The following is a 71,749-nucleotide window of genomic DNA, read 5'->3' as shown; positions in this document are numbered from 1 at the left end:
ACCACAAAGCCTTTGCTCCAGAAGAGGGGTGAGCTGTCACTCAGGGTTTATTCACAATGCTGAGATTTGGGAATCTCTTGAGGCCTCTGCAGGTGAGAGATGGCATCTTAGTTTCTACCGGGTCCCCTGAAGTTTACCTCTTTTTCCCCCTGGCCTTGCCAAGCCTGTTCTGTCCCAAGGTCATGCCTAGGCACCTCACCCCCAAGTGTTCGTGCAGTGGCTAGATCCCATCAGGCCATGCCCTAAGGTCCCCTGCGGCTCAGCGTGTACACCCGTTTGCAGGGCAGCCCAGCTCCGGTTCAGTCTGTGTGCCCAGGTTTCCTTTCTGGAGAAACAGAGCAGAGGGTGGCTGGTGTATGCCCAGGTTTCAGCACCAGAAGAAGCTGAGATGCCACAAGGGAGCCCCCAGTCCTGTCCTTCTGGGAACGTGGATGTGCCATCCCATCTCCAGTGCAGACGTGCACAGCAACCGCTTCCTTGGCGTTTGTGGTTTCAGCCTCTTGAGTCTGCCCAGTCTAAATCCCACCTGCTTTCACATGCAGTTTCTTCTGTCTTCTTGCACAGCTGTTTTTGGCTGTCATAAGGTGGCCCCTTGTCAGCTCTGGCACTCTTCCTCTGACCCCAGTCCCAGTTTGCCAGCTCCTCAGCAACACCACCTCTCCCAGCTCCTCCTGCAAGCCACCTTCCTTCATCTTACTACCTTCCCAACTATGTGCCTGCCCAAATCCAGCTCCACCCTTCTGCCTTCACTTTTCCCAGGCACAGCTAGAAACATCTTCCTTTGATTTTCCTAGTCTCTGCCCAGCTGATCTCCTTATGGCCTCCACTCTACCTACAAGCCTTTTTTTTCTTCTTCTCTGGCCATCTCTCCAGTCCTGGCTCTCCAGCAGTCCTGCATGGACTCCTTTGGTGGCCCACAGAAGCCCAGTTCCACACTCAGGTCAGGCACCTCTTGCCCCTCCAGCCTTTGGCCAAGCACGAAGCCCTGCCACAGAGAATGGGAGGGGCAACTCTTCCCAGGAAAAACAATTCATTATTTTGCTATGGGAAAATGTCCTCTTTTCCCTGAAGTTATTCTCAAATGAGCCAAATCATTTAGGCTGATTGTTTTTCCACACAGAGGCACGAAACCACTACCCTGCTGCAGTTACTCATAATGGAAAATGTCAGGAGAAACATTTGGAGCTAGGTAACATTTAATAGAAAGAAACATATTCCAGTAAGAGAACAGTCAGGTAATCCCAGTAACAGGTGGCATCACCAATCATGCTTGAAAATGTTATTTAAATTAGAAGGAAGTGCTATTTTTTATTCTCATTATTATTTACAGATATTAAAAAAGAAAAGGGTTTTCCAATTGCAGAACATAAATCTATAGGTAAGATATGTTGGATAGAAACTAAAAATAAGATAGAAATTCAGTATGGATCTTGGAGGGGAAGTGTACCTTATATAACTAGCTTTTTGGTGGTCTTTAAAAATCTTTACATCATCTCCCAACACCTCCGATGACAGCAAAATTCAATGAAGCCAAGCGAGGTGCTGTGGGTGTTCCCAAATGCTCAGCAGTTATTGGGCTGGGGCTAACGTGGTCAACCACGTGTCTACTTTTTGTTAAAACAAACACCAGCTCATGAACAGACAATATTGCTCCTTCTCCCATGCTTCAATAAAATGATTTAATGCTCCGGTAGAGCGTATCTGGGGGCTGGAGCCCAGGTCACTACACAGAGCAGACAGACAGACAGACAGACAGGTCTCATGAGAGGCGGCATGGGCTGGGAGCTGCCCCAAGGGCACCTCACCCTGCCTGCGGTGGTGTCACCTGGAGGCCCCACTCCAACGCCCAGCGAGGACTTGGGCGATGAATACAACTGGTGATGAGCAGGCGCTTCCACTGCGGGCAGGACACAGGGAGCGTGCCCCAGCGCCACGGCTGAGGAAAACAAGATGGCCATCAACAAAAGCTGCAGCAGAGCCACAACTTTGTGGAAACGCGGAGAGCAGCCCCAGAAAGCACAGTCACACTCCATGGCCATCAGAAAATGGCAGCAACCAGAAGAGAGACCTTCAGAAAACAGGTTCGAAAATAGCCACTGCTGAAATATTTGCATGGCTCTTTTGACACAGTCAGGGAGGCACCAGCTGTGACACTGTTGCTCTGCGAGGATTAATGGACTCCAAGTGAAAAACAGCATAAGACAGTTGTGTTTTTCTGGGGAATAAGTGAGGAAGTTCCTAAGAATACCATCCGCAGGAAACCGCGCTGTCACCAGAAGCTGCCGAAGAGTTACCAGAGGCCAGCGCTGGGTGCAGGTATTTCCTGCCCAGGAGCAGCACCAGGAGCAGCGAGGCTGCTGCCTGCACCGGCGCGCCTGCACACATCAAGCCAAAATGACATTTCCTGACTGCAGGAAATGATGAAATCTGCACTAAGGCCGATCGACAATCCGTAGCCTCCCGCCGTCAGCCAGCTCGGAGGGGCGGCAGGCTTCCCGCCTCTGTGGGATTTTGGCACTTGCCCTCTTCCCAAAGATCAGGCGGGTCTCTCGCCTTACTGCAAAGGTGATGTTTCTGAACGCAGTAAGACTTAAGTTCTTCCAATCAGATTATTAACACCATGGGTGGCCCAAGAAACATTTTAAAGTCAACGAGTCACACTTGATGTAATGATCATGGTTTGGGGTGACTCTGTGTGTGTCCGTGCTTGCTTGCGCACACTGGGAAGAGAAGGTACAAGGGCGCTTCCAATCTACTTGGGCTTACCCAGAAAGACAACAAGAAGTCAAATGGGGAAGTGAAGCCCACAAGTCCCTCTTCTAGTAAACAAGAAAAAAATCAATATTGATTCCCACACCTACATTATTTTTCTTGGTCCCAGAAAGGTCCAGGATTCCCCAAATTCCTCTTGCACATTACACCTTGGAAGCCTGTGCTCACTCCAACACCTGCAGCGAGCTGGCCTTTAATCTTCATTTCTTCTGCGAGCGCATTCATTTCAGGTATGCCAAATTTCATATACCTGGCTGCAACAGATCTTAAACAGTTGACTTCAACCCCAAACTGATTATAAGGCATAAACGCGGCAGCCTTTCCTTCCCCAGGACCCAGCCCTAAGCTCTGCGGTGAGCTCCTCTAAACTACCAAAGAAAAGACAGGGCATGTCACCAGCCGGGTCACACCAGCATATGAGCTGTGTTTCAAAACCGAGTCAGTATTTTAACGTAAAACAAATGTTTTTGGGTTTTTACTGCCACAGATTTCCAGCCATTGTGGTAGGTCAAATGCAGCACTTCACTACGCCTGTAATTAACAGAGCTGGCTTCCATCTTGTGGTTAAATTTCTCAACCCGTTTAAACAATCCGTATCTTGGATCAACACACAGCTTATCTCTGAGTCCCAGTGGAGAAGTGCTACGACGGTTATTGTGTCTGAGGATGGCTAACTACTAGAATATCCATCTGTCTTCCCCTGCAAATTTTAGTTTGGCAGGGAACAGCAGTCTTCTCTTCTGCATTTTCTAGCAGCAACTTGACTAAAACTAAACCTCTGAAGTATTTCCTTTCCTACTCGTGTATGGATAACTGTGGGAAAGAATCGTAGCCTATCTGTCATCCAGAACCTTTGGAGAACCATGAAATCCTTCTGAAAACAGCATCAACAACTCCTTGGAGTAACTACTTTGATTGCCGCCTTATTCTTACAAATACTGAGAAGGTTTAAGCACATGGAACCTGAAGTACTTTTACAGATGATTTTGTTTCTGTCAGTCCTACTGTTATCTGAGCCAAGTTGCCTCGAGTTCAGACTTTTCCCTTGCTGAAGCGACTAGACATGGTGCTTTCACTGTCTGTGCACACTGAGTTATTATACATAGTCCAATAACACAGAGATAAAACTACGGAAGTTCCTCTGCAAAGCCTTTCCTGCTTTCACTTCTTTTGCTCTCCTTCAGACTAATGCATTTCAGTTTTCCCTTCTCCCCTCCACCACAGACACCCAAAACCATTCACTTTTCAAATTGTCACAAGGTTTTGCAAACTTCTTAGCACTTCTTTCTTTTTTTTTTCTCAAAAAGAAATCTTTGCTTTTCATTTGCTTTGTAGGGTTTCCCATACGATATTCTCAGAGACTGTAAAGATTAATTTATTTCAGAGGAAGTACATCGGTCCTTTTCACCCAGTCTAGCAAATAGACTACCATATACTTTTACAGTGGGATTTTATAAAAGTACAAAAGAGGGGGAATTTTTTAAAAACTCAGTGATAAAGAAACAGTGAGAAATATTGCAATATCCTGACAGTGAGTATGACAGCCAACTGATGCATTAATGTTACTAAATTATGGTTTACATTCAACACTGGAGAGCGTAACTGAAAACATAACCACACAAAGTTTTCTCTGCATCCTCTGGCAGCAGGTCGGCGGTGGTTACCTGCTACCCTGCACACTGACCTGGCTTGCAGATCTTCAGGGTTTGTGCTTTTTTCCTTTAGCGGGTGTTCTGCCCATGAGCCCACTCACCCTGCAGCCTCCTGGGGAGCTGGCGGATGCGGAGAGGTGCCGCAGGGGCGAAGGGGTGGGCGACCCACCGAGCTGGCTGCACTGACCGAAAGAGAAAGATGTCCAAGATGAAAACTCAAGCATGTGCTAATGAGAGGGATGCTTAGTCAAAGGCATGGCCAAAGGTCCCTGCCTCAGGCAGCCCCCCCGAGCCTCCCCCAGGTGCCCGAAGGTGGGAGTGAGAGCTGCCGGCAGCGGGTTATCCTGCACAGGGCAAGGGGGCACCACCATCAGCGAAGTGCCCATCGTGATGGGGGCTGCTGGCCCCTCAGGTCTTCTTCTCACACTCCCCAGTGTGCTCCCAAGGAGGTCAGTGTCACCGAGGGCTCCCACAAGCATGAGTGGAGACGTAGGCAAAGGCTGGATTTTTGGATTTGGCAATGGGGCTCGCTGAAGCCGCAAGCCACAGGGGAGGAAAGCAAGCCAGAAGAAACACAGGAGGAAAAAGAGGCCTGGAGAGGAACAGAAAAGAGAATAATTTCATTATTGTGAAGAAGGAAGACAGTGGGCCCACTGATAGATGAGAAGGGAGATGAGAAGAACGTCTGTGCAAAACATCTGAAATCCCGAAGTGTTTTCATGGTTATTTGTTTGCCTCCTTGCTTTCCCTGAACAGGAAGGGAGAAAAGACTTTATGGAAATAATCCTGGACAAGGTACGTATAACAGAATGTGTGAAGAACTGAACATCAGCCAGCCCAGTCCATAAAGCCGCTCAATTAATAAATATTCATTGTCATTTGAAATTGTTTTGAAATCATGTGAAAAAAGGTTGGAGAAAACCGTACGTGTTGACAGTCTCCAAGGGAAACCTGAGTCATTACTTAACTCTTGTTACTTAGTGCCCACAAGGCTATCTTCTATCCCACTGGCACATTAACATAATAAAATAAATCACTATAAGCCAGAACCCTTTCCTGCTGACTGTGAGCAATTACTAGCATTTATATGCTCAGTGAAATCAAGGAGATAGCTCGTCTGAGTAGCATGGAGGTCCAGATCACCATCTGAACGTGGATTTTTGGAGTGGGTAACCATTAGAAATAAGCCAAAAAGGTTTTTTCAGACTTCGCTTGTTTCTGACTCTTAGCCAAAGATACATAAACCTTTCCCCATCCTGGTTTTCAAGCTGACAATGAGCCAATTCATCCCAGAAAACAAAGGAGTGCGGCTCCCAGAGAGCAAAGCGTTCCAGGGCAGCCAAGAAACGGTGGGCAGCAATAGCCATGCAGCAGCCGTGGTCAATGCAATGGCCACTGCAGCCCCGCAGTGCCCTTACAGGCAAAGTGCAGGCACATCATTCCTCCTTCTTCAAAACAGCCACAGAGCAAATACCGAAGCACATGTGTGCCTCTCTCCAGAAAAACATTCTCTTTTGTTATGGAAAGCTTTTGCAGTGATGAATTTTGGTGCTACAAATATAAGACATAAAACTTGCTTACTCCCTAGGGAACCGGCCAGCTTGGTCCATAGCCTTGCGGGACCCCCTGGTTTGTCACTCTATACCAAAACATACCAGTGATGCTGTACCCTTTTCAATTCGCAGTCAGTTAAAATATTCTGAAACACAAGGGTCATGTTAAAATTGCAAAGTCACAAACAAGGTTCTGATCTTGAGTTAGTGACTTCACTTCCTGAAAATAAATCAAGAGAAAATGGTAGGTTTGATGCAATTTTCCAGGAACCAGAGAGGAAGGAAAAGGGGGTAAGTCTTTTCCTCTGGCCAAGAGATTGATGGTGTTATTCACATTTGAAGGGAGGAATTTGCCTTGACTCATAGGAAATATCTTTGTTCTTGGGCATTTAAAAACAGCCTTTGTGGAACAAAATAGATGGCCTGAACTATGCCTGTGTTTCGAGGAAGGATAAATTTGTATATTGAAGAGAATAACAAGGGGAAGAAGTATTTTAATGGAATGTGAGGGCATTTTCATTTTTCTTTATAGCTGGCCACACCAAAGGCAGATGACAGTAGTGAATTATTTTCAAGAGCATAGCAACAAAGAAACTGAAAGTTGTTTAGATTTTGGGTAATTTGGGCTATGTTGCTGTTGTCAAGCTGTTCACTTATCTCAAAGATGCAAAAATGGATAAACTCTTTGCTCTGAAGAGATTTCAGTCCTAACAGTGGCAATCTCATGTAACATTGGTACTAACTGTCACATATTTACCCCAGATCACTTTTTTTAAACCTACCACAAAATTAACAAGTGTTAATTGAGGCAATAACAGAAACAGAGCTGCAAATTCCCTTCAAAACCCTGTAAAGGTGCTCACTCATCTTCTAATCAACTTTTCTGTGCAGAAGAGTGGTCGGGGCTTGTTCAAACCATCTTCAAACCTGACAGCATCGGTATTACAGTCCCAGGGTTGTTTTTTTTGCTGGAACATAAGCGTTTGTACTCTAAGGGCAATGACAGTGCTGGAGTGGACCATCAGCATTTGAAGCAGGACGAAGTTTGCATTCACTGCACTGTGCTTGGGGCTCTGGGGATCCAAATTCAGTATGTGCTTTAAGCAGCTTGAATGGTCCCACTAACTTTAATGCTTATTTTAAAGTAGTTTTGGATTCAAGCCTAAAATAAGTTATTTTCGTACTCAAGTCCTCCTCTATGGAATTAATTTGGAAACCAAAAAAAGAACATGGAGCTCAAACTTTGCATCGAAACAAGTGAGTAGTTTGGGTACATGCTAAGAAAGACAACAGGGAAAAGCCCTGCGGCATGAGAAGAGTTACCCCAACTCCCAGGTCTGCTGCTGATACCTAATCCTATTACAAATCATGCCTGGATGGTTACCAAAACTCTTCTCGTGATATTTTCCGTTTCAAGGCCGAAATGCCTGCGTGTGTTCCACAGCATCGGGCATGGCACCCGGAAGAGAGGGCACTGTGTTGGCATGGCCAGTCAGGCCAGTGGCAGAAAAACAAGCTGCACTTCTGGGACGCATTTACCAGGTATTTGGTCTTTGAACAAACGTCTTTTCAGTTTTATGGGCTCTTACAAATATTCCCAGTTGGAGCGGGTCCAGAAGAGGGCGACAAAGATGATCAGAGGGCTGGAGCTCGTCTCCTATGAAGACAGGCTGAGAGAATAGGGGCTGTTCAGCCTGCAGAAGAGAAGTCTCTGAGGAGATCTTATAGCAGCCTTCCAGAGCCTAAAGGGGGCCTACAGGAGAGCTGGGGAGGGACTCTTTATCAGGGAGTGTAGTGACAGGACAAGTGGTAACGGTTTTAAACTGGAAGAGGGTAGATTTTTATTAGATATTAGGAAGGAATTCTTTACTGTGAGGGTGGTAAGACACTGGAATAGGTTGCTCAGAGAAGTTGTGGAGGCCCCATCCTTGGAAGTGTTCTAGGTCAGGCTGGATGGGACTTTGAGCAACCTGGTCTAGTGGGAGGTGTCCTTGCCCATAGCAGGGAGGTTGTAAACTATATGATCTTTAAGGTCCCTTCCAGCCCAAACCATTCTATGATTCTATGAATTTCTCACAGATGCTCTTTCATGGTGAACATTTTGAGGAACTTCTCAGGTAACAGACCTGAAGGTATTTCAGGAAGACATGGCCACTTTTGGAAGAAGGCTTCTCAGCAGGGGAATTAGGAAGATGAAGCATGGCTGCTGGGTGCATATCTTGTTTAAATGCCAGTGTTACCCTGCAGCTGCCGCCACACTGCGCAGGCCCTCATACACAAAATGGCTGCCGAGGGGGAGGGCAGCAGCCATGCTGCACGTGCCAGGGCTACCCCGAGCCCCTCACGTGGGCTGGCAAAGCCACCATTGTCCGTTGGGCAAGGTCATATGACAGCACATGGAACAATATTGCTGTGTTTCCTTCCCGCTGACTAATTAGAGGCCAATCCCATACATCAGAGAACATTAGGAAAATTCCTGCCTGATGCCGTTAAGTAGTCAAGTTATGAAAAAGCAACTATTTCCTTTAAATTCACTTTTCATTCTCCTCTTGTTACAAACATCTTTTCATTCTGCTGTGATATAAGACCTTTTAACATTATTTTCTGTCTGATAAGTTTCCTGTGTAGGAGGCACCATCCTGACGCTCGTATTAATCCTTAAAGAGGATCAAATGAAAAAAGATAAAAATATTAAAATTTCAGAGTTATTACAAACCTCTTGAGGATGATTTTCTTGTTTTCCATTTCCTGTCAGAATTTGATTTTGCAAATGAAGCTGACATATGCAAACCCTGATCACATCTTGCTATTAGTTTTACATTTAGACTTATGAGCGTGGTTTAGATTTAGCTTGGGATTATGAGAACTTCAGCTGCTCGTTTCTTTAACTCTGGGCTCTGAAAAAAGCTCTTCAAGGAAAGCGTACCTGAGGACAACACCACGGTAGATCAATAAGAGCATTATATTTCATAATACGTTTCTATTAAAGATAAAACACTTCCCGCTTCTCTGAAAGGTGTACACCTGACTTCTGGAGCAGCAAAAAGAAAAGAGACAAAACTATGCATCCCAAACCAAATGCATACCAAAACTGATGTGGAAAAAAGAAATAAGCTAAAGAATTTTCAATTTGGACATCAAAGAACTAACACAAATCTTTCTATACATCTTAAACGGGACTGCAGAAAGACTGCAGTTCAACAGAGGAACACATATTCTCAGAGAAGTCCATTATAAAACTTGGAGTGTCCCATAAGAATCATGATTTAATTTTGTTACTCCCCTTTGTGAACTTTGTCACAAGGACATATTATTTTCTTCACATGCTGTGAAATGAAAAATGAGAATATGCTGTCATATATATCAAAGTAAGTTGTATTCAATGAATATTTGTATCAAAAGACATAACATTATTGTACTCAAAAAAGCATAAGAACATAAACAAGAAAAGTTTTGTAGATTGTGACTATATCTTTTGTGATCTGATTTAAAAAAAAAAAAATAATAACAATAAAGCTTGCAGGAGCACAAGGTCTTGTGCAGGCCTGAAATAGAGCAGCAAATGCTAGGAAACTAAATTTCTTTGCACTTCACAGTCTGCTTCTTTCCCCTCCTCATGTCAGGCAGGTGATGCATTACCCCTCCCCGTGCTTCAGGAGATAAATTTATCAAACCTCTCCACTTTGCTGCACAAGTACCAGCTGCCTTTTCTGTCAGGTGGCCTTACTTACACACACCTAATCCGTCTTGGACCAGCTTCCCCCCACTTCTGCCAAGCTTTGAAGTTTGCTTCTATGTCTTACCTGAAGAAGGCTGTGCGTGCTCAAGTTTGCTTTACTCAGCGTACAAACCTCAGCTTTCCAGCGTCTGTTAGTGCACTCCATCTGCATGAACTGTGTGCTGGGCCATTGCCATCCCGCATGACGCGCTAACACACAATCATCCAAATGACGAGAAACCAGAGGGCAAGTTTTACTGCTGCAGCAAGACAACGGTACGAACAGTTCAAGCATTAATGACATTAATAGACGTCATTTAGATTGAATATTAGGAAAAAGAAATTCACTGAAAGGGTTATTAAACATTGGAATAGGCTGCCCAGGGAGGTGGTGGATTCACCATCCCCGGAGATGTTTAAAAAAAAGGTAGGTGTGGTACTTAGGGACATGGTTTAGAAGTGGGTTTGTCAGGTTAGGTTAATGGTTGGACTTGATGACCTTAAAGGTCTGTTCCAACCTCAACAATTCTATGATTCTATGATTCTAATAGCATCATGACACTGGCATAGGAGAAAATAAGCACTTTCACTGTAGGAAATAATTTCTTAGGGAAAATGATAGGCTTGAGAATGAAATGTGGATGAATTCTGTATGACACAGCACTTCTAGACTGGATAAATGCGGGGGGGGGCAGTCACTTTTGCTAGTAGCAGTTTCCAAGAGCAGTTCAATGCTAGACTGAAAAGTTGTTTTTCAGTTTTATTTTGCTCTCCAAACGTGCAGCATGGACTCCAAAACTCTAAGAGAGCATGCAAATAAATATCAATACTCAAACAGCCCCAAAAGGACCACACAGGTTTTGCATATCATCACCAAGACGAGGAATGTCCCTGTGTCCCCTCGGGCATACAGGGGTGAGATCTGGAACCGCTCTGCGGATCCAGTGCACTGAGTGAGGCAGGTGAGCTGGCAGTGGGGCATTTTAATTAGCAAAGCATTATGCCCTGAAGCCAGTGGAAGGAGAAAGTTTTGTCTGTCCTAAACTAATGTCATGGGCGCTCCACCATTTCCATGATGCAACACGATATAATGTTGCATGTGGTATAACCTACCCTTAATAAAGGGGGAAAAAAGGTGAGGAAAAAGGCAGGGGAAAAACCATGAGTTTTAATCTGGAAATTTTCCAAAGATGAGATTAAAATGATGAGGAAAAATCCCTCCGTTTTTAGAAGTCTATTGCAGCACTCTTGCGTGCAAAAGGCCTGAAGAAGGCGGCCTTCGGTTGTGTTACTGTCCTCTTTGCATTACACAGCTCATCAACTCCGTTGTCGCAGCATTTTCAGCCAATTGATTACCTGGTTAGGAAACACAACTTAATGAGTCATGAGCAGCCGTGTTTGTTGTGAGTGGCACATGTTTGTTTAATCCATATGAGAAATTAAATGAAAAGCTTCAGTAGCCATTTCAAACGAGCTGAACGTCAGAGAAAAGCAAATAGCTTTGTGTGTGTTATACTCCACACTGGCACCGAACCCTCCTCCTGCGTGAAAACTAAAAGGCAAACAAGGAGCAAGTGAATGCTTGTGCCCATGGAGGCCGTGTACGTCGCCACAACAGCCAGCCATGAAATTGAAGGCAAATATTTGCTCGGCTTAAAAAATGCTCAGATTGTAATAATTGCATAGTGCTGTGAGCTTCGAGAGCTTCTCAGTCATTTATGGACGCTGCCTCTCTGCTTGCTGAATATTTACTGCGAGTGGGGTGAGGTTCCCGGCAATTTGCTATCAGTCACTCCCCTCGTTAAACCCGACACGTTCTCAAACAGAATTATGCAAGTGAAACAAGTTCTGTTATACCATATTTTTAGCTTCCTAGTTCCCTATAGCACAGGCGGCTGTGTTTTGTTTGGGTTTTTCTCACTGACGGCAGTGGGCATGCCCCAAAGTCTGATCGCTCTTTCATTTAAGTTCCTGATTTGGGTCTCTTAAAACCACAATCAAAATTTTGACATTTCCTACGCTGAGTGTGCTCCAAGCACTAGGTGGGTTGGGGGGCTGGGGGTGGGGGGGAGGGTGGGGGAGGCAGTTGTGGGGCTGGATTTGTCTTGTCTCAGCCAAAAAGAGAGGAGGGCAGTCAGCGGCTGAGCTCGGCTCCTTTCTGGCTGTCACTGCCAGCAAATCTGCCACTCGACGCCCAGGTGTTTCACACCTCTCATTTTTGCACTAAACCATAAATTTCAGTGAATAAAACAAACAAAAAAAAAACACCAAAGAGTGCAAAACCCAAGAAATTTGTAGAACTGTTTCATTTACCTGGGAAGCAGGAATAAATGTGGTTTTATAATCCAGAGAGTCATGTAGCTCTTGTAGGGCTGCTCTTCCCACCGCAGGGTGCAGGGAAAGCTCCAGCGCTCCCTCCAGGCTGTCATATACAGTCTCCTTTCTCAGTTTAACCAGAGGTTTGCATCTCCTGCTCCTTCTGTGTTTTCAGGTAGCCCTCACGGAGTCTGGCAACACTGTGACCCTGCTCTGGTCCCCATCACCCTGGTCCTGCCCCTGCCACCTCCAGCATTGGTGTGCCCCCACTGAGGCTGCTTGGGTACCAGAAAGGGACCTGCTTTGGCAAAGGAGAACAGCAGCACAGCGGGTACTCTTGAGCACCCAGTCTGGGAAGGGGACAAGAAGGGGTGTGAGAAAAAGTCACTTTGCCAGTGGTGGGAAGTTGGGTCCCAGACAAGTTCTTGTAGACAAGTCTTGTTGGTTAAAACTGTCAGCGCAGGCTTTGGGGCAGCAAAGCAGCCTGTGCACCAACTGCCTGTTTCTGCCTCTGCACTGGGCCTTCTGGGACCTTATCTGAGCTCAAGGCTTGGGAGGGTGTTGTTCCTAACCTGGACACATGCCCCAGCCTGGCTCAAAGCAAAAGAGCAACCACAACCTTATTGGAGGCATGCTCCTCCCTGGGCTGCTCCTTCCCCCTGGACCCTTGTAACTTCTGAGCAATTATTTACATCATTACGTCTTGGACCAAATTCAGGAAAGTGTTTCAGTCCAGGCTATATTTTATCTACCTGTCTCTCTTTGTTGACTTCAAGGAGCTTCCAGTCAGCCCTGAGACTGCTGAAGACGTGACTTCCCACAGCCCACCGCGCACAGGGAGTGAAGAAGGGTGATGAACTCTATGAAACCAGCACCGTGACTCTTTCTGAAAACAGCATTTTTAGATGACGGTCTTTTAGAAAAGCAGCTACAACCTGAGCCAGGTAGCCTTTGCGATGAACATTAATATTTCAGAACACATTTACAAAATGCATACTCCTTCCTTTTACAACTGCATTAGGGTAATAGTAAAAACATGTTGGGCCAGGCAACTTTGCGTACACCAGTGCATAACAATATTTCCAATGTGACTTCAGTACTTGAGTGCACAAAATTTGCAGGATCAGGCTATGATTTGCTGCCGAGACAAGGCTTTAGGAAGACAGTGTTTTCTAACGGCCATTTTGGACTAAGAACACTCCAAAAAACTACAGTCGAGTTCATGCATCAAATACACATTCTAAACCCATTTGCAGGGTGTTTTTAAATTTATTCATTATAAGAGATACAATTGACATTCACTAACATATAATGGACGCTATATATCTGTCTCTGCAAATTTTAACTTTAAAATAGTAATATATATATTTATATACACTACATATTGTAATATATCTTCTGCCTTCTAGTTTTCCAGAGCTTTATACACCAGGTCTGCTGGTAAAGCATGTGTTGCATTCTGATCTTGTAAGAATTTTTTCTACTATCCCTTACCTCAGGATAATTTCTTTTAGACCAACTTTGAGACATTTACATGGGCCTTAGAAATTTTATTGTACTTTTCCTCTGACACAGCTTTGTTAAAATGTTACCTGATTTCTTCATCTTCTGACTAAGCAATGTGAAACAGATGCAAAAACAGGAGGGGCTTGTAGATGAGGTAAAGTAGTGGGAATCAAACCCACTGAATCCCTTTTCCGGTGTGAAGAGCCTCTGCCAATGTTTGAGTTGTGTGTTCCACTGATAATCATTATCTTGTTTGCTGTAAGAATGTACACAATTAGTTGTATGCATTGCTAAGTGAACAGCATCTTCCGTTAACCCCTGTTAACCAGAAGAGGCTGTAGGACAAGGCAGGTGGTGTTCACTGGGGATGTTCAACTTCTGGTCACACCGAGCGTCCCAGATAGGACGCTATAGGGATGTAAGCCCAAACAGGAGAAGGATATAAGCCCACAACTCTGCAATGCATTTTAGGTGGGCAAATAGACAGCTGCTGGGAGACAATGAAACAGATGCTGTTAGGGACCAGGTTCAGCTTTCCATCTCCAAAGATGTCAGGAGCTGGCATGAAGGCAGACCTACCTCTGTAAAGGCATATACTGATAATTAAGGGAGACACATAAAGTCTTTTAAGATGTCTTTTCTCTTGTAATACTGTGCTCCTGTCATTAATATGACCACACAGAACTTCCTGGTTACTGTACAAAGAGAAGGGAGCTGCTCTGGGAAAGAAAACTTGCAGGCGTCGCATCCAACTGCAGGCTGTGAGCAGTCTCATTTTGTGCCAGGACCTGTGTGGAAGACTCTTCCACCCTAAAGAAATGCAATAAAAGGTCTTTTGCTTGTAAGATCCCCTCAAGGACATTAAAGGAAAGGGTAGCTAGTCTGGAACTAGCTTGTCTTGCTCCACCATTTGATGGGAATCCTAAATAAATAATGTATTATCTCATTTTTCTTCCAAATTTTCAGTCTGCAAGTGGGACTAATAATACTTGCCCCTAGTAGCAAAATGCTAGGAGATTCTGAGATGAAAAACACTGTGTAAGTTCAAAGTACTTATCATAATCAATAATTCTACAATATGATAGACTCCTTACTTCAATCAAGTGCACTTTAAAAAAAAAAAAAAATGTGCTCTAAAGATAATTTCCCAAAGACTATCCTTGAAATCAGAGGATTCAAATATGGAGTACTTAACTAGACTGCAGGAATGCATGCCATTTCTAGTCCTGTAATTAGGCAACGGAGCAGATCTAATCACTTCATTACTGTAATGACAGCTGCTATACAAAGCCCCAAACCAGAAAGAGAAAGAAATAGGTTACTGCACAGGTACCTCAGAATGTTTTCAAGCACAACTGCTAGTAGACCTGCATACTTCGGTATTTTTGTCTGCTATTTGCCTTTTTTTCCTTATTTGCAGCTTGACCTCAATAGCACATCAGTGAGGTGCGACTGGCGTTGACCAGCTCTGTGCCGCAAGGGAGGCTCGGGGGAAGCAGCCACATCAGCACTGCTGGAGACTTCCCTGTCTCAAGCGGACCGAGAAGTTTTGCTATATTTATAACATTAAGTTCCAGTTAGCTTGATTTTATCAGTGTCTAATGTGTTGGTTTTTTTTTCTTCACAGAACTTGACTCCACTATAAGCACATTATTAAATGCATGCACATTTAATAACCACCGAACACGCACGCCCAGAGCACTGCTTTGGCCTGCAGCACTGTCACGGTCTCTGGGGAAGGACTTTCACGGAACACACGATACCCAAAACCTTGTAAATTATGGATTAAATTTTGCTTTCACTGATTTCATTTAGGTTTAATGAAATTGGAATTTGTTTGCAATTTAAAGAATGGCAAAAGCTAATGTAAATACCAGAGGAACAATGAGATGGGTACCAGGCACCACATGAGGCACCTGCCTGGTCTTACAGCTGTGTTAACAACCTCATCTTTTAAATAAGCTTACTATTTCTGCTGTATTTCAGCCATACTTCCCAACCTGACCTTGGACACGGCCATAGCTTTATTTTGGTTTATTCTTTTAAAAAATGTTAGCCATCAAGATGTTCTTAAAGGACTTCATTTTAACCTAGTCCTCTACTCCTTAAGTATGAATTGCTTGTGTGTAAAGCTAAACTTTATTAGTTGGTCGTTTACTGTGGTGATTTAAAGAGTTCATCATTTTGCCATCATACTGAAAATCTTATGTCATCCTAGTAATGGGATTTGTTAAAAATAAGAATTCACTCCTTTTTTTTCAAATACACTCATTTAATGATGTTTCATGATCCTATAACTTCTCCAGGATACATTATTGTTGGATTAAAATAAGGTCAGCATTTGCAACCTGGATATTTACAGGTTAGCATCTAATTTCATATATAGTCAGGTAAATGAGCGCTCTGATTTCTAGAGATACTGAGTTCCCTCGACTTCCATGGATTTAAGCAGCAGTGAAAGATGCTCAGCAACTTTGAATGTTTCTAACTAATAATATGGATTTAGATATTTGGTACCCAAACTCTGAATTAAACTTTCATATTCTCTTCTTTTATATATGTATCTTCTAATCTATCTTTTTTAACAGCGGCGAATTCAATTACTGGGCTGTGTGCTAGCAGGCCAGTCCCGGATTAAGTAAATTGTCTTTAGTGTAATTTAATTCACAGCAGTTATCAATTATTTCATGTTTCTAGACACATCCCATCTTCCCTAGCTATGCCTTATGCTGGGACTAGGAGTTGCAAGTTTCTGGCAAGCCAACATAACAGGTGCTATCCCTCAAAACGCTGAGCAAGCCTTTAAAGGTACTCTGTACAAATGGAAGGGCAAAAAATATCCTTTTCTGGGGAAAGGGAGAGAGGATCTCCTCTTTGTGTTGTAACACAACTTGGCATCATGGTTACGACAAAGTCTGAATTTACTCATTTCAGAAAGATCAAAGTTTTATGGTCTACTCAGACCATACAAATTGGTCTATAGCACTATAAATTGGCTGTAAGAAGCAACACCTTAAAAGCAATTGAACAAAAGAGCATTTCATTACACATACTTTTAAAGTGTGTTTAAATGAAGCTTTTACTGTCACTACAGGCATCTATCATACTTGCAAATGTCTTTGTTTAGTCACTGATATTTCCTTAGCCTCACGCAAGAAGTTTGAAACCTTTGTATTCTAGTAAAACACTTGTTCTGACCAAAGAAAAGAGTTAGAGATGATCAGAAAGTAAGGAGAAAAAGCACAACTACCTGGTTCCTTGCATGAATTCCTGAACCTAAAGAGGAAGAGCAGAGGAGAGCTCCTCCTATTAAACCAGGATTAGTCATCATAGTTGTATACCACACTTTGGCCAGGAAACTAACAAATGATAACATCTCATGATCACAGAGCCACAGACATGGATGCAAGATTTCGCAGCCCTGGAAAACTGATTGTCTCAACATGCAGAGTTGGAGGCAGCTGAACACATGTTTAAACACAGTTGATGCTATCAGCATTCACGAAATCTGTGACAAGTGTGGGCAGTTCTTTTCAGAGTATCGTGCAAGACCAGTCATGTACAGATCGTACACTACGCATCATAGTCACTGATGTTTTTCCTTGCTCAGCTGCTAGGCAAAATATCCTTCTCAACTAATGTCACAGAATCGACGTCGGCACCCTGTTAGCACCAGCAGGCTTTTCGCATGGCAGTAGATTCCCAAGTAACCTTTATTTTTGTCTTGTAGCAAATTCTGACACTGCAGACTAGAGAAACCATAGATAGTTGTTGAAAATTTTACTTTATTTCCAAGAAAGTTGCACTGGGTGGTGCAATAGCTCACTGTACCACCCTGGAAGAGTTTGTCCACCTCAGGGGGCCCCATGGTACATTTGGGCTTGAACCACTCTCAGCACAAGTAGGTACCAGCAATTTGTTCCTTCTTGCAGCCCATCTGTGACACTTTTTGAGCCCACGGTCTGTGAAGCCTTGGTTGGAAGAGGACCTCACTGTCTAACTACTTCCTAAAAGAGGACCAGTACTGCCCCCTCCTGTGAGCAGCCCTGTAGCTTAGACACTGCCTTACCATGGAATCATAGAACAGGATCATAGAATAGTTTGGGTTGGAAGGGACCTTCAAAGGTCATCTAGTCCAGCCTCCCCTGCAATAAGCAGGGACATCTTCAACTAGATTAGTTTGCTCAGGGCCCCGTCCAACCTGACCTTGAATGTTTCCAGGGATGGGGCATCTACCACCTCTCTGGGCAACCTGTGCCAGTGTTTCACCACCCTCATCGTAAAAAATTTCTTCCTTATATCTAGTCTAAATCTATCTCCTCTCAGTTTAAAGCTATTACCCCTTGTCCTATCACAACAGTCCCTGCTAAAAAGTTTGTCCCCATCTTTCCTGTAGGGCCCCTTTAAGTACTGAAAGGTTGCAATAAGGTGTCCCCAAGAGCCTTCTCTTCTCCAGGCTGAACCACCCAACTCTCTCAGCCTGTCTTCATAGGAGAGGTGTTCCACCCCCCTGAGCATTTCTGTGGCCCTCCTCTGGACCTGCTCCAACAGGTCCGTGTCTTTCCTGTGCTGCAGGCACCAGACCTAAGCTCATGGGCTCTCTGCAGCAAATGGGCACAAAGTCTTCATTCAAAAAGAAAAAACAAACCAAATGAAAAAAGCCCCCAAAGGCTATATGCTTTTTATCTCAGCTAGCACAAGATGTAGATGTAGCACTGAGGTGCAAAAATAGCCATTGCCTACACTCTGAGCTTCCTCATCACTCTTGTCCGTTTCTGAAGGCCACTCAGAGACTTCAAAGATGTTCAAGGTCACTTTCCGGCAGCAAGCAGCTTCTCTTCAAAATACAGGATTTTTCTCCTTCAGCTGGCTTTCCGCTTCTGATCTGTTCTTTTTTATTCTCTCCTCTTTCACACAAGCACTAACACGTAAGTTCAAACATGCCAATGACGGATGTACTAAAATAGAGGTGAAGAGAACTCTGTGAGTACCTCCAGCTCCTCCTGTCAGGCTCGTCACGTCAGCCATGAATCCCCCCGCCCCAGGCACAGCTACCTCCAACTCCAGCAACCGCTTTCCCCTGGACCATAGCCATATATTTGCCCAGGGGTAAAATATTTGAAAGGGTAATCATCCAAATTTAATGACCCTCTGTCATCAGCTTTGTGCCAGGTGCAAAAATTGTGCTTGGAATCTTTCGTAGGCTTCACTGCAATTTGGAAGCACAAGACGGCAAAGAAGCCAACCAAGCCCCACTGTCAAAAAAATGCACCCCAAATCAAACAGCATTCATAAACTGGAGAAGCTTGCCAAGTATCAAACCTGTGATAATTTAGTCAAACAAAGAAGTACTTGGTGTCTTTTGATTTAAGTTCACTTCTATTATATAGGTTTGGGTTTTTTTGTTTTGTACCTGCATTTTCCATTAGACAGTTTAAGCCAGTCAATAAGCATAATTTTTTGAATGACAGTTTAGAAGGGAATTTTCCAGACTCAGGAAGAACATTGCACTTCAGAGTGTAGTTCTGAAAATGAACATGGCTGTTGATGCATTTTAGGTGACCGAAATATAATCTAAAGAACATTTGGAAGTTGCAGGTCTGAACAAAAGCAGGATGGGAATTGTGTTATCACAGACAGAGAAAGGCTCAGGGCTATTTCAGAAGAAAGAGAAGAGTATCCATTTTGACTAGATAAAAGTGCATTGAAAGGCATCCAAGAAGAGAACTGCCAGTTCTAGACAGACAAGAGGAAGAAAAATGACGGGCTTTAAATATAAAAGCAAATTCCTGAATCTTCTGTATGTCTGAAGCCAGATATAAGAACCAGATTATAAGTGAAAAAGATAAAAAGAAAGACCCAGGAGAAGTGAATAAGGTCAATAAAGAGTGAATGGCATGAAAACCTATTGAAAAAAAGCTTACAAGAAATTATAAAAGCTAGAACTGGAAGATGCTGGTCACAAGCATCCAGGTTTCACAGAGTATCAAAGCAAACAGAACCAACAGTGCTAAATAATCAGGAAGATATTGGGAGGAAGAGTGGAGAAATTTGAAATACTAAAAGTGCAAAATGAAATAGTTTTCATTTCTGAGAATTGCTATCGTTTTTGTGGAGCTGTGTTAAGATACACTAAAAAGATTTTTTTCCAAATTCTATGAAAAATAGTTGCCTTGGTTCTAAGAATGTGCATGACAAGGTAAGAATCAAATTATTTGTATGGTAGAAAAGGCCCGCCTTTACAGGTATAAAATGAATGGTGGCGTTCTGTTGCTACCATTCAAATCAATGACTGTTCATCTGATAGTCAACATGATACACGCTTTGTTTTAAAGAAACAAAATAGCGCTTCTTCTTTATTCCCTACGACAATACCACCTAACCACATCCATTACACAATACACATTTTTATTTAGTAATTGGGGGGGGGGGGGGAGGTTGATTGTCAGTTTAAGATAAGCAAGTCCATTTGAGTAAGAGGGAATTGCAAATACTTTATTCTCTGCTTTCAGACATGGTGCATTCCCCATAGGGCTGGATCAGGAGTCAAGCCATGGACTTGGAATCCAACCTCACACCCTTTGTTGATCTGAAATTGCTGTGGGGCTGTGCAGGGTGCTGGTGTGAGCACCAGAGAAGTTTATTCATGTGACGATGTGTTGAAAGAGCAGCCCTGGGTTTAACAACCTTGGGCAGCCAGCTCTTCCTCTGCCTTTACTCTCATTACTGGGATGATACGGCTCTCGTCCTAGCGGGGTGTGATGGGTGTTAATTAAATTACTGTTTGCACCAGCGCTTCACGTTCAAAGAACAACCCTGGTGAAAAAAATGCAGTCCAAGCAGCGAAGTGGGAAACCAACTTGTACATGCAAAGATGGTAATTTGAAAACCACAGTTCTTCGTGTGTGTCATCTGCCTTTTTGGCCTGACATTTAGGAGACCCAGTAGGGGAACTTCCAGAACAAACACCTCAAGAAGCTGCTGGCAGAGCTGCCCTGAGAGCTTCCCAGCAGCCGTCCCCATTGCGTGGACAGCCAGGCAAACTGTCCCCAAACCTGCACGCTCCAGCACCCTTTTACTCTTTGCCTCGCGATACCCCATGCAAGTCACGCCTTGCCTAGAGTCAGACCAAGGACTGTGGTCTCAAATTTGTCAGCCGCAATGCCATCTTGCTTCGGGTTTGTTCTTAAAAAGTTTTTTCCAAGCCAGAAAAGCTCATGCAATGCATTCTAGAGATTAGGCTGGAAAAAACAAGCTCCAGCAAAGCATCTTGTACGTCAAATCCCCCTTTGTATCTAAAAAGCATTTCTTGCCCCAGTTGGAAAGGCTCTGACCTCTCACACAAATGGCAGCATTTTCAGCATATACATTTTTGCGTGACGAAACAGGAAATTGGGTAACATGGTGATGCCAGATCTTCCGTAGCCATTTCAGGGAAAACGCCACAAAAATCCGTCCTGCCTGCAGGAGGGCTTCTCCTGTGGGCAAGCCGTGGCGTAAAAAGGGAGAGGAAAATGGTTTTGTTGTTGTTGTTGTTGTAAAAAGAGTAAAATAGATTTTTTTTTTTTTTAAATAAAGGTGCTGAACGTACATGCGGCAGGGGAGCGGGGGCGGGGGGTGCCGGGGAGCCCCGCGGGTCCCCTGCCCGGGGCCACGTGCGACCGGGCGGCCCCGGGGAGGCGGCGCCGCGGGGGTTCCGCGTGGGGTCCCGCGGGGACTGCGCGTCCCGCATCACCTGGAGGCGCGGCCCCGGCCCCGCTCCCGCTCCCGGCCCCGGCCCCGGTCCCGGCCGCGGCGGCGCGCCCGGCGCGCTCCCGCCTGCCCGCCCGCCCACCTCCACATGCACACACCCGCGGCGGGAGGAGGAGCGGCATCTTCCTCGCCGTCTTCGTTTCGCCAATTTAATTTCCCCCCTGCGTCCTCGCCCCTTTTCTCTTATTTTATTTTTTTTTTATTTTATTATTATCACTGTAATTATTTGTCGGGGTGCTCCGGCCGGCTCCCGCCGGAGAGGGTGGATTATTCCTCGGGGGATCCCCGCGGTTCCTGGGGAAGGTAGGCAGCAGCTGATGCAATCATGCGGGGGGGGACGGGGACGGGGACGGGGACGGGGACACGGGGATGCGGCTCCCCGCGCAGCCTTTGTCTCCGCGCCGCGGCCGCGCAACGCGGGCCGGAGCCCGCCGCTTTGTCTCCGCCGGCTGCGCAGCTCTCCTCCTCTCCCCACCCCCTCCCCTTCCCCCCCCCCCCCCCCCCAGTCCTCCGCCAAACCTGCTTTCTCGCTTGCCGGTTTCTAAACCTAAAAATGCGCGGAGTGAGTCGGGGAGAGGATGGGGGAGCCCAGCGGGAGGGGGCGGGGGGGACGGAGCCGGCCATGCGGCATCTCCCCGCGGCCGGTGGGGCGGTGTTGGGGGGGGGGGGGGCGGGATGCTGCCGTGGCGAGCCGCTGCGGCGTGCTTTTAAAAATAAAAAAAATAGTAATAATAAAAAAAAAAAAAAAGCAGTCGGCAGCTACGAGCTTTCACTGGCAGCGCCAAAAAAATATATAGAGAGATACATGTATATAGTTTCAGCCTGGCAAATGTGATGGCTGGAGGTGGCCGGAGCTGCGCGGCGGGGCGGCGTGTGCCGCAGCCCCCGAAGATGCGCGGCGGCGGGTTTAGCCCTGCCTCGCTGGGGAACGCTCCTGCCTTCCCCTTCGACCCGGCGCTGCCACAGCGGCCGGGGAAGTTCTCCGGTATTCAGAAAATGCAGGCTGGGCCCACGGCGCGCACGCGTGTGTGTGCGTGTGCGTGTGAGAGTGTGTGTGTGTGTTTGGCCGTAAATACATAGTAACAGTTAAGCTGCTTTTAATGAGCCCGAGGCGAGAAGAAAAAAAAAAAAAAAAAAAAACCGGCAGGTTTGAAGGCCCGGGTGTGCGGTTGCTCACGTGTGTATACGTCCGATTTGCGCTTATGGCAGAGGGTTTGTTCCATTGTTTGGCAGAGTTTGTAAGTGCAACCTGTAGCTAGGACCTATCTCCCTGTGAAAGAGGAGACGAGGAGGTGCGTAAACCCGGGCTTTGTTTATGTGACATTAGAAGGACTGAAATAACCCTCGCGTTTGGCAGCTGGTTTTACAGAAGGTGAAGCTCTAGTTTGTTTGTGCCACCAGCTGAACCCGCCACATGTCCTTAGGCCATTCGGTGGCCCACGGACTGCTTCGGGGCCTTTCTACCAACCTCGATTCCAAATGATAGTAACCTGTGCTTTGTGGTGTTTCGTTCCCCTTTAGGCTTGTTTGAGTTTTACACGTGCTTGAAAGGCAAAATAACAGGGACCGGCCATTGTTCTGAAAGTAAAGTATTAGAAAAGGATCCTTGTTAATTGATAAAATACATTCTGGAAGGAAAAAAAAAAAATTCTGAGTCTTACCGTCCTAGATCAGAAGTAAAAATGGCTACAAGAGGAGAAAGAACGAGCATCCTTCCATCTAACTTTTATTTCATTTGCCAACAAAATACCAACTTTGTTTAAAAAGCCTCTAAAAGGAAATTCCATCTGTTGCTGAAGGATACAGAGTAGCAATAACTGCCCTTTTCAGAGTAGGAGCTTATGCCGAAATTACATTGAAACTGACCAGCAAAACCTGTCTGGAATCTAGGAATTGAGGTATTGCTGGTGAGCAGAGGCCTTCTGCTGTGGCTTGGTGGAAATTCACTGACTAAAATGGGATCTGCTTCACTGTCGTATTGAATGACTCCTATTTGACTTTGCCTTTTTGGAAGTTGGTGGTTGGTTGTTGGTGGTTGTTTTGTTGTTGTTTTTTTTTTCTCTTTTTAAGAGGCACCATAGAGAGAGCACTTCACTGAAGCACACTGCAGCGTCCTCCAGCTTGTCACTTGAGGGAATTTATGCTGTAGTTGGACCAACTGGGCTCTCCAGCCCGCGTGAGGATAGGAGACGTGTTGGCAGCAAGCGCCACGCTCCGCGTACCCCTGTGCAGAGGGTTTACCCTCCGAGCTGTTCGAGGCTTTCTGCAGAATGGCGTAGAACATGGAGGAACAATTGTCCTTCATGTCCAAATCCTGCTTTTTACAAAGGTTTCAAAGGATGGAAGGGGAGGCAAGGCTCTCTCAGCCGGTCTGCTAGAGAGCTGCTCATCCTGGGTCTCTGTCCTACATTTCATCTGGGTTTTCTATTGTTTAGGGATTTTTAATTATTCTGTAGAAACACACTTAGTGCATAGCGTGACAATAACCACCACTTTAAAAGTTTGTATTGTTAAGGCAAACGAGATGTTGTGGGAATATTTAAATATTCTAAGCCTGAATTCAGTTTTCTTTCTGATTGATATTTATTGCTGTGACCTTAATCCAATCTAAGAAGTTTGAGCAGCCACTCTTGGGAAAAATGGCAGCTTTTTCATGGTAAAAGTGTTTCATGGCCCTTTTGCAGTTAACTCTCATAATATTTGTATAAGCTTATCAGGTAAATATCACTTTGAGTCTCATCCAGTCAAGAAAACTGAAGCAAAGAAATTGCTTGTAAACTGGGCCAAAAGGAAAAGTCAGTTACATGTGAACATATGCAAAGGGTTCTTCCTTCTGTAGTATAAAATTTATTTTAAATAAGAATTTCAGAGCTGCTGTTTAGCCCTTACAAATACATCTGGATAGTCTGTTTCATTGCTGTAACCCATAAAGCCCCACTCGTACAGCGCTTCCACTTTCTGCGGAAGACAAGAGTTCGTTTATTTGTGGCAGTGCGTTCTGGGATCTCTTCAGCAAAACCGAGACTGTTTAAAAGATTTCACAGAGAAATATAATTAGGAAAAAATGTGACTATATTCCTCTGCCAAATGCCTTCCCTAAATTGACTGGGAAGGGCTCAAAACAAAAATGTACTTAAACCCATTTTCCTTTATGGCTCATCTTTAAGTGTTTTGCCTAAAGTAATGAATCACTGGGTGAATCAGACTGGGATTTTATGTTTTCTTATTTGCCTGTCTTTGATCAGCTGAGTAGCCTGTCGAGACTTAATTTGGGGCTGTCTTCCCTTTCTTTATGGCAGCATGGAAGGGCAGCGTGGAGGGCGATGGGGCAGAGCAGCAACATTTTCCTGTTGCAGCGCAAGGTCACACCGTACCGAGAGAAAGGTTGAGAATCCATGTTTGTGCTCATCACTTCTTTTTTTATAGCATCCTTTTCTGAGCTTCCTTCTCAAGTCTTTTGTCACTTGTTCTCCCCCCCCCTCCCCCCCCCTCTTTATCTTTCAACTATCCCTCATGCTGCAGGGGCTGTGTGAGAGAGAAGGAGTCTGGAAATGCAAGGTGATGGCTTGCAGCCACCAAGCAAACAGCTGCAGCAGCTGGAAGGCCTTCCAGCCGCTGCATTGCCCACGGCCTGGCGGCATTGCCGGTGGGCAGGATGGGTGTGTGCTGGCACCTCGGTGGCTCTCCATGGTGTCCTTGATCTCACCGGGGCCGGGCTGCCGGCGGGGCCAGCGTGAACCCTCTTCCTTCCAGCGGTCCCATGGCTGCAGCCTGCTGCAGAGGGGCAGCACCGAGGAGCTGGAGGCAATGACATTTCAAGCACTGCAGATGTTTGCTCAGTGGATGTGAGTCAGTCTTTAATTTCCAGGCTCTTTGTTATCTCGGTGGCTCTTCTCTAATCTCTCCGTTTTGTCCTTCCTGTAGATGACGAGTAAATCGGGAGCTTTATGTTCCACATGTCAGGTGTCACTAATGCTGAACAAAAAGGAGGTAGTTGCTTCTCCGCTAACTAATTTTGTTCACTAATGCTGAACAAAAAGGAGACAGTTGCTTCCCCGCCTCCCAACGTGATACTGTTATGTATAAAGGCTATTCTTGCTTTTTGTCATTTAAGTGAATAGTCTGTACACAGAGTTTCAGGCTCAATGTTTCATTATTTATATCTACAGTGTCTTACTGGTCATATTGCTCTTCTTTGAGAGAACTTTCAAAAGTATGAGCAAAGAAAGACGCATCACATCTCAGGCTTTGCAGGAATAAAAAGAGCTTGTGTGAAACTCAAGCGTTGGATTCTGATGATTCAAAACTGACCAAGAGGAGTTCTTGGCAAAACCCCCTTTGAGAAGAAAGTTGAGTCACATTTCAGCTTTTAAGCAAATTATCTTGAATTTCATAGTTAAAAATGCTGAGCGTATCTTGGATATTTGCCATCCCCAAGAGCGTATCTTGGATATTTGCCATCCCCAAGACCATTGGACTGTGGGTTGTGCTCAGTGAATGAAGTGCCCGGTTAGTGTGCAAGGGCATGTGACAAAAACAATACCCAGAGACAGGCCTCCTGCATACTGAGTCAGCTTTTGGGTGGCCATGTGCCTTAAGATGGCACTTTTTGAATTATGTCATTCACAGGATATGAAAAAAAAATGGTCTGTGAAATAAGCCGTTACCATTACCATCAGGAGTGATGTTACTGTTAAAAACACAACTTCTAGCAAATAAACAAAGAAACAAACACAAACAAACAAACAAAAACAACAAACAAAAAAAAACCAACACAATTTCTGAAAAACACAACTTCTGAGATTACACTTCTTCCAGGTACTGCCCAGAAAGGATTCATGTTTGAGCCAGCAGAAGAAATAAAGGTAGACTGTCTGTATTATCATATTTTTCCAAATACAGACCTTTTGAGCCCAATACTCCTGTTGTGGAATTTTAACAGTCCAGAAAAGTGAAGTTGCAGGGATTTTTTTTCTTTTCTTTTTTTTTTTTTTTAATGTTTCAGAAGGCAACAGAGAAAATGACCACAGTTCTTGGAATGTGTTTTAATGGTTTGTGAAGGTCTCAGTGTCCTTGAGAAAAATAAACTCGTTTTATCTTCTTGTGTCATCTCACAGCCCTCCTTCTGAAGTTTGTGACCAGTTGTAATCTTTCCCATATTCTGCAAGGAGCACACAATGAATAAATTATCCATAATGGGTTTTACAAGACATGTCATGGGATGTTTAAAGAGAAAGCCAAGCTCCTCAGCCAGAGCAGTGCTTTTTCTACTAAACAGAGGAGCTGGATCAGCTACCCACCACAGACCTTTGAGGTTCCTTTAGAAGGGTCATTAGCTCTTTCTCGGTTTTCTCTTGGGGTGATTCCTCCTTCAAGGAGGAGTGTTTGCCCATCCAAGTGGAAAAGTTTTAAGGGTAAAATTCTTATTTCTTCTTGTTGATTTACAATGTGCGTGACTGGAGAGAGACGTTTGATGCCAGGTATGTTGAAGTTTTCTTTTGGGGAAGTTTAAGGCTGGGCAGAGTAGTAGGCACAGCAACTGGAAGTGATTGGGATTGCTACAGTCACACTTCAGAGGATTATGTACTGCCTTTCAATGTAAATTAGGAATAAAACTCAGTCTGGGAACTTTTGCCAACATAGCTTTTTTATTTGCATTTACTTCATGACGTTTCTTGAATGAAAAGGCCTTACAAGTAAAAATATTACCATGCTGCTTCCTGTATAGCTCAGCACCAACATTCAGTGAATTTTTATTAGCTGAAGCAATTTTTTTTTTTTTTTCCCCACAGCATTCGTGGCACCTACCCCTGAGGTGGTGACTTGCTTAGCCCAGCTATCCCAGTGTCGAAGGTCCCTTTGGGAGCAAAGCTATGGCATTTGCAGAGAGCAGCTCAGCGGGGCTGCAAACCCTTCCAATGGGTTGGGGTGGATTGTCCTCTGGCAGTGCCAGGCTCTGCTGTAGAGGCCAAATGATGACCCTGGAGTGGCCACTCGACTTGTAGGGAATAAAGCTAGTTGACAGAAACCCTACCCTTAGGGGCTGTAGATTTTATTTAGACTTTGCCATTTCACATCCATGAACTTGAAATTTAAAATAGGGGTGGAAATTTAAAATTGGGGGTGGAATTCATGTGACCACCTGTACTCCACTGACTGTGGAGGGTGCCTAGAGCGATTAGCAATGTCAAAGGGTTTGCTCTGTATATGTGTAAGGCAAAGTTATCTTTGTAAAAAATTTGTAGTTTGCATAGTGTTTTTTTCCAGGTATCACACTTCTATCACCCTTTCCCTCTGCATCTGCAAGCACTTCACTAACTGAGTGCTATTGTCGCTATTATCATCTTAATTTTAGATGTAGGTGCAAAGGACTAGGTGGTTATCCTTTGCCAAAGATTTGCGAGAAGTGCATGCTGTGACAGTGAAAGTGGTGGTCCCCAGCCCCACCACCCTCTCTTCACCCTCCTTGTGTTTTGGCGCCGAGATCAGGTTTTCTCATGCTTGGAAGTGCAATGCATTAATTCACTCACCAAATTTTTTTTTGTTTCAGGGGTATGTTTGGTGTTTTGTTGGGTTTTTGGTGTGTTTGTTGGGTTTTTTTTGTAAATCACTTAACCTAGCAAGAACCTGAGGCAGATTCAAAGACGTGCCTGCTGGCATGCTGCTTCAGGTGCAACTCCTCTGCCCGAAACCTGGGAGCTGCTGAAATAATTGCTGGTGCTTCAGCTGGTGCTGCTCACACGGAGGTCTTACTGCACCTTCATTCAGTCAATTTTTTTTGTAGAATCAGTTTTGGTTAAAACAAAAAAAAAGCTTGTCACTTATCCATCGCAAAGATTCCTTGCAAATAAACTGGCGAGCCATTTCCCTGCTAGTCTGGCTGCGCGGCATTTCAGCAACAGAGGGGGAGAACTGGGCGAAGCAGGAGCTGCACGTCAGTGAGCTGTGAAGTCTGCTCTCCAACAGCTGCCCACCTCGCAGGAGCGTTCATTTCAGCAGCTTTTGAAACACTTAATGGGGAATTTATTAAGTGCAGGCAACGTCAAGGCAGTTATGAAAATCCTCCAGAGGCGCCACAATGCAAAATGGCATCTAAAGGGAAAGTTGCTCTGCTTGGATCTTAGATGAACCTTTACACGGGTTTTTAAATGCCAGGGGATACAGATCTCGGTACAGAGGTTGTCACGTCTATTAAGGAATTGTTTATTTTAGGAACTCATGGTCACAAGAAGCTTCAGGATTCAGTAGGCTTGGTCCTTGCTACCTCAGCAGTCACCGTCTCCTGTGGCTTTATCCTTTTATAAAAAGATCGTGCTTCTCTTCCAAAATAGGTAGACTATTTTATCCCCACAGCCTCCGGGAAGACTGTTCCAGAATGTCACTGCTAAAACCACCCTGTGTTTGCCAGTCTGTATTTATGTATCGGCAGCCTAATTTTTTTTGTGCCAACATTTTAATACCCGAGCAGTTGCTCCTCTGGTATCTGTAGTAGAAATCTCTTCTGTAGAGAGACCCCCCTTTTTCAAAGACCCAGCTCGCATGCCCCCCCATTGTCACACCAGGCTGTACCAGGCCCTGTCTGCTGCCCTGTCTGCCACCCTGACCACCTGCTTCGCAGCTCCTTCAGCAGAAAAGAGCCCATCGTGCCTTACTGCAAGCCTCGAGGCTCGCCTTTAAACTTTGCACCTGAAATTTGGGCAGTTTGGGCTCTTGAGAAAATGTTAGGAGCACATGTAAACTTCAAGATAAAATTACATTTCTGAGAAAGTATTTATGGGGGGGGGGAAGCTTATTTGCAAAGCCCTTTTCTGCATGGTGGGGGATGTGGTATTAACCAGAAGTAGTGGGTCCTGTAAACTTAATTTGAAACAGGCAGATGTTGTAACTGAACCAGTGAACTACATCCTCCTGCATCGATGTAGTGCCCTGCAAGAGGAGGGGATGCTCCTGCTTCTTTGGTTGCATGCGAGCAGTTTGATGGGTTTGAGGTAGCCCTGAGAATTTGAAAACATCCCCAGACTAATCTGGCATCTGAACGTTTACCATGTACCCCAGGGTGAATTGTTGTTTGGCAATACTGCACAAAATTCATTCACAAAATGGGAATTGAGAGAGTTGTGGTGCAGGAGCTTGTTTGTGAGTAACATCCTGTTGCCTCAGCACCACGCGGGAGTTGTAGCTCAGCCGAGAGTGGTCGGGCTCCGGAAAATATTGGTCTTTCAGTTGATTTGCATTGCTGATGAGGAAATATGTCACTGCAGCAGACTTGTCTGATCTGCCTTTGGTGTTATTCTTGGTGTTTTTAAGCAACACAGAGATCACCTGATCTCTAGATAATAACTGCTTGACACAAGATATACATTACTCTTTCTTCCTATGATACATGAGCTTAGGGATTTGTTTTTGTCTGTTTCTGTCCTTGTTCAGGGTAAGTTTAACCATACACAAAGCATCCTCTGCACATCCACTTTACCAAAAAACCTTAACATATTCAAATACCTGGAATACAAACCTTAGTAGAACAGAGCACTGGGGTAACTCTGTCCCTCTGTTCCATCTGTTTAGCAACAGCACGGACACAAGCTATTTTGTATTTTTAAGTAAGAGGCAACATGGAGAACATACAGAAGATGAACACTGAATATTGAAATGGGACTTGGACAAGCAAATAATTTTTATTTCTTAATTTGTAGGCAGTTAAGTTTTTTCTCCTGAAACAAATAGGATTGGTTTGCTCACTAGTTTATAAATACAAGTACTGTCTTCAGCAGTCAGTTGCGGGACCAGGTAAATTTGTAAGGTTAGTGAAGTTGATCTTATTAAGGCATATAAGGTTACTACCGTTCTGCAATGCATTTGGGTTATAACCTGCGGTCCCTCTAACAATACAAATTTGGTCGATAAAGACAGTCCCTCTTGTCCAGGTTTCACTGGTTTCTTCTGGTGATATAGTCTGCTGGTGGTGGTATAGATCTTTGGGTTTTTTATGTTTTATTTAGGTTGCTGACACTGTGGCTGCAGTTTACTCGGGAGATACCAACCAAACACTAATATTTGGAGAAACACTTGGATACGTACAATTTCTCACCCAGGATGCCTTTCAAAGCTGGCTTAGAACTGACTGAATTGCAGAATATGACTGTCCCTGAAGATGATAACATCAGCAATGATTCAAATGATTTCACAGAGGTGGAAAACGGCCAGATAAATAGGTGAGTATTTTTCCACTGACGCTGCCTGTGCTAAGAAACACACTGTTTAAAAACAGCATTCTAATTTTCAGTATATGTCTTGAATTATTCATTACCAAGTCATGCTCCATTTGAAGATGTAATTTGAATTTCATATGTGACATCTGTTGGGCATAGGCTGCAACAGCAGATAAAGCAAACAGAGTGGCAATTTATTCATCGTTTTGAATCTTTCAAATTAGTCTAATAAAATGCAAAAACATATAATGTAGCAAAGAGCCAACATTTTGAAATGTCTGCTTGCACACAGCAAAGAACTAATAATAATTAATACAATTAGACCAACAACATAATTTGGGGCAAATCTCTGTTGACCTTTGATCTCTAATATGACAATTTTAACCTGCCCGGCCACCTGTATGCACCTAAGCCCTTGGGGTTTTACAGCTGGTGGTTTTGGCAGCAAATGTAGCCCTGGTCCACATTTGGAATTTGACCAGGTAAACTGGGTAGCGGCTGTCCCTCCCTGAGGCAAGGGTGGCGAGAAGCTGGTAAAATGGCAACATATACCTAACACGCGTCAAATTTAAAAAATGCATCTATTTATCAATATTGCTGAAAATCATTGCATTTGTTTAAATTTGGCCATAGACTTTGCCTATTAGCTGTACAGTAATTTCAAAGAGCGGCCTGTTCCACCTGAGAGTGGTTCTTCAGGCCTTCCTCCCAACCTCCAGCAGGTGCTGAGCCGTCCTGTGCACGGCCGAGACCTGCCAACAGGCCCTGTTTGGATTCTGTGAGCTGTAAAACAAGAAGCTGTTTTTTGATCAAACTTCCTGTTCAAACATTGCAAATGGAGGTGGAGCACACCGGCCGGACGGTGCCTGTGCAGGGATCCAGCCCTGCCAGGCACTGGTGTTACTGGGAAGCCTCTGCCAGCACACCATCCTGCTGGGTTGTGGCTGGGCTGCTGCCACCTGTGTTTATGGTCTTTAAAAACTTCTCTTGCCCTTTCTTCCTTTTGGCAGCAGCTTCTCTGGCTACCCGGAGAAACTCGCTTTCTTGTGTAAACCCAAAATTAAGAGCTGGTTTTTCCCAAGTGAGGGCAGTCGTGTGGCTGCGTGGGCCGACGGGCAGCATGCTGGGAGTAAGCACCCAGCATCAGCCATACCATGTGCGTAACAAAACCAGCTGGCCATACCCTGGGACAGAGCAGGGGGCCCTGGCTGGCGGCGAAGGCCATTACCCTCCATGTTACGCCCCGGCAGGAGGGTGCCAGCCTGACTTCCCCCCTGCCGCCTGCCCGGGGAAGTCCTGGGGCGGCCGCCAGCTGCGCCCTGTAGCTCTGCGACCGCAGCGCAGCTGCACGGGTGAAGATTAGAGCTGGTCAGGAATTTTCTGATGCAACTGCTTTGATGGAAAGAGCCAAAACGAAACGCAAACCACTTCTGTTAAAAAAAAAAAAAAAAAAAAAAAAGAAAAAGAAAAAAAAAAGAAAAAGACAAGAGCAAGAAAAAAAAAACCCTCCAACTTTTGCCAAAACAAAACAGTTCCAGTATGAACCTGCTCGCTTTCCTGCTGGCTCACTTCGTAAGGCGAGGAGCTCAGGGGCTGACAGTGGTAAATTCTCTCCCTGGAGCCTGCTGAGCGTTTATATCCTTGAGAGGAGCAGGAGTGGTTGTACTGGACTGGCTGTGCCTCCCCAGCGCTTTGGCTGGTGCCACTAGTAACTGTTATGGGGGAAAAAAATCCCTGTAGCACTTCATCTTTCGGTGGATGTTTATGGAGGGTGGGGAAGGAGCGTGCTGTATGTGCCTGATCCTCAGCGGTCACGATGTGCTTTGTAGAGTTAGGGCGTAGTAAGCATGGCAAGGTCTGGGTCGGATCCAGACTACCTGCAAAGGGAAGAAGAAAAGTGGGGTGAGGAAAGAGCGTCAGAAGCTCAGAGACACAATTTCTGAGTACTGTTCTGGCTCTTAGGGCCAATGAACATATTCCACAATTTTCCATTCCCTTCTGAATAATGTTTTTCTTCTGCAAGGCATCATTTGATTGTAGGATGTAGCCCATTACAGCATTTATAGACATAATAGACATTATCCTTTTGCTGGGGTGCTCACGGGATAGCTACTCACTCATGCATCCCATGCATGGATATTTTGCCCTATCTATCCCGGTGTGTTCATGTTTCCCTCCGTCTCTAAATCAAGACTTTCCAGACAACTCGTGCTGACCGCAGCTTCCAGCACAGCAGCACGTTGGCATTGGTGTCCCCTGGGGCTGGTGCTGAGCCACCCATGGCCACTGCCCTGTGCAAGCGCCGACACGGGTGATGAGCACGCAGGCAGACCCTGCTCTGTACACCTCACCAAACACATCCTAAAAGGATGTGGTTATTCCCTTTCTATGACTATTTTGGCAAATGCCCTGTCTCTGTGGAATAAGAGGTTAATGGGCATATGGAAGAAATCATGTGCTGTCTGGCACATGGTGCGAGGCCTTGTGAAACTCTAAAGTCTGTCAAAGTCAGTGGGACTTTTTCTGTTGATTTCACTTGAGCTTTAGATTAGATCTGTAATTTTCAACTAACTTTGTTGTTGTTGTTTCAACCTGCTTGATTTTGCACTCTATATTTAATTTTAAACCTTTTTTTCTCCCAGTGTATAATTTTTCAAGCTCAACGTAGAGCAACGTTTTTAAGGGTCTTTGGGGGAAGGCACACCAGCAAGGAGCTGAGTCCAGGTTTGGTTTTAAACCCCAAATATTTCTTGGTCTTGGAAAAGAATTCTCTGGTTTCCTTTGGAATTCCAGCCTGTTCTGGGCCTAAATATGCATTTATATATGCAGTTGTATGTAGGGTGGGAATGTTGTTTGGAAGGGGCTGTATTGGGAGGGTTTTCTCTTTGTTCGCAGATGTTGAATTTCTTCTGGGAATGTCAAGAGAGACTTGCATCAAATCCAGACATGGCTTTGGTGTCTTTTAGCTATATATCCTGGCTATAAAGCTTTTGCCACCTCTGCACATAACTGTAAGCCAGTATTTAGATGCCCTACTTCTATCTGTAACTGCAATGATGCTCTCAGGAAATTGCTGGCTGAATGTCTGTCTTGGTTTAGAGGTACTAGTGTTATCAGCACCACTTGTTCAGTTAAGAAGGCTGTTAGTATATATACCCAGACCTGGTCCAAGTTTCATAGTATAAGCCAGATCAAGGTTTCTTCTGCATTTCTTGTTCCTGCCTGCCCTGGAAATCTTTGCTGTTGCTCAAGCTAGAGCTCAGTTTAAGAAGCCGCCTAAGGATAAAGTTCTGACATCTTGGCAAAACTAGCTTTCCCTAACATGTTTAAGGCATTGTCAAATATCACTTTAATTTAATTACATTTAAACATATCTGAGATGGCTAAATGGTTTTGGGCTAGCTCTGCTTAGCCAAATTGGTTAGCTCAGGGATATCACCTTAATCAAACATTTTTCATTTAAGTCTTCTAATAAATTAAATTTAGAAACCATAGTTAAACACGGTGTTTTTAAAACCACTTTATCAATAAGACCAAGTTTCTACTTTGCACTAAATCAAACCAGGAAAAGAATTAGAGGAAAGAAAATCTTTCCAAGCCATTTGTGAGGCTTCATGCATCACAAGGATGAGCTGATTATTTTTTGGCCAGGATATTTTATTAACATATCTGAAAAGTTTTGTATAAGCTGCTCATACTCAGCCGTGATGTAGGAAGCACAATAGGAACGCAGAAACATATAAGAACAGGTTATGTCTTTTAATGATGAGTAAAGTGTTTGAAAGGAAGACAACAAACAGTGCAAATGGATTTCATGCTTGTCAGGGAGCCACAAAGCTTTGATGGCACAGACGGTCCTACTGCGCATTTCCACAGCACCTGCCACAGTGGCCTCTAGTCCTTGGGAGGGCTGGGAGAGGCTGGAGTAAACAGTCATTTCACTTCATTTGTGTCATATTTATAAAGGTCAAATATACAACATTCTGTGACAATGAATAGCTCATTTTCTAAGCACATCTACTAAGCAAAAGCAGATGCATGTCACGGTTTAACTAGAAATTCCAGTATTCTAACGTATGTTCCCTTTCATATGCTGTAGGAGGAAAAAAACACCCTGAAATGAAAAATGTTTATAAAAAGAAAGATCTTGTGGAAAACTTCTTTCTGTTGAATACATTGGATTACCTTCCCCCTACCTTTTTTTTTTTTTTTTTCTCTTAAGTTCAGTAATACATTGCAGTTATGGAAAACTTGGGCTGTCATACGGTATGTCTGTACCACCTACCGAGCGTGGTCCCGAGGCAACCTTCTCGTCTGGACTTGCAGGTTAAGTTGCCTGCAATAGCAAATGCAGCACAGCCTCCGGATCAAGCGAACCCCACACCCCCCACCACTACATCACTGCTGAGCTTTCTGGGCAAGCCGTCCTGGGGCTGGAAGGCAGATGCTGGGAAGCACCCCATAAAAAGAAGCTGGGCATAATGTTATATACCTCACAGAAAGTGTGATTTGGGAGCCCTGTGGCCACATTCCCATGTCTGAGTTTGCCCTCCTGTACACATCACACAACATAATTGGAGAAAAGTGTGCAGTGTGACACAGTGAACGTGGGGTGGATGAGGAACCCAGCTTATAATAACAGATGAGAGGCTGGACAACAAGCCCAGTCCATTTTAATGTAAGACTAACTCAAAAGAAAGTACTTTGGATCAATTTATCAAATCAGACTGATTTTCTTCCAGTCCCATCCAGAAGGAAATAATGTTTGTTGGCTGCAGAAGATACCAGTTCTGCAGAAGTTGTTTACTCTGTCAAAAGTATTCTAATGGAAAGTCCCACGGTCACTTTATATTCAAGCAATATTACTCAAGTGTTGTCTTTACCATGTGTTCGTTCGTTAACAATAATTTTCATTGAACCTTAATACCAGGTGGCAATGATAATAGTATCTACAAATTTGTTATTTTTGTAATTATTTAGGGGGGACTAGCTGCAGAGGGATGAGGAGAAGTGGGGGGAGCAGAGTAGTTACTTCTATCATAACTGTGACAAAATCTGAAATGACACTTGGTCTCCATAAGTGACAGAAGAAGGCAAAGTCCACAGATGTTCCCAGCAGCACTTACAAATCCAAAAGAGACAAAACTCTTCTCTGTGCTCCTGCCTGTACAAATTGCCTGCGGGGTGTTTTCGAGAGAGAGCTGGAATGTCTTTTTCAAACTGTTCACACTCTGCTGCCTGTGTTCAAGAGATGGGCTTTAAACAGGCATGAAAAAAAAAAAGCACACACTCTGAATCAGGTTGAGATTTTGTTCTATGAGGATGAAATACCTACATAGTGAGCTTTCGAAAGTTAATTTTGGATCAGTCTATCTTAGAAGTGGTTGCTTTTCACTTCTTAAAACAGTGGGGGAGGTTCAGCCATCTATTCCAACTGCATCAGGGCTGGTAAACTTGGCATGGTGCAGCAAATTAGTTGCAGAAGTTAGTAGTTAAAAAACATAGGAGAAGCCTATAGCTGGTTTTTATTGCTATAAAGGAAATCAAAGCAGACCAATGGGTAGGAGTCAAAGTTGCAACAAACCCAGCAAAAATGCTACATAAGTTTTGACAGCTATGCCCGGATTTAAGGGATAAACTCAAAATGTGTATGTAGTGCACAAAATGTTAAAGACACAGGGCCCAGTGTGTCAGCTGCAGAAGCCAAGTCAGCAGCATTACAACTGCATGATTTTGGCATACACTTAGAAGCTGCGCTAGCATATATTGCTAGTAATTTGGCCACAACCAGTGTAGTAGGGAAGTTTGATAGAGATCTATCTCTATGAGTTCATGGTTATATTACCAGCCTGAATACCACTGGAGGTACTCAAATGATGCACAGTCTTGAGTCACAGTTTGAACCGTACATCCCCGGCCAGTAGACATTCCCAGCTGTGGGAAAGGACCAGCAGTGCTGCTTTTTGTGTTCAGCGTATTGTTTATCTATTTTAATCTAAGAAAAGCCACCTTAATTTACCTACAACAAAAAGGGTCTCTGACACTCGGTGACTGCCCCTGGTTAGGTATGTAGCATGTGCAATGGCTGATGCATTAGCCAGTGCAGCCTAAGAACCATCTGTGGATTAACGAAGATGCCAGGGACTTAATTGTGCATAAACCTTCAAAAGATAAAAAGCCGAAAGAATGTTTTATACAAACTAAAATGTTTGCTGAAGAGAGGATGTGGGGGAAAATAAGAGGTCATCCAAATCAGAAGTGTTGTAAATCCCAAGGATACCAACACGGCCACAGGAGGCAAATCTTGCTCTGGTGACAGTAAGTTCCTAAATGTGGATATATCAAGGACACAGAACAAATAAAGGGTACAGAGAAAAAAAAGCTATTTATCATGTGTTTCCCTGCATAGAAGTGTTTAATTTTGCAGTATGGTGAATTCAGTATTGGCTTTTGAAAGACACTTAAATGAAGACCTGGTAGCCCAGAACAGCGCACCAACAGAGCATGTTGCCTGGTTCAGGACAGTCCAGCCAGTGGTGGCTGCATGCAGCACCTCTTCCTCCTCTCAACTCCAGCCATACTGACCCTACGGTTGCAATTTAGGGATTCTTAGGGTGCCACAGTGTCACTGACAGTAAGGGGATAGACAGGGTCTTTTAGAGATCCTTGGCAGAACAATGATAGCACTAAATCGGAGTTAAATTAAAGCTTTATTTTCTTAACAATATTATGAGTAGTGTAGCACAGAATTTATGATTAGAATGGCACAGGATTTCTACAAGCAGAATCAATGTAGTACAATCTATAAGTAGCATAGTACAGAATTTATAATACAATTTAACTTATGATTTCTAATCAACTGGACCCTCTGCAAATCAAATCAAATCTTAATACACACTTTGCTGTATCAGTATAACAATGATAATCATAGAACCATAGAACGGTTTGGGCTGGAAGGGACATTAAAGATCATATAGTTTACAACCTCCCTGCCATGGGCAGGGACACCTTCCACTAGACCAGGTTGCTCAAAGTCCCATCCAACCTGGCCTTGAGCACTTTCAGGGATGGGGTATCCACAACTTCTCCAAACAACTTGTTCCGGTGTCTTTAACACCCTCACAGTAAAGAATCCCTTCCTAATATCTAATCTAAATCTCCCCTCTTTCAGTTTAAAACCATTACCTTTCATCCTGTCACTACACTCCCTGATAAAGAGTCCCTCCCCATCTTTCCTGTAGGCCCCGTTTAAGTACTGGAAGACTGCTATAAGGTTTCCTCAGAGCCTTCTCTTCTCCAGGCTGAACAACCCCAACTCTCTCAGCCTGTCTTCATCGGAAAGGTGCTCCAGCCCTCTGATCATCTTTGTGGTCCTCCTCCAGACCCACTCCAACAGGTCCATGTCCTTCTTATGTTGGGGGCCCCAGACCTGGATGCAGTACTCCAGGTGGGGTCTCACCAGAGCAGAGTAGAGGGGCAGAATCACCTCCCTTGACCTGCTGACCACACTGCTTTCAATGTAGCCCAGGATGTGATTGGCTTTCTGGGCTGTGAGAGCACATTGCCAGCTGATGTTGAGCTTCTCATCCACCAATGCTGCCAAGTCCTTCTCCTCAGGGCTGCTCTCAATCCATTCTCCACCCAGCCTGTATTTGTGCTTGGGATTGCCCCAATCCATGTAGTGTCTACACTATAATCTAGATTAGACTATGATCTAGACTTGAAAATCATATAAAAGAATATGAGTCAGTCTCCCAGTCCTTGGAGGAACCAGAGGATGGTGGGGGTGTCCCTGGAGACTGGGGGGTCCTGGGTGTCACTGTCCAGCAGCAGCTCTGGTGCAAGTTCCCCACTTAGGATTTGTAACTGCTTAATTTTATGGACAGTGCTGTGGGTGCTGTTAGGCTTCCCTCTTCTGTGAGGGGGTCATCATCACCTCCTGGTGGGCCGGATGCCTGGTGCCTTCAAGGCTGGCAAGGAAGGGAGTAATCGGGCTGGCGCCCAGGAGTCTCGAGGCCAGTAGGGAGGGGAAGAAGAAATCTGCTTGGTTTGTCTACTTGGTTCACAGGACCTTCAGGACCTGATAATGAGGGAAAGGGAATGAATACACCACCCACTCAGTCACAGAGAAGGGCTGCTTGCCTTATAAAGTGGTGTTATTATGCTAACCACAGGAGCAGGGGCTACGGGTCACATGCACCTCCGCAGGACATCTGGACAAGTATCTCCTCTTAGTGTCTGTGCAAACAAATCACTTTCCCTTCCACAAAATTGGTGTTGCTGCTTTACTAAATCTCCTAAAAGACCATTTTGTATATATACATTTATTCTGATCTTGTGCTAGTGTTACCTTTATTGGTGCCCAATGTACGCTGGTATCAGTGAAGCATAATCCAGCTCATTAAATAGTTACAAGTTTGACCTCTTTTTGCATACAGTTTTTATACGTTGCATATTTTGTAATCACATGCTGCTCATGGAATAAATGCGTTTGCATTTTCTAAACACATGCTAGAAATAAATCCTCTGAATTCTTTCAGCAAGTTTATTTCGGATCGAGAAAGCAGAAGAAGTCTCACAAACAGCCACCTGGAGAAGAAGAAATGCGATGAATATGTAAGTCTCTCTTGCTGTTCTTTTCCCTGTCAAAATGAACTATATGTTGCATATATGAAGGGCCTTTAGATATGGTCTTCAAAAGTGCTGGGCACATACAATTTTAAGTGAAATTCAGGTTCCAGTAGGAGCTGCCTGTGCTCAGCACTTAAAAAAAAAAACACAAAACAAAACCCCCAAGCATTTTGGTCAAATTGAGGCAAGGGAATCCTTGTGGCCTGTGTTAGGCAGGGAGTCCTGGTGGTTCCTTATGGCCTTACAATATATAAATCATGTGCCTAAGGTGTTTCACAGCTGTAGTGAAAGATGGGGTTTAAAATTGAAAGTGTAATATGAGTTGTGTATTGCCTATACCATTTATGTCAGTTTATAGAATCTATAGGACAGCAATTAGAGTGTAGCTGTGACAGGGTTCAGCAACACTTTTTCCTCTTCCAAACCAATTTTTATTAAGTTGTTTCCATAGCAGTAGTTACTTATATCTGATATATCGCAGAATATGGAGTTTGAAGTATAGATGCATTTCCCTGCTTCGTGCCAAGCTGTTGCTGACACGTCTGTCTTTACTTCTCCAGATCCCAGGAACTACTTCCCTGGGGATGTCCGTCTTCAACCTCAGCAATGCGATTATGGGCAGTGGGATTTTGGGTCTCGCTTTTGCCTTGGCCAATACGGGAATTCTCCTTTTTCTGTAAGTATTCCTGTGGTGAGTAGCTGATCTCTGTGCAGTTTCACTGTGTTTAAAGAACATGTGTGCTGCCAGCAAGTGGAGGAATTTATAGTCCATCTGTAATCTGTACAGCATTCGAGCCTGTAAATGTCAGCTACAAGTTTGGGACATTTTTTTCTGTCTATTTTTTTTGGGGGGGGAAAGACCACTGCTTGCAATGTTAGAGCAAATTAAGTCCATGTTAATTACTACCAACCTGAGCCTATCCAGGGATTTTTCCTACTGTCCACAAACTACACATACATTGTAAATATTCAATTGTGATAGTTGCAATGGGAAAGTACCTAGTTCTTACTTGTGTCGCAGGATCTCCAGAGCTTTCATCAAAGCACGGTGCAATAACTACTTTTTTTTTTAACCAAGAAAAAGAATATTTATATTCCTTTATATGTTACATATAATATTTTCATCTCACTCCCACAGTTTCTTCAGTTTCTTATGTGAGAGTCCTTGAGAGCCAACATAAATATAGCCAAGATTTTAGCATAAAAAAAAGAGTTGAGGTAGAGTACTTAACTCCAGAAAAAAGTCATTTTGTAAAGGAGAATTTTATAGTTTAAAAATGAAACGGTGCCAGTAAATGAGTAAGACACAGTGTTATTCTGTATTATTTTGGATCACAGTATGAGACGTTTCATTGTGAAAAGTGATTGTTAAAAAATCAGTTGGGAATTGTGTGCAGATTTCAGTGATAAATGTTCATTGAGGGAAGAAATACAATAATTTACAATCTTTGAGAACTGTTCAACAGAGTTATTGAGTTTACAGATTACTCTAAAGAGGCATCATTTCTTGAATGGTAAATGTAAAAATCTAAAACTTTTGTTATTTCTTAGGTTTTTGGGAAATATATAATATGAACCCCTGTGTATAGCAGAGTGGAAGGTCAAAGTGGTACATATAGCCATCTGCTCTGGGGTTTTGTGCCAGGATGGCTACATCCATGCTGCTAGCTTACAATTTGCTGTGGCTGGGTAAAATCTATGAATAATACAAGGAGTTAATCCATTTGCAGTAAGAATGTACAAAGCCTCATAATTGTGTTGTCTCCAAGCTAGGCTATAAAGTAGCTGGACTCTATCTAATTTAAGTCTTTCTTATGCAGAGGGACTGAGTTTATTTTATTTTTGCTGCTTTTTTTTGTATCCAGTACTCTAACCTGTACGTGATACTCCACCCATGCTCTGACTAGCACACCTCTGAGGGCACAGACTGATGGTTGCAAAAACTGCTGTAACCAGGAAAAAAAAAAGTTATCTCTTTTCAGCCTTGTTATCATCTATTGTGTGATAATAGTGTCTCAGCCAAGGAGCACCCTCAATTTCTCCTTACTGCTTTAGTTTTCTATAATCTCATCCTCTCTCATTCTTCCAGCAGTTTTTCATGAGAGTTAAGTGAAATGTGAAATGTGTTTGCATCCAAAAATGCAGTTTCATTCAAGTGAAGTAGATCAGACCAGTGATGTGAACACCAGAGAAACTTCTAACAACATGTGATGGTGACTGGGCTGAGTAGTAAGTGTGTAAATTTGTACCACCACACTGTATGAAAAACTACCAAACCTGAATGTAGAGATTTTGTGCAGTAAATAACAGCATTACTCTCTACAGAATTAACTGTGTGTATTTAAAAGTGTGAATAATTGGTTTTGTTAGCTTAATAATACCTTTAGATCTGTTGGCCTGGAGATAGACCAGCCCACTGAGATCAAAGGTAAGGAAGCTAGCAGGACCCAACTGACCAGGCTAGCAGAGCTTTCCCCTTTGAAGCCTGGAGATGGAGGACCCTAATATGGTGTCTGTAGTTATGGCTGAAAGTTGAACTGCTTTAAATGTTCTTTTATTATGCAATAATCTCAGAGTTAAACCTAGTCTTTTAGAGTTAGATTTTTTCTCACGCTCTCATTCAGTGCATTTTTCCCATAAATGTATAGTTCTGCTGTCACTATCACAGGTAGATCTTAGAACAATTTCTGCTTTACAAGTGATTAAAGATAGAGTCCCAGCAATAGTTTCATTGCTTTTTGTACATGAGGAAGCACTTACATTCATTGCTCTTGAGTAGCACAATTCTGGGAAGTTTCTAGGTTGCTTTGTCCAGTATTGGCTTGCACCATCTCTGAAAAGTAGAAGGCAGAGGCAGAAAAATTAATTAAAGGAGCAATTTCAGCACTAACAAAGCAGAACTGGCCTGACTGACACTCTCAAAAGTTTTAGGTTCCTGCAGTGTAAAATATGCCTTGCCACGTGGATCAGCTCAGGTCCTATATTCTTGGCATAAGACATGCAAAATAAACATGACAATGAGTATATACTCTCACATCCTATTTGCATAACTTAGGTCCATAGCCCTGTGTCATGCCTTCTAGGCAAAACAACTGAGGTAGGAACTTGGAGGAACTTAACCCCAGTATTGGTGATAACTACAGCCTAGACCAAAGAAGAAGTATGCAAAAGGGGAGAAAACCTCACTGCAGAAAGATGGCACAAAAGGCTTGGGAAGTTAGAGATGGGCCAGGGCACCTAGGGATGTCAAGAGCACTCCTCACTGCCTGTGGTTTCATCCTGGAGAGCCAGGACCGGAGCAATGGATGTCGTTGCAGAGACATACAGGCCAGTGAAGTGCAAGGTGCCTTCAGCCTGCTTTTAGCCCAGCACTGCATATGATCTGAAAAACCCTGCTGAGGCAGAGGGGCTTGTTAGATGAGGTATAGTATAAGACTACAACTGAAGTTTCACACTGCTTTCTGCAGCCGCTTCTGCTAGGGTTGGCTGGAAGCAGTCATGAACCCGCAGCCTAACTCCTCCAGTGGTTTGGGGCAGGCTGGCAGACCGGCCCTCTGGGAGGCCCCATGGTGGCAAACCCCTGCGCTCTGCCACACTCTTCTGTACCCGATACATTATGGGGGTTCCGAGCTGTTCCGTGCAATAAGGCAGGCGACTGCACAAACCTCACAGGTCTTCTGGCGCCAAAGCCTGGGACTCCACAGGGGGCTGGGGACAGCACGTGTTGCAGCTGACCTGGTAACGCGGCAGCTGGGAGCAAACAGCAGTGGCATCGCAGGAACAGTTTGTTCTTCCCAGCACTGTATCAGTCCCCTGCCCTAAACTAATCTGGATTTGCCGGGGGCAGGTGACTTTTGCATGTCGGTTGCTTGCATAGCTGCCAGCACTTCTTTAAAAGCAGGTGAAATAAAAAGTAGGGGAGTGCTTTTGGGACTGCAGCGCAAGCTCCCCTGCTTCTGTTTTGAATTTGTACAGAGCAAGTGGCACGGACATTTTCATTCCTTTCCAAGGGGTGGTTCTGGCACAAATATCCCTGTCCATACCACAGTACTAATACAAACAAGTTTTTCATACAGCACTAATGAAAATGCCAAGTGTCTCTGTAAGAACCCTATGGGGAGCTAAGGACAACAGATCAGATAAATACCTGGCTGCTTGGGAGTGTTATTTTTACCGCTGCAAGGGCTCCATGAGCTCAGTGCCTGAAAACTGGGAGCTTTTAACATTAAAATAGACTGGATGCTGGCATGCGGAGCCGGAGCCATTTGGGGCTGGGAGTGAGTCAGCCCAGCATCGGGAGCTGCGAGCACCGTGCCTCCAGGCAGACAGGGGTTTGGCGGCTCTGCAGGGAACACGGGCAGAAGCAAGGCTTAGCGAATCCGTAAAAAATGGAGCAGAGTGACCTCAGCCAGTACAATCTCCCTTCCCTTCCCCACCTCCCCAAGGAGCAACAACACCCTTTGGGCTGTACAAAGAGTGTGTTGTTATTGTCAACCATCATTCTCTGCTGGCAAAACAGCAGTTCCTCCTGTCACCTCTTTATGTTTCTCCCTGTTCCTCCGGCCCCAAGAAACTTGTGGGTCATTATTTGGCAGTAAAGTATTTCTAATCTAAAATAATAAAAAAGGGGAGGGAAGAGGCTTCTCATCCTATTCTTTCTATGTATTCCTATGAAAAAGATGTGTTGCTGCCTATCTGACGGCAGCTTGTTTTCTGTTAAATTTTAGGCTTGTTTTTCTCAGTGTCCTGAGGGCAGTTGTCATAATAAAGAGAGGAATTGCCAACAGATTGTCCGAGCGCTCTTCACACACATCATGAAAACATCATCAGGTCTTTGTGTGTCAGAGTGTTGGAGAGGAAGGCACACATGGTGCTTGGCTTAAAGACATAGAGCAATGAGCAAATGTGTTTTTATGCACTTAGCCCCCAGCACTGACTAATTATCATCTGTGCCAGCAAGTTCCCTGCACAAACACATTGGTCATTACTTCCTGCAATTCTTCTATGTGAAGTCAAATTGTGGATCACGGCAGACTAGGAGTGACATCAATGAGGGAACACCAGTCCCCACCTGGACAAAGTATAAGCCTTTGGTTTCTGCCTTTACTCCCAAGGGAAGCCAGTCGAGCCTTAAATTCCCTCCTCTCCCCACTCCTTGGGCACTGGGATGCACAGAAAAAGTCATATGGGCACCCCTTTGGTAGCATATAAAACATGTCTGGGGAAAAGATGCTTCCATTTGACATGGAAGTCTTTAAACAGGAGACATCCTTTTGCAATTTTTACTCTGCTTCCAGAAAAAAGGCTTGAGAGTGGCTGGTGAGGGACATATCTGGCTCATTCCTGCTCTGACTACGTCTTAATTCCTGTCTGAAAAGACACCTTTATTCTTGCTTCTTTCACTATGGGGAGATGCAACTCACTAACAGGCTGCGCTCTGCAGCTCTGCTAAGTTTTACTTGGTTGAATCCCTCTGCACGCAGGGCTTTCTGCCTCCACAGTGGTGTGTTGGAACTGCAAAAAAAGCGTGTGAATCACATGTATTTTTTAGGTCTTTTTGCATTGCCAGAAGAGTATAAAAATTATCTTGGAGTCAACGGGAATATGACCTAATGTGAAATATTGCGATGTTAGAGCTAAGTTCTTACAGTAAGTTTATTTTCCATTCTTTTGTAGGCTGCTTTTGGTTTCAGTGACGCTGCTGTCTATTTATTCAATATATCTCCTGTTGGTGTGTTCAAAGGAAACAGGTAATTTAAGATGTTACGATATCATTTTAGTAGAATTGTAAAGAGCAAGAGGTGAAAAGTGCTCAAATAAGGCCAGGTGCTTTGTGTAAGGCAGAGTTTCTATCTCTGCTGACACGATAGACAGGCCTAACACATTTTGGGTCAGACGCCCAGGATTCGCAAGAATTTATGTCATGGCAATGGAGAACAGCATCTGACCATCACTATAAAGAGAAAAACTTACAACAAAGAGTGAATTCTGCTACCGTGAAATATTGTCGCTTACCTGGAAATACAGTTTGTCCTTAATGGTTAGTCTGAAATTTCTGATAGTTGTCTTGGTGTAGTAGGAGGTTTCCTAGAAGAAAATAAAAGGGAACAGTTCCTTCGCAGAGAGAAGTCTAACTGTAAGCAGAATACATCCTAAACACAGAAATTAGAAGTTACCCACAGTGTTAAACCTCACTGTGCTCTGAAGTCCAAGAGTCTCTCTGAAGTCCAAGAGTCTGTTACCAAGATTGGGTAACAATCTCTGAAGCCAGGTTTTTTAAATTATCTGTGCACAAAAACACTGTAATATTTTAATATGTAGTTTGGACACACATGAGTTACTATTATAGCAAGTACAATGGCACCAACTGCTTATTTTAATTATGTATGTATGCCTAATTGTGGACGCATTTGTGCCCTGTTAGTTCCCAAAATCTAAGCCCTGGTTTCTATGCTGCTGGTACATTTAAGCTCAAACTTTTTGTTTATACAAGCTTCAAAGCAGAAATGTCAGCTATAAGGAAATATAGAGAAAACCAAACAATGGGATGCATTTTAAAAATCATCTGTACAGCGTAATATCCGCAATATTTCTCTTTCTGTTCTCATGTATCTCACCATCTTCACAATGTCCAGTCTTTTTCTCAGCCTAAATCACAGCCAAGGGAAAAAACATTTAACAGAAACACAAACCAGTTAATAGAGGAGTTTCTCAAGCTTGACAGACATTTAAAAAGAAGTTTTAGTTTTACAATTTACACTTTGCCCTGCTTTTACCAAAAACATACCACAGTGAGAATTCACAAGTTCAAGCTTCTTCATTAGAAATTGTAAATCATCCTGTAAACCAGTGGCTGCCCTCATTTGGATCATTTAATCAAAGCAAGCAAAATTGCAGAATTGCGGTACTGTGTCTGCTGTGGCCAGGCTGCCAGTGCTGACTTGTGGGTCCTGCTGTACCGAGTCTTGTCTGGAGAGGAGGCTTTCTACGTCACTCCCATTGCGGGCGCAAACCTAATACACCAGGATGGGGATACCAGAATTTAACATGTCGCTAGGGGTATAGACAGAGTCATTAAAGGGGTGTAATAGCCTCATTAAGAGCTTCAATTTCAAAAGTGACTGGTAGCCAATGATAACATTTATAGACGTCAAGAAAACATTCCTACCTAAGTTTCGGCCCCAGTAATTACAAGAGAGCTCTCTATTTACTTGCAAAAGGCAGATGTGGCTGCACAGATGGGTGGTTAGCTGGAAAGGAATCAGAAGTGTTTTGATTCAGCAGCTTTCACTGGCATAGTTGTTACCTTTCTCCTCGTTTCTTCTCATGCAGGCTGCATGGTGTATGAAAAGCTGGGTGAGCAGGTCTTCGGTACCCCAGGGAAAATGATTGTCTTTGGATCTACATCTCTCCAGAACGTTGGAGGTAAAGGAGATGAGGGGTATTGGGAAAAAAAAAAAAAAAAACGAGGAACATCTTAATAATGTTATGGCTACCAACCAGTCAGGTTCCTCCTTCTCTCAGTGACATCTCAGGATCTTCATGCTCCTCGAAGTTGCTGTGGCTAACACTTTTATGCAGCCCTTTGAAAATGCTGCATTACTGAATGATCAGTAGTTTACAGTCAACTATAGTTTGCGGTCTTCTATCATTAGATGTTGATGTGAGAAAAGGTTCAGGATGCTTCTCTGTACTTGTTCAGCAAAATATCTCACCCATTTTCTAACCTGACTTTCTTCTTCCTCCAGCTATGTTGAGCTATCTCTTCATAGTCAAAAATGAGCTGCCTTCTGCCATAAAGTTTCTAATGGGAAAAGAAGAATCTTTTTCGTAAGTTCAATTAATTTTGGTGATTAGATTATAGAATTTAACTTTGTGGAGATAAGTTTCAGCATATGTTTATAAAAGCTTTTAAGTATTGGATACTCTTTAGGTTTGTCAAAGTAGATTTTCACAGAAATATTTCAGGGAGGTTATAAAAAACAAGACAACTTTGGGGAGGAAAGGAGGCTGGATAGGAAATGAAAAGTTAAGTCATCAGTAGTTACTCTCTTCACACACCAGACTTTCATGAAGAATCGTGATTTATACAAACCTCTTACCATAGGATCCAATCTTTTACAGTGTTAGGCCACACTTGAAGATATTGGGAACAATGCGAGTTTAAGATACTAGGTATTTCCCTGCATTCTTAGCATCTTACAGGATTTTGCCCCTAAAGTACTGTCCATAGTACGAAATTCTTCAATACTAGCATAGGACAATAGCAGTATAATATACTTAGATTTCTGCCTCTTGATCACTCCTTGACATTTTCCAGCTTCCATACCAGAGGGATGGTATTTCTTCATAGTGGCAAATATCCTTTGCACTGGGTTATATGGTGTGCTGTAGGACACAAGAAGGTAGAGATGTCATCCCTTGGGCTTTCATACTAAATTGAACCGAGCAGTGGAAATAGGTCATACAGGACGTCACTAATGCTGTCCCTTCCCTTTCTTGCTTTCCAGCTGGATTCAAAACACTTTGCTAGAAGGAGATACAGCCTCGGGCAGGCTTAATGCGTGCCAGCCCACAGGAGCCTGGTTTACCACTCCAGGCATGTGTCCACATGGTTTAGCAAATGAATCGTGGTGGCCTCCGTGGGCACACTGTGCTTTATGTGTGGCAGGGTGGCTTATATCAGCTTACGGAGGGAGTTGTTCTGCCTCTCAGTCCCACTCACTGATCTCAGCATTAGGGTGATACTTTGTCTAGCGGCTACAAAAAGCTGCCATATCCGAGTCAGAGCAGGGCCATGTTTTAAGGGCTGGATACTTAATGAGTCTACAAAGTTTAGATGTGGCCCCAGTCTCTCCTTTTGTAGGAGCTTGTAGGGTAAGGAGACCAAAGACAGTTCTGTAACTGCAGCAATCAAAGAGGATGACTGAGTATGAGGAAAAACAGAGAGGGTTTAAGGTGTGCTCATGGTGTTTTGGTTTTTTTTTTAATGTTTTATACAGGGCATGGTACGTGGATGGGCGGCTTCTTGTTGTCACAGTGACGTTTGGTATAATCCTCCCTTTATGTCTCCTTAAGAACTTAGGTAAGATGCAAATGCCATTGCGGGAATAAAATAAAGGAGCCCAGACATCATGCTACTCACAGCCACACTGGCAACTCAAATTTTTTTTTTTTTTTAAAAAAGTGCTCTTATTGTAATCTATGCAGCCTCCCTGGTCCAGGAATAAGCTGTGTTTTGAACATCTTGGAACAAGTAGGCCTAAATTGTCAGAGTGGTTGAACTCAGTATAAACCAGCTTCATCCATACAGTTGTGAAAACTGATTTGAAAAATTATGGTTAAGAGGGTCTTCATTTCATAAAGCAATCCTATTTTATATGTAGCCTCTAAAGATAAGTTCACAAATTGTGAGATTACAAAAACCTTATTTTCTATCATCAACATTGAAATTTTTAGTGGTGAGGTTAATTGGAGATATTGGACTTTGAAGGAAGATATGTGTAGAGGATTGCATTTTCAAATGTGCTTGAGCCCACAGAGATGCCAGTAGGTACAAAATGTATTTTTTAAAACCATGTGACAAGTTTCATCACTGAATTCCTGTTGGGATCTTCCTTTTGAGAAAATAACTCATACTCAGCTGACGTGGCTCATATCAGGGAATTTGGGTCACATTCTGATTGCAATTGCATGTTTTCAGGTTTGTTTCAATTATCACAGCCCCTTTCAAAAGTAAAATTAGTTAAACTGCTGTAAAGTCAAACAGGTCAGAGCAAAGCTCAGGTCTGTCTGAAATCTGGGAAGTTTGCAATGTGGGAGACTCCCACACCAACAGGACATGTTTTAGTCCTGCCCAGAAGCTCATGATATATATTAAATGTATAATACATTTAAGGTTTTCATGAAGCAACAAAAAGTAAAAACCAAGATATGGCTAATAAAATAATTTTGTATGAGATTTCCTTTTCATTTTTTTCAGGGTATCTGGGCTATACCAGTGGATTTTCATTAAGCTGCATGGTATTTTTCCTGATAGTGGTAAGTTCAGCTTGCTTTCTTTGTTGGATGAGAAAGCTTGGGTGAGAAGCTTTGTTGGATGAGTGGTACTTGATAGGAAATTCACAATTTCTCTGATGTTATAATTTTGATTTGCCTTTTTTAGATTATTTTTAGCAATTAGATGTCTTCCACTCTCTTTCTAGGTTATTTACAAGAAGTTTCAAATTCCCTGTGGCGGATCGGAGCTAAATGCAACATCACCTATCCTATCAAATAGCTCAGCACATGAACATATGTGTAAGCCAAAGTATGTTATCTTTAATTCCAAGGTATGTTTCTTTTTATAATACTTATTTTTCATTCACATAATATATGCACCTGCACCCCGTGTTCTTAATCGGGTCAGCACCATGTAGGGCCTGATTCTCCCATGCTTCCACTGGTGCTCCAATGGTGAACGCACAACAGGTCTCCTTGCCCACACTTATGGAGATGCCGTATTGAATGTACCTCCTTGTGGTCTTGCTCTGCCCTGGTAGTTCATGTGCTAAGGCTGTGAGCCCAAGCTACCACCAAACAACTAATGCTTTCTTTGGGAGAGTTTTCCTTTCCACTGCTTCTTACTATCTGTGCTGCAACTGCACCTTGAGGCTGCAGTTCAGCAGAGGCTGAGTAAGCCATTCCTGCATCCAAAACCCAGAAGCAATCCCTCTGTCCATCTGCAAACAAACAGCTTCTTTGTGACAGGGTATGTGTTTCTGTAGCCATATGGTGAACTGGATTGCAAAAAGGATACAGTTGAAAGCTAATCCAGCAAAAATTTGATTGCCTTTCAGCTGGATGCTTTCCTCCATCGCTGCACAGCTGCAGGAAAAGTTGTGCCAAGAGAATGAGAAAGAGCAACTGGCTGTAGCTGCGGGAGCAGGAGGATCGCTCCTGTCAGCTGTGCCGGGGCGCAGTGCTCGTTAAACAGCACCTTACCCAGTGGGGCAGGGTCCTTGGGGTGTCGCATCCATAGGGAATGCACGTGTATAGCATATGCATGCAAAAAATTGATTTTTTTTATATTCACTGCACCAGTTTCAGTTGAAGAAGCCAATCTGAGCACTTTTCTTTAGTTGGGGGTAGCCGTCAGCCCAGATCTGGTGTAATGGACCAAGAATTAGTTAACTTGGTGTGTGATAGCAGCTTAGGGGTAGGTATGTTTCAGATAGCGTCGAAGGGCAGTCGTCTTCTACAGTAAGTGTCAGCCTCAGAGTTGATGTGGAGGCACATTGGAAGGATTGGTCCATCTCATTTAGGGACACTGGAGCTGAGCTCTAGAGATTTGCCCTCAGGTCCCACAGTTTGGCAATCAATTTAGCAACTTTTGTGTGTGAGAGGAGAGACAGTTTCACAGAATCAGGGGACAGCTGAGGTTGGCCGTCCTCCTCTGGAGATCACCTGGTCCAACCCCTCTGCTCAAGCAGGGACACCTAGACTTGGTTCCCCAGCACCGTGTCCAGGAATTTCTGAATATCGCCACAGATGGAGACTCCACAACAGCAGGGTGCTGTGAGTCAGGCAGAGGAGGCAGCACAGGCCTGGGTGAGGAGAGAGTGCTGGAGAGAAACCAGTGTATTTTCTGAATCTGTCAGGCCTGGGGCATACCCCAGGATGGCTTCTGTGGGAAGGAGATGACTGAGGCCAGCACAAGCAGATCTCAGAGGGCCAGGGAGAGCCGCATGTAGGGATAGACTCATTTTGTCCTTGAACAAGGACCTGTTTTTCTTGTGATTTCTGCTCGTACCCTTTCCCCGGGGGACAATGGAAGTGTTTGGGTGCTGAGATCATTTGTGAAGTTTGGCTGTACACTGAGGACTGAAACCCACTCAGGTTTTTGATGGAGAAGGGGGTGACGTCCCCCCCAGAGGCCTCCTGCACTTCCTGGTGACGTAACGGTCTCTCTCTTTCCCCAAGGAAAAGCATGCTCCCTCCACAGCTCTCCTAGCCCTTTTATTGGCCTGGGAAATGAAGGGACTCAGTCTGGTACCTTGAAATATCCATTTATTTGTAAGTTCTGCATTCCTCTTCTCTTTTCTTACAGTCTGGATATGGGCTTCCTCTTCAGGACTTCAGCCTTAGCACCACGGGTGCGCACCCCTCTCCATGCCAAGGCAGGGTAGCGTAGCGGTGACCCACCGTACGTCCCTTTTACATGTGACAGTGTGCTAGTAATGGTGGCAGTAGCTGGGCAGGGAAACCCATCCCAGGAAGCAAAAACCAGCAGCCATGTGGCATCCAGCACTGCGCTCTGCGAGCAGAGTCAGGACCGTGCTCGCGTGACCAACGCGAAGACTTTGTTCTCTCGTTGAAAGAGCGTTGCTCTCCATATTTCATTAAAGATGTGCTAATTGACAGGTCTGCTGCCTTCTCTGAAGGCTCTCAACATTCGGTTGAAGAGTCCAGAGTTGGGAGCTGAGGTAGTTGAACATGGATCATTTCTTCATGCCGCTGGGGGAAATACTTCTTCTTAACTTCTTTTCTGAAATTCTCTCCGAACAGACTGTGTACGCTTTGCCCACCATTGCTTTTGCATTTGTGTGCCACCCGTCAGTTCTCCCGATTTACAGTGAACTTAAAGAGTAAGCCTTTCTCTTTTATTTTTTTCCCAGTTAATTGTTTTTTGAACCACTTTGCATGGAAAATGTTAGCGCAGAGATGCTCTGAGTCATTCGTGCCATTCGGAGGAGATGTGCTTTAATAACACACAACAAGCCAACAAGTGTGGCTGTCAGCTAGGAAATCTGGCCTCCCAGGCATGCCGCTGGGGCGGGGGTGAGGGAGGTTTGGGGATAATGCAATACTTTGGGAGTGTTCTCTGGAAGTACACGGCAGCCTGGGGAGAGCCAAGTTGTGCCGGTCGTTATTTAGCATAGGGGAGAGGCGTGTGTTCAGTTAACGGTGTTTGTTCCAGTGCAACTAAAAATCTGTTGCAGTACCAGGAAAAAAAAAATGTATTTTCAGGCTTGCCTGTATTAAAAAGCTTTTGCCGGTATGGCTGCCTGGCTGACACCTCCAGCTGGGGGGAGCTGGAGACTGGCCCTGCTGCGGCATCGCTAGCAGCCCTGGGGGGCGGCAAGTGGGTCCTGGCCATGAGGGGAGCCCCAGGGGAGAGGTTGGGGTCAGTCAGATCCATGGGTGCCCTCAGGTCCCGGCCACTTGCTGGGTGCTTTGAGTTTCAAGGGACTCCAGCAGGTTCCCAGGTGGCTATTTAGGGCATCCCTGTCTGGGTTTAAAAATCTAACTTTAGGTACCAGAGTGTGAATATTTCAGAACAAATATCTAAAAATGAAATGTTTACACTTAACCTATTTTACAGGTCTACAGTGGTCTGCATACATTCATTATGTTCTGCCCATGGGGACACAAATATTTCTCTGCAAACATTCAGAATGTGTTTTTTTCCTGTGTATAATTTTACCGTTTCTTTATTTTGGCCTTTTCATTTAATTACTGAAGTGTTTAAGGGCCATCCCTCTCCACTTGGCTTCACCCTTCGTTCTGTTTAGGTGGGTATGGCCGGGGAGCAGAGCCACAGGGCGGACCCACCATTTCTTGACTTAAACCCCAAGTAGGGTCCGTTTCCCCAGTCCTTCTCTTCCTTGTGCAGCTGTCAATGAACTCCTGTTTTAAATGAAAATGCATTCATGAGTCTCCTCAGAATTACAATGTTTATGCAAAGACTTAATACATTTTTAAACAGCTATTGAAAAATCCAACCCAACCATTTTTATGTGCTCTTTTTTTTCTTCTTTCTCCAGCCGTTCACAGAAAAAAATGCAGTTGGTTTCAAATATCTCATTTTTTGCCATGTTTGTGATGTACTTTATGACTGCCATATTTGGCTATTTGACTTTCTACGGTAAGTATGCAGTTCTTTACTGATCAAAGTAGAAAGGGAATACATGTGAAATCAATAGCGTATCCCAGCTGGAAAGGAAAGTCCCATCCACTTATATTAAAATACTTTTTCAAATACTTTTCCATTAAGATTTTATATTGAAGGTACAAATCCTTTCCTCCTTTCCCCCTGTGGATGAAAAGCACAAGTGAAAGTAGTATTTGCAAAAGGCATATTCAAAACGTGAGGGAGAGAGTTGTTTAACAGAACTGGGGATTAGCTGGGCCCCACTAAGATTTCCATTCCAAGGTCCTCACCTGAATGTTGTGTACATTGGTAACGACTGAAGCGTGCATAACTGCATAAAATGAGACAGATTTGAGAGCAGGTCCTAGGAAATGCATACCAAATCAGCCATCACCGGTTTTTCATTTTCTTATTCACGCTTTCATCATAGAGGCAAAGGACCAAATGTTTCCCCTGTGTCCCTAGAGCTGACCCCTTCAGGTCTTGGTTAAATAAACTGGCAGTGAAGGTGGGGAAGCTTTGAGCGTTGTCCCAGCTCAGCCACCGACGGTTGGCTATCTCAGTGTTTGAGACTTGCACCCTGTCTCTTTTCATGCATATCAATTCACTTAAAGAAACAAATTATGTTGTATCACTAAAGGATACAACATGTATGCCGTAAAGGCACAATTATTAAGTAAAGTAGGATAAAATATGAATGTTACCCAGGAAGTTACTCCCATGTTCCAGACTAATGAGAATGTTGAAAAGTAGTGTCTTTTTCTATGGACCTTTAAGGGGTTACAAGACAAATGACAAAACTGATGTTTGCCTTTTACCTCAGAGTCACCAAAAGGTCATCAGTCTTCTCCATCCTATTCCAAGTGACCTTTTTGTTACAATCTCCTCATTCATGGCACCGTTCCTTGTGAGCCACATATTGCAAGAGAAACAAAATAAGTAAATATGAAATCTGGCTTTTTTTTTTTTTTTTTTACCCCCAAAGTTGTACTTATCTCATATTTGTTTTCTCAGGCTCTCATTATGATTATGAGGCCTTAAGTCTGCATGTGTTGAAGTAACTTGAGGTCATCTGCTCTAATTTTCCCAATAAAACCGCAACTACGCTGCAAGTGACAACAGCAACAGCCGTTCTCATCCAACTGCTCCCGTCTAACACATTTTCGTAGAAACGCATCAAATTAGCAGCCCCAGGGAGCAAGTGGGTGTAAATCAGCACGGACCCCTTCGCTTTGGCAGGGAGGAGATTCTGATGTGATTGCCCCAGGGATCTGAGGAGGCAGATCCGTGGCGCTCCTCTCTGGGAATCTCCCACGCCCCTCAAGGACGAGGGTCTGGAGTCCATGGAGGAGGTAGGGGCTGCGTCCTTCTGGCCCTCCCGAGGGGGAATGGCGGAGAAATCCCTGGGGTGTCTCGTGTGCCTCTCCCCACATCAGGCGTCCCTGCTCCCCAGCCCTGAGAGCCCGCGGGCGGAAGCTCTGAGGCTCCGCTGGGGTTTCTGCAAGGGTCAGTGCCATGCCAGGCAGCAAAAAAGACACCGAGGGAATACAAAATTCCTCCGCTTTGATCCTTCATCCCCTTGAGACTGACAAGACCCTATCTTTCATATGTTCGCTTACAGTTTTCTAACCCTCTGCTCTACCCTTACCTGGGTAAGAACAGTATTTTTTTATTATGGCCATTTCTTCTTTACACCAATAGTACTTGTCTGTTTGCTGTGTTCTCGAAAGTGTTGCAGTGATGACTATATTTACATTGCAGAATTACAGAAAAGAGGTGTTTTTCTTCCCCTAAAAGGTCACACTGTGGTTGGGCTCTGTGGTGTATCTAGCTGAAAGGAAAACAGACCTTCAACTGTAAGCCTTGCCCTTCACTTCCTACCTGGCTGCAGTCCGTGAGCGGTACAGAAGTTGCAGTCTGTGCTTGCAGGAGCAGAGTAAGCTCTGTGTCGCAGAAGCTGTGCATGTGCCCGGCTTGAAAACCCCACTCCTAATCTGCAGGGAGGTGGGAGAGCGTTTTCTTTCTCCTGGTGGGGATTCGAGCACTGCATAGGTGGTGTTGACCTATGGTCTCTCCCCAGAAGGGGCGTCCTGGGGGGAGCGCAGGCATTTTGCCGCAGGACAGATATCTCTGCCTCCAGGAATATGTGAGGTTTTACCAAGTGCCAAAGATTTTAAACTAGATGTCGCTGCCAAATTCCCTTTAAGGACTTTGGTTTAAGAGCTGTTACATTTTACCACCAGCTTTCTAAGATTAGCAGGCAGAAACAAAACATGAGCCTAAACAGGGGCAGTGAGTATGTTTTGTGGCGCGCTTAACAGCCACCCCATTAGGTTAGATATTTAGATATTTAAAAGTTACAAAGGAAATACATAGGTCCCTCAGCAGCTCGGTTTTCCTGTTGGTTAGCACATGCAGACCCACTCTGCGCTATTTACCACAGCTTCAAGGAAACCTTTTTGCAGGAGGTCGTATTAAAATACCGCCAAGCGCCTCCCCGTTAGGCACACCCCGCGATTTGTCTTGGCTGCTGGGGCTGCCGGCCAGCGCGGGGCCGAGCTGCAGGCGCTGCTGGGTGGGTGGCAGGTCCAAGAGAAAAAAAACATCAGGGCAGCCCTCGGAGGAGCTGCCGAGGGATTTGAGTGCAAATGTCAGAGCGTCCCGCTGAGCGTTGACCCGAGATAGGCTTTGTTCTTGGTGGAGAACAGGGGCACTGCTTTTTTTTTGCTGGAAGTTTATTTGCTCTTTAGACTAATATAGCTCAAAACCTTGTAGTTTATATTAAGTTCAGCCATTGCAGTGCATGTGGTTATTTTTATATCATTTAACACTTTAAAAAAAAAGCCCGTGGAACCAATAAGAAATAGCATATTTCTCTTTACTTATTTTTTTATATATGTATATATGTAAGCAAGCTTTCGTGTATGTCTCACTGTTGTCTTTCCTACAGTGAAAATTACCTTAGACTTAGGCATGCGCTGCCTTGAATTAGGATGCATTCCTAAATCAGGCCTCCAAAGGATTAATCTGGAATAATGGGATCATTAGGATTTGGTTCAAAGTGCTGTTTTAACTCAAGAATGTTTCATTCCATACTCTTTCGTTTGCAGATAAATCACTTGTTGTTCAAGAAGGCTGTTGTTAAGCAATGATTTTTGTGAACGGATTGCCTGTTTGCCAGAACACTTAGCTTATTGTCTTTTCCATAGACAATGTGCAGTCAGATCTGCTTCACAAGTACCAGAGCAAAAATGACATCCTCATCCTGACCGTGCGCTTGGCTGTGATCGTTGCAGTGATACTCACGGTGCCAGTGCTGTTTTTCACTGTAAGTAAAAACCTCCACAGGCTTTGGAAATGGGTAATGGCTGTACACAGCGCGTTTCTTCAGACCACAGTCCAGCAGCTGATAGTGCAGCTACAAAAAGAGCTTGAGCTTGGATCAGTCTTTTCCCACACCAGACTCCCACTAACTTCTGGAGAAGTTCGCCCTGCAGGAAATAAATCGATCTGTTAAAATCTGTTATAATCTTAAATCTGTTTTCTATTGAATCTGCAAGGACCCTTTTTTACTTCACATGACTTCACTGGAGCAAGCTCAGAGGTGAAGTTCATTTTTAAGTGCAAAAGGACCCCAAAAGGCATCTCAGAAAGGGAGGAATATCCTACTGCAGATGCACGTATACCTGCAGTTGTGAAGTATAAAATTAATTTTAAGAATTATTTCAAAGTGCGTTACATCAGAGAACCCAAAGTTTCTGACATATCTATGCAGCACTTGTTGGCAGGTGAAGGACCAGTTACAATAAACATGGGAAGGTTTGAATTGGCTTATATAGACTGTTCCTGACAGAGAGCTCTCTCTCTTTCTACAGGTGCGTTCATCATTATTTGAACTGGCCAGGAAAACAAAATTTGACTTATGTCGTCACGTTTTGGTTACTTTTGTTCTTTTGGTTATCATCAACCTGTTAGTCATTTTTATCCCGACCATGAAGGATATTTTTGGAGTTGTAGGTACAGTATCCTGGTTTTGTACTACTAACAAAAGACTGTTGCTAATCAGCAACACAATAATTAGCTGTTGCTGACAACCAACAAAACTCATTTATTTGAATTTTGCAGGGGTGACTTCTGCCAATATGCTGATTTTCATTCTTCCTTCATCGTTGTATTTAAAAATTACACAGCAGGATGGATCAAAGTTGACTCAGAGGATTTGGGTATGCATTCCTTTCCTGTCAATGCAACGCTTTCGTCTTGTCATTCCTTATAATGTGCTGGGTGCAAAGCGTACCTAATATGAACATACATGTGAGCTTCTTTATGTTACTTTCCATCCCTGCTTCAGTCAGCTGGCAGCCGTGCTTGCCTTTCTCCTTTGCTTACCCAGGCGGTCTCCCGGTGGAGGGGAGCCCTTCTCTGCAGGGTGAGGAGCTTTTCCCCTGGCTGGTGAAAGGCAGTTCTGCAGCAGCCATAGCTGTCAGCAGGGTACGGCTACCCCTCCAGCCCCCTTTGGCAACCCTTTCAGCCCAGCAAGATTTCTCTGTTTCTGTGTGTTGATCCAGAAAGCACACAAAGCACTCCTACAAAGATGATTAGGGGACTGGAGCATCTTTCTTATAAGGAAAGGCTGAGGCACTTGGGTCTTTTTAGTCTGGAGAAAAGAAGACTGAGGGGGAATCTTATCAATGCTTATAAATACTTAACAGGAGGGTGACAGGTAGATGGGAACAGTCTTTTTTCAGCGGTGCCCAGTGATAGGACAAGAGGTAACGGGCACAAACTTGAACATAGGAAGTTCCATCTTAACATGAGGAGGAACTTCTTTACTTTGAGGGTGGCAGAGCACTGGAACAGGCTGCCCAGAGAGGTTGTGGAGTCTCCCACTCTGGAGACATTCAAAACCTGCCTGGACAGCATCCCATGCAACCTGCTGTAGGTGACCCTGCTCTGGTGGGGAGGCTGGACCAGATGATCTCCAGAGGTCCCTTCCAACCCTGACCATTCTGTGATTCTTTTTGCGGTATTCCTCATGGTTTTAGTGGACCTGAGTCAGACTTACGGTGCTTCCACCTGATGGGAATGGGCCTTGGAAAGATTTCCTCTGAGGCCAGAAAGAGCTGCAGCTGAAAAGATGCAACACCCCTGCATGTTCCCAGTCTAATGGGGCGTGCACTGGAAGCACCATAAGGTCAGACTTTCCTGCTCTGAGCAGACAGGCAGCAAACGTGTTTCACTTGTGGCTTGGTGTTAAAGAATGGAATTGAAAGGAGAAAAAAATTGGTTTTGGTGTTCAGTGAGCAATTATTAACGACACTAATCTGTTTAATTATCTATGGGTCTTGTCTTTACCAGAAGTGCTATCCCATTTTAGCTGATAACTTTGATACATCACCTTGTAAATCTCCTTAAAAGGAGAAGTCAACGTACTTCAATTAATTGTCTTTTCTTTTTATTCATTAACTATCTCTCTTTTTTGTTCCAGGCTTCTCTTTTCTTGGCACTGGGGATAATGTTTTCCCTAGTGAGCATTCCCTTGGTCATCTATGACTGGGTACAATCAGGAGGCAGTGCCGAAGGCCACTGAAGTTCACCTCCTTCTGAAAAGAAGACACCCCTGTTTGCTACACACCAAAATTGCAACCATCCGTTCTGTTACCTATGCCATCTTTTGTGAGTTTACTCAAATCAAATCCAAATAATGATTATCCAGTACTGAAAATACTATCACGGGTGTATTTTCTTGCAGAAAACAGACCCATTTTTCCAACAGGCATATCACTCTGTCCCTCGATGCTGAGCTATCAGATCAGCCTAAAGTCTGTGTAAATTGTCTGTGAGACTATATAGAGTGCTGTTCATAGAAATTCATCATAATTAAGTTGTTTCCCCTCTTCCAACCATGAATTGCATTGTTCCATTATTATCCTTAGCCCTTCAACCATAAGCTCTGCTCCTTTAGGGCAGCAGCGCCTCTTGTTATCAACCCCAACTGGAGTGATGTCAGTTCCCATCCTTCCCCCCACCTTTTAGCCAAAACTCTGCTCTCTGATTGTACCCATCCAGTTTGTTGGTTTGTTTGTTTGTTTGTTCTGTTGCTGTTTTGTGCACCATTTGCCTCACTGGGTTGAGTGTAGCATTCTGGATACAGGCACAAAAGGCACCTAAAGAGCGTAAATGAGCATTGTACAAGTGTATGTCCTAAATCTGGTGCTTTTCTCTGATGTTCTGGTGGGGGAGCCAGCCCAAGGGCTTGGCTGTTTTGTGGCTTTGGGGAACAGACCTGCGTGTCTCTGTGATGGGGTGCAGGGCGCAGGAGAAGGACAGCCACCACCACCAGCCACCATTACCCTGGCACACTTCAGCTGGAGCCTGACCAGAACTACACTTGACCCCAAGCCATGAGTACTTAAGCCTGAAGAGAAGTCTGTGTTTTCTTCAGCATTAAACTGTTTACTAATGCCCCACTTCTCTCAGAAGAAAAAAAAAAAAAAAAAAAAAAAAAAGGGCAAGCTCCAGTTTTATCAAAACTTAAGCGTTTAACCATACCTCATGCCTTTTCCATTCTGGGATTCATTTGTACGCTCCTTTTAGAGACTGGCTCCTCTCTTGTGTCTTACCCTCCTCCCACTGAAGTAAGGGGGGTTTTGACAGCAGCGGGAGCAGGATTTGACTCACCCTGCCAAACTACTGGATTTCTAATGGAAATTGAAATCTTTAACATTTCTTTAAACAAACAGAAACACTTTTTATATTTAAAATGTTTCATTTACATTTCCCATCGATTCTCTGTAACAATTAAAGAAAAGACATTCAATTACTACTAGCAGAAACACTGTAACTTGCATCTGTTGTCCATAAAATTAGCATTTGCCTAATGCCTTATAGCTGGTGTAGAGAACTACTTGTAAAGACTAAAACGCTAAGCAGGTGATCGTTAACCATCCTGAGCAGACATCTATTAGTGCACTGCCAGCAACATAAACATGTTCACTGTGTGTCATTCGCCGTGTGAGCTACAAAGTGTCTCAAAATATGAACCCGGCTCCCACTGAGAGAACTGATGGCTAAAGGGAGCCCGCTTCACGCCAAAGGGCTGAGTGATGCCCTTGGTGTGCTCAAGCTGTACCTGTCCATATACGGTGATCCTCTTGCTCCCAGTAGCTCGTTCATTGCCGACTCCCATTGTAACTGTGGAAGGAGACTGTCATCAGCTGTGGGGAACCTGTCATTGCAGCTTGCTTTTTTTAAGGTTAGGGATGGAGAATTCGGGATGTTGGGATTTCTGTGAGCTTGTGAATTGTCTTGGTTGCCATTGTCTTGTCCTACATGGCTTGAAGTCACCGAGAGTTGAGACCACAGAGCAATTCTCAGGATCTTGAAAGATGGTTTTTAAGGGTAACATCCAGAGAGGTTAGTTTGGGGCCTTCCTTGGAATTTGGGCATCGAGATACAGAGTGTTCACGCTGCAGAAACTAAGACTACTAACCCTAGACTTCTAGATACATACCTCAGCCTAGGCAGTGAGGTACCCAGCTCTGCCAATACTCCACTGTGAGCCAGAAATAAGGCAGAGTGGGCTCGGCAGGCTGCCCAAGTCCTCAGAGTAGCCCAGCAGCAAGAACAAAACTGGAAGCCTCCTCCCTCTGGGCAAAGTGACCTGCTAGACTGCAGAACAGGGTTCCCTTATTCTGCCTTCCTCCTGGCTTCTCAGACCTTCACTCACAGGCTCCCAGCAAGGTCTCTGGTGCGGTGTCCTTCCTCCCAAGCACCCCCCAGCCCAGCATTTGACACACAGCCCCCTGAGCTACCTGGGACCACTGGGCTGAAGTCACAAGTGCTTTTCTGTGGCTGGTCTCAAACCCTTGCCTGCGACGGTGCAGGTCACTGCTCTCTGCGCTCTCTCTTCATGAGACTGATCCCTGCCCTTATTCACTGAGAAGTCCATACAATAGCCTCTGAGCCCATGTGTTAGTCAAGCTGTGGAGAGAAGAACCCATGCTTGGTTCCTATCTCCCTGCAGCTCATTCCAGGCATCTTCCCAGCTCGGGACCAGGCATCTTCCCAGCTCGGGACGCAAGTTTGTTGTTCCCCTTTTGCAGGTACCCAGCCCTCCTTGGTCACTGCAGCAGGAGCCTAGCATCTCACTCTGTTCTCTGACTCAGCTTGCTGGGGTCACATTTCAGGTTTTGAGGTGCCTTATAATCTCTCTGGATCTTATCCTAAAAAACCTAATTCAGACTTGAGAATGCTGTACAGTGTTATGCTCGAGATGCTCCAGGGCTCTCCTGCTTTCCTTCCCCCTTTATCCTTCTTCTACTACTGATTTATGAGCAGTGCAGCTCTGTGCATTAGGGGATTGTGAGAGAGGAGATCCTGGGAGCGTCTTTCAAGTACCCAGGTATGAGCTAGAGGTCTGATCTGCTGCACAGGGTACCAGCAATGTCACAACTGCGACGTCTCCCTGCCACCCCCACCCCCCAAATAGTCTGTAGTCTTGTGTTTAAAATACCAAACATTGAGTTTTGGCACCCAGCTTCCTTCGACTTGAAGGGCTGTTGAGTGACTGATCGCTCCTTGCATCTTCCCAAACCTCCTCCATCACTATCTTTCTCTCTCTCCTCTTTGCTATTCTGCCGCTTTTTTTTTCCTAGTTTATTTGTATACTGGAGTTTTACTGGATAAATAGGGAGAAGAATGAGCTGAGTGTACGCATAGAGTGAAATTACCCCAGGTACTGGACCATCAAGGCATATCTTGGATACAGAAAAATAAATACCCAAAATCGAGTCTTTAAGCTGACCTTGTTTCTGGGTCTCTGGGGGAAAAAAAAAAAAAAAAAAAAAAAGAGGGAATTTTGCTTAGCTGATTTACTGGCATCATATTTATAGATATTTATGGAAAGGAATCATGTGTTTATTGATGTCTGTGGTAATGAACGTGAAATAACGTGCTTTTTGTTTTCTCATCAGGTTTATACATTCTTAACAGAATGCAATAGACCCTGCTGTAACTGTCAACATCAGTGATGGATGACAATATTTGTATGAGGTTATCTGTAAAATGTACTGCTGTTATTCAGTTCATTTGGAATAGTGAACTTGTAGCCAACGATGTACGAGTCCCACATTTTAGCTAGGATTTTAAGAGCACAGTGAAATGCTATAGGAGTTTCTCTGTTATTAAATTAATAGGATCCAGAGTACCGTATCTACTTAGTAGGTGGTAGCATGCTTTCTTTTCATAGAGAGTTTATCACTATTGTGAGCACTGCAAATGTCATAGACTGGATGCAAAATTGCTCCAACAAAATACTTTAAAATTCTTGTTTGCGTAATAGCAACAATTGAATGGTGAGGTACAAGGAAGGACTAATTAGAAGCAGGGGCTCCTAATAAGATTGTAGGAGTTAATCCTACACTTAAAAGACAGCCTTGCCACCTCTCCTACTCCATAGCACATTGCAAAGAAAATAGTCATGAGCTTAAAGCACCCTTACAGTTGCAGAACACAGCTGCCCTTCTCTGTCCGGTGACAAACACGCCTACTAAGTAAAACACTGTAAATTGTTATTTAGGAACAGTATCTTGGGAGCAGTGACCTCTCTGGGTGAGAGAGGTGACCTCTTGGTCAGAGGTCCAATCCCAAATCCGTGCACTGGCACAGACCTTTTGTAGGGCTGACACGGGCTGAGTGGTGCCTGGCCCATGTGCAGGTCCAGGGCAGAACGGCTGGTCTCACCCTGCGAGGTCAGGGATGGGGATGCCCATCCTCTCCCGAGGGCTGCTTTCCTGAGCCACATACCGACCCATAGCTTGTGCTCCACTTGCACACCTGCAGATGCAGGTTGGTTGATATATGGGTTGTGTCTGTACATCTGCCTTACAACGCATAAGCGCCACAGCGCTCTCTGATATTGAGTATTAACAGTAACAGTTAATGGTATCTCTAGCTTACCTTTAAATGAATACGTTTCTTTGCTTGAACCTTACATTAAGGCTAAAGAGCATCTTGGTCAAAACAAAACTCTTTCCATGTGGTGGTGTCCCACCTCCAGTCCTACCGTCCCACCCCAGTGCCTGTAGGAGAAAAGGCACAGCAGAATGTACTCAGCTCCATCAGCAGCTCCACGAGATGGCTTTATCGCCTGGTGCCAGGGTGCTTTCTTAAACAAGTCCCCAGAGCCCTTGGCATCAGGAAAATCCTTATTTCCTATAACGTACATAAAGAATGTTTTATTTGTATCTAATGTAAGGATTTCTGTAACAAACTGTGAAAAAAAAAAAAAAGATAACAAATTAATAAAAAGTACAGGGCTGGAAAGGTCTAGAATTCACAAATTGTACACATGCCTATGTTTCTGAAGACAAATCTATGCAGTTGTGTTGTATTGTAGGAAATTTCATTTTATGTACATATATATATTGTAAATAAATAGGATGCTGTATATTTTTGCAGTTGTTCATCCCCTATGATATAGAAGTGTTGAGATAGGCTCTGCATATTGAGAGTCATTTTAATAGAAATACAAATACTTTAGCTTCTGACTTAGCAAAATATATATCCTTTCCTTTCTCCCAAGAGTTCACAAGTTAAATTCTAAACTTGAAATTATAATTACATCACTAGTGTAACAAGAGAAAGAGAAATAAAAGGTCCAACAAAATTGCTAGGAGTAACTCCAGTGCATGACTCCCTGTTTTCTCAACGGCAAGTTAGCCAGTCTTCCTGCTGGGTAAAATATCTCCCTTGTAAAGGGTCTCTTTGGCACTCAGGTACCTCTCACCTCCTCAGCTGAGGTCAGGCGGTAGCAAAGTGCTGAAAAAGGCTTTATGCAGAAACCAGAGTGAACCGCAGCCAGCAATTTGACCCAGCATTATGCCATGTTGTATCCAGGCACGTATTTACCCAACTAGTACAAAGAGAAGTCAGGGCAGGGTTGCTGCATTTCCATTTTCAGCCACCAGAAATGCCTGTAGCTCAGAAAAAAAAGTACTACAAGCCAGGGGTGGGCAGCAACCAGAGCGGTCCATGCCATTTCTAGCCTGCTCCCTTCCTGCAGAGTCCTGTGACTGCTCCTCCGTTGTAGACCCAGGCACGCTGCTATCGTACGACCAAAATGCTGGCACCCGAGGCTGGCGAGAGCATCCCCAGCCAGGGACTGCTTGCACATCCCACCCTATGAACAGGCAGAGGCCAGTATTTTGGTCGTGGGATAGCTGTGTGTCCAGGGGTGGGGGTGATGGGAGGGGAGGGTTGTGCATGTCCTGAGAGTGCCTCCGTCAAGAGCCTTGCATGGACTTTCTCACTGGTAAAGCATGGAAACATGTTTTTTTCAGGATTGCTGAAAAACAGAGGTTGAGAAATGCATCTAAAAATAATTGCATTTTTTTTCCATGTTTACTTTATGGTCTTGGATGAAAATGAAACTTGAAATAATGTTTGCTTTCACCATGAGCACAAATTTGAGGAAAAAAACTATATGCAGTCACTTCTACAGAGCTTTTCAAATTAATACAAGTGTACGTTTTGTTTTCAGTGTTATAGCCAACAAAATATAAACTGTAAAGGTATTTTTCCACAAGACTTGAACTTGAACTTTAACTTGTTTATATAAACCTGGTTTTAGTGTCCCAAGGTATGTTAAGGCTCACCCAGATCCAGTATAATGAATGATGTACGCTTGATATGAGCTCATCTCTAATAGATTGTTGAAGTGAGTCATTGGTAATATTTTGCTCCTGCTAACATCATCATACATTGTGCTGCTCATATCCAAATAAAGGATGCAGTTTTTCAGTTTCTGTGTGTAAATAATAAAAAAAATGTATTGAGTTCTATAATCTCTCTGTTACCTCTATAGTTTTTAAACATTAAAATTGTGATCTAAACTAATGTTGGGGCCGTACTCATTCTTTCAAAGGGATGACTATATAGCGTTGTAATACCTGGAACAGGATGTGCTCCCCGCTCTTACGCAAGTATTTTCACTGAACTCAGGGCATGCAGGTCTTGCAAAGCCATCTAATATATTAGACCCGGTGCAGTATACAGAGCAAAACATCAATACATGGTTATTAAGTATTAATGTAAAGGTTCCAATACAGTTTTAGAGGGACCTGAAACCAGGGCATATGGTCACCACAGACTAGGGTTGCTGAAGATGACCGCATTTCTCAAGCCCAGTCAGTGCTTGTTTCTGCCTGCTCCTTCAAGACTGTCTGAGTTTCAGGGTCAAGTCAGACAGTTTAGCTTTAAGGGCCGCTGTTAGAGTTGGGTTTGACTTCAGATGCCAAACTGGTCCCTGGAGTAGCTAAAACCCTGCCAGACCCTCTGCTATGGAAGCAGAAGCTGTTAGCAGATGGATGAGGAGGATACCTGAGGACAGTAATGTCTTAAGCATTCCCAGCTAGATCTGCCAAAGTGCTGCTGTCAAACCCTTGGAGGGTCTGGAAAATGTTAACTTTTTGCCTTTGACCACTAATTTTACTAGTGCTTAGACTGTACCGATCACTTACAGAAAGACCTCGTGGGCTGAGTCCTCTCCATATGACTGAAGAGCTTACTTGACTGAACAGGGTGAGTACAGACAACGTCTCCGTGGCACAGCTCCCTGGGCCCCTCTGTGGGAGAAACCATGGGATTATTTATGTATCAGAGGATCCTTGGCAAGCCTTTGCCCAGTCCCCAAGCCCAGGGAAATTTCTCAAAGCCATAATCCTGGCCAAACATACAAGCTTCAGCACTGACTTGGTCTAATAGCCTCTCCTGCTTGGGCATACCCACTTCTCTGCCCAGAGCCAAGCATAATCATCTCAGAGCCATACCTTAAAACACAGGAGCATGGTTTGTGGAGCAGAGTTGAAAAAGAGAAGCTATATTGATTTTCTTCCTTGCGTGCAGAGACAACAACAAACCTCTGTTGCCTTCTGCAGTGCAGTCTGACAGCTTCACCTGAAGCTCACCTCAAGCCACACAGCCAAAGAAAGAAGCACCAACCTCCTTTCCAGCCACAAACTTCTGCCTTTGGTTTGGCTTGGTTTTCATATATCCCCAAGGTCAGCCAGAGCTCTGAGTTCATCTGACCAGTCCCTACTTGCTGAAGGAAAAAAAAAGGAAAATTATCTAGGGCAAGCTCTGCCGGAGCGAAGAGACACCCCGTTTGGTTCAAGTGGAGTCTTAGTCTGACTTAAGTTCAAGTGAAATTGCAGTTAGTCTTCAGGCTGAAGCCCAAATTCAGGCCACTGTTAAGATGTCTCCTTCCCCACTGTGCCAAGAGCTGGTAGTAAGCACTCACACCAACTTTAAGAAGTGTGGAGACGGTTGGAGCAGGGATGAGTGGTAAGTCCATTTCTAAGCCTTTCTAATCACAGACCCCTGATAAACTGAACATGGGCTTCACTTCTTACACCCTGTTCTCCTCAGACCCACGCAGGACAGCAGCATCATTTGCTTTGTATTCAGTTGTGCTAGCAGTCCCTGGCCAAAATACTGACTTCTTGCCACAGACCCCAGTGCGATCAGACAGAAGTTTTCAGGCAGCCTGGCATCTGTATTTTGCAAATATTAAGTGCCACGCATTTTTCTTTCAACTTAGAGTTACGGAAAATGAAGTCTCTTAGAGCTGTTGGTGTTACACTGCTAAAGGCCAGGGCGCTGGCAGAGGACAGTGCTGCTGGCGTCGTGCACCTCAGCCTTGCCATGGCTCACTGCTTGAAAAACATGAGGTTATTAGGATTCTTGGAAAAAGGTGTAGTTTTGCCAAGGCTTAGAGAATAGGGCTAGGAAAGTACATTGCGACAGGCTGGGGTGGCACAGGCCAGCCCTGTCTGAGAGCCAATCTGCAGAGCAAAGCCACCTTGTGAGGCTGGCAGTGGTGCCTGGCCAACTGCCGCCCTCTTTGAGATCCCAGTGCTGTGGGCCCCATGGAGGCTGCTGCCCTGCAAAAACAGAGGGAAGCATATTATCTACGGGAGCCAGAACATACCCCAGAGCCAAGAACCACATCACCTCCTTGGAAAATCCCACCCTGCTTAAAGCTTCAGGTCCTTCCCCCAGAGGTGACTGTAGCACCAGATCCTCCTCCTGCCTACCATGTCCCCTTGGGAGAGTGTTTGCCCACTAGTCAGCAAACCTTAACCACTCTCCTGTTGCCAGTTATGAAAAACTGGTGAAAATTGCCTAGTTTTTGGTAGAGATCATCACCTCAGACTACACCCTTTGAATGTACCAGGTGCTGACTATGCCCGTGACATGTTCCCGTGAGCTCTTCCTTCCTGGACACCTCTGGGGACCCATGCTCTGGTAAGTTTCCAAAAGTGACTCTTTCCAAATCCCATTCTTTTCCCTGCAGTGCTCACTTCACATGAGCTTTGCACCAGCTGGACCATCCCCGTTACTGCCTGTTACAGACCTGCCCCGCAGCCCAGACAGAGCTGCCGGCTCCCCTCACCTCGTTTGGGAGGGGTTTGCTCAACCATTCCCCTTCCACAGCACCGGACAGCAACACCCCTTGCCCAGAGGTGTTTGATGGCTATTAGAGAGGTGAAACCCAAGTACAGGATGCAGGAGCGTCCACGGCTTCCATTCCCTTTCTCCATGTTTATGCCCTGCGGGCAGCAGCGGTGCTGAAGAGCAGCCGATGAGGATGACAGGAGAGGGTCTGTTGGCCAAATGTCTCCCCAGCCACCGGGACCAGCCCTCCAGAGCTTCCCACGTGTTCCTGGATGCACAGTCTGGTGTGGAGATGCAGCGAGCGTGGGGCTCGGCAGCACCGTCGCAGGGACCAAGCACGTCGAGGATAAAAAAGCGGCTGTTCTACCTCAGATAATTATAAGGGAGTGTAGCGGAGTTAGGCGCCAAGGTATTGGAAAGTGTTATCATAACAATGAAACTCATGAAGAGGGTGGAGAAATTTTTACGACGTGAGATCAGATTAATGACCTGTACAACGGCTGCAGTAAAAACAGCAGCATACAGATGCTACAACATTTGTAGAACACATTTCTTCAAACCATAACCAAAGCCTGTAATTTACTGGGATGTTAAAAAGAAAAAAGAAAAAAGAAAAAAAGAAAATTATACGTTCACTGACAAAGCCAGTTCTTGCAGACTCTGAAGTCTCCTCCGGCTTTGTGCAGGCAACAGTTCTCACTAGTATTTCTTACATGAAAGCCGGATCTCCTATTAATTTTCAGATACCGTTTGTAGATAATCAGAGAAGTACCAGATGCTGGAGAAACAACTTCCCTGACATAACGAGGAATTATATATCTCTTGCAATTAGATCATCATAAAATGAAAGGAAACCAGGCATCAGCCTGCCATTCTCGCATCCAGTGGCATCTAAACAATGAGGGCAGTCTCTGTTACTACTGCTGGCAGGCCTCCAGCAGCACTTTGAAAAGGCAGCGTGGCCTCCCTGTAAATTGATAAACAATCTTGTTGAGCAACAGGCACAGGAACATTCAAGCCTTTGTTAAATTTTGACTCGAGTGCAGCACTAATTGGCATCGTTCAGGGCAGAACAAACAGGGTCAACTTCCCCGCTTTCCAGAGGCAGATTACTTTAACTAGAATCCGCAGTCCCCACAGTTAATGGTATAAAACCCAGGAATGTGGGTACTAAGAGACGCAGAAATTGTTTGTTTTCTTAAAGAGTTCTGATGGTGAAAACAATCAAACTCAGTTGATGAAAAAGTTCTAGCTGAGTCCTAGCTCAGTCCCATCTGGGCTGATGGCTTCAACACACACTCAGCATCACTACAAAATCAGACGTGTCATCTTCACACGGGATGCTGTTTTCCTAGCGTAAGATCTGATCACAGACTGTACTGTTTAGGACCAATCTAATCCAGAGAGGGGACAATATTCTTACCTCTGCTCTGGGCCAAAGTGTAAAGAATGGCTTGAAATCTTTTGTACGTGGCCACCAGTGCCCACCAAGATGCAGAGGACTCTCTAGGGAGCTGGAAGTGTGCTCAGACACATGCGTGCCACATCTTCCTTCATCCATTGCTCCAGCATGTCCCTGCCTGCTCCAGATTACACTGGGGCAAACTCAGCTCTTGGTGGGACTCATGCTCTGGTCAGCCATGACCAGGAAGTTCCTCTTCATGGCTGACCAGAGCATGAGCCCACGAAGAAGAAGATGCACCCCCGGCAGTTTGCAGATCCCAGGCAGGCAACTAAAGCACTGAGCAAGAAGGGTGGCACCGTAACACGCCAGGCAAACACAACACCAAAACCTTGACTTCTCTGAGGACAATCTCACTACCCTAAAAGAGAAGACGATTATAATCCAGTTCATACAAGTATATTTACATTACAACCTTCTATCAAGCACAAGAGACCATCAGTCCTGTTTACTGTAGAAATAGCCCATACTTCCTCTGAGGGCATCTGAACGCCTTTCTGAGGGCTCAGGACAGTTGTCTAAAATTGGAAAGATTTTTTTGATTTTGGTATTTACAAACAGTCCAGATGTCAGTAAACAAAATAGGTCAAAACTAATTGCTAGAAAACACCTCTTGCAACACCCTTTACCTACCCACCTACCTCTGAGAAAACACTGTGGTTAGCACAGCTGAGCAATGAAAACAACACCCACAACGAGCAGGATTCATCGAAGCCAGCCCTGAGAGGTGCACTTTTCACAAGGGGACAGACATGACGAGGGCATTAACCCACAAGAAGAACATGCAGTGTTTCCAACACTGCTACTTTATAGGTGCTGTCTCAGTGGACCTCCATAAGTGCTCTACCAAAGGCAGTATTGTACCAGCAGGCAGCTGGTAACATCTCTGCTACCTTGCTGGGGGAGTACTAACTTTGGGATGTCCTATGGCTCAAAGCTGCAAAAGAGATTTCACATGTCCTTGCCACAGGTCTGCCCAGCAAATTTTTGGTCCCAGGGACCTTCCAGGAAGATCTGCCAAAGGCGGAAAACTCCCGGTCTAGTTACAGTAGACCAGATTAGCTATATAGCACCCACCTACAAACGTCGTACATTCTTGAAGAATTAAGAGCTAAATTACTGCTGCCAAGGATGCCATTTAGAGTGCTGAGTTCTACGAGCAAAGAAATTTAGCCACAAAGATCTTGTGTGGGTACAGAGCCTATTTCACAAAGGTCACTGGCAGCCACCACTACGTGTTAGGACCACTACTGAAAAGGACCAGACTAACTTACTATTAGATACACCGAGCTATTCCCAGGCATCACTTTCACAGACTTTCCAATGTTCACAGCCTGCTGTGAAATAGTTGAGGTCACTGTGGTCAATGGAATTAGCCTTAGCTTTATATAATCTGATAAAATGTCTTAGACTTCCATAATCTGAAGAACTGTCTTAATGGGTCTCTAAGATACTAAGTCATGCGTGAACTGCTTTGGGGGGATGGCAGGGACAAGGGAAATGCTAGGTAGGCTTCAAGCCTTTGTATCTTTTATTGCTGATATAGGATTTATATTTTATTGGTTCCAATCTTGGTAAGAAATGAAAATTATCTAAACCAACTCCGTAAAAGATGTGGAGAATCAACAAGAACCCAGGAAAATAAATAGCAAAGGATGCCATTGTTGCACTGCTGAGGAAAACATTTTAAGGAATGAAAACTACTGCAATGGGGTTCTTGGAGATTCACGTCTTTCAGGGCAACATCGCAAACCTCAACTAAGGAAAAAAAAATAAAAAAAAATTAAAGACAAGTGCAGCTGTAAAGCTCAGTGAAACCCCATCTAATATCTGAGGCCCAAGCTGCGATGAGGTAGCCAACATGGCTAGTGATGGCTATTAAGAATTGCATAACTGGGCAGCTGAGTCTTCTCTCTTCTTGAGGCAACATTATTTTGCATATGCGCTCATATTTCTACATGTGTCTTTACCTGTTGCTGCTCTTTTTCCTCATCTCCACCGTCAGTTGAGCAAAAATATCTTTAGCTATGTGATTTTCTCCTTGTGGGCTACACATGCAGACTAATCCCTGACGCAAATTTATCATTCGTATCTAAGATCAAGAGGTAAATCAGCACGGACGCCAGCAGTTTAGCGCTAAACTAACACGCTTTGCAGCAGGACCGCATGCGACAGAAAACACATCTGCTCTCAACTCCGCTGAAACTGGGTCACCAAAAGTATTTCCTCCTGCACTGTTGTTTTATATCTGAACACGCAGAAACTGAGGTGTTACTCCAGCATACAAGCTCGCAATGACCTGTGGAACAAAGCCACCACACCCAGCAAGGAAATGAGAGGCAACCACAGCCCTCACTGGTACTCACAGCATTTTTCATAGGGTTAGGTCTGGGATAAGACAGATGGCTCGTGTATCCATACAACACTAATGGGCGTGTGTCATTTAGCAGCCTGGCTCACATTTCTTGTGATGGCCTTAACCAATCTGCAAGACACTGGGCACCTGCTGCTTTTTCTGTTTCAAGTCAGCCGATGGTGCTTTTAGAAGGACCGTCTTCCATCCTGGCTGCCTGAAAGCCAAAAGAGTTTAGTAGACCCTGTAAAGAGATGCTCCAGTGAGCTGCACATCACCTGAGAAGCCTAGAAGGGGAGTAAAAAGAAGATGATGGTGTATACAGACCCTTAATACTGGCTGAAGTAAGAAAAGACCAACAGAGGGTCAGAAAACTTTGTGTGAAGATATAGGTCCCTTGATGGGCTGTGCTTTCATTTTTAGTAATGCGCTGCTCCCTCATCTCAGCATTTTATA

General features: G+C 44.3%; 1 protein-coding gene across 1 annotated transcript; it reads left to right on the top strand.

Moving 5' to 3' along the window:
* The first annotated feature begins 30,302 nt into the window (after nucleotides 1-30,302).
* On the top strand, nucleotides 30,303-58,776 carry SLC38A1 (solute carrier family 38 member 1). Its single transcript, XM_082497177.1, has 15 exons — nucleotides 30,303-30,481; nucleotides 39,019-39,094; nucleotides 39,670-39,785; nucleotides 44,786-44,859; nucleotides 46,442-46,534; nucleotides 46,858-46,939; nucleotides 48,112-48,194; nucleotides 49,092-49,150; nucleotides 49,315-49,440; nucleotides 51,656-51,735; nucleotides 52,915-53,015; nucleotides 56,231-56,349; nucleotides 56,897-57,038; nucleotides 57,147-57,244; nucleotides 58,510-58,776. Exons 1-15 carry the CDS (start codon nucleotides 30,363-30,365, stop codon nucleotides 58,609-58,611), a joined length of 1,470 nt encoding a protein of 489 aa, XP_082353303.1. The 5' UTR covers nucleotides 30,303-30,362; the 3' UTR covers nucleotides 58,612-58,776.
* Nucleotides 58,777-71,749: the final 12,973 nt, after the last annotated feature.

The sequence above is a fragment of the Vanellus vanellus genome (genome assembly GCF_965231255.1).
Source record: "Vanellus vanellus genome assembly, chromosome: 1".
In the NCBI taxonomy this organism is placed as follows: Eukaryota; Metazoa; Chordata; class Aves; order Charadriiformes; family Charadriidae; genus Vanellus; species Vanellus vanellus.
The sequence above is the reverse complement of the archived record's forward strand: the minus strand, read 5'-3'. Positions and strand labels throughout refer to the sequence as shown.

Coding starts and splice junctions, on each gene's coding strand:
- SLC38A1 (XM_082497177.1), top strand. CDS start 30,363: ATGCCTTTCAAAGCTGGCTTAGAACTGACTGAATTGCAGAATATGACT. Junction 49,151..49,314: donor TGGTATTTTTCCTGATAGTG/GTAAGTTCAGCT, acceptor CTCTCTTTCTAG/GTTATTTACAAGAAGTTTCA. Junction 57,039..57,146: donor GGATATTTTTGGAGTTGTAG/GTACAGTATCCT, acceptor TGAATTTTGCAG/GGGTGACTTCTGCCAATATG.